The 72089-nt window shown below is 36.0% G+C and overlaps 1 long non-coding RNA gene across 1 annotated transcript; it reads left to right on the forward strand.

Moving 5' to 3' along the window:
* Positions 1–17014: 17014 nt before the first annotated feature.
* Positions 17015–55982, forward strand: LOC141564809 (uncharacterized). The gene is made up of 4 exons (XR_012488734.1): positions 17015–17380; positions 48787–48886; positions 54255–54310; positions 55867–55982. It is a non-coding gene; the product is annotated as an uncharacterized LOC141564809 (long non-coding RNA).
* The last annotated feature ends 16107 nt before the right edge of the window (positions 55983–72089 follow it).

Below are 72089 nucleotides of genomic sequence, written 5' to 3' on the forward strand. Positions count from 1 at the left end.
TTAAACACAATCCTTTTATAAGACAAGTATAGTCCTAATACCTAAACCAGGGAGAGATAAAACCTAGAAAGAAAACTATAGATCAATATTATTCATGAAGATTGACTTAAAATTTTAAACAAGATCTTATCAAACAGATTGTAGCAATTTATCTAAGAGATAATTTACTATGATCAAGTGGGATTTACACCAGGATTAGTTCTACATTCAGAGAACAATAAACATAATTAATCATATTGAAAACCAAAACATCCAAAACCACATGATCATCTCAATAGCTGTAGAAAAGCCTTTGACAAAGTACAATATTTTTATGCTAAAAACCTTCCAAAACATGGGCATATCACTCAACATGATTTCTAAAGAAATGTATATTTTTAAATGTACATATATAACTAGAAAAATATAACCAGATAAATACAGGAGAGAGCAACTAATAAACAAAACCTAAAAAGGGAAGGAGGGACAAAAGGGAAGAGTGATCAAGATAAGAAGGAAAACTAATGGAAATAGGCCTACCTTTAAAAAAATAATAATGTAGGAACATAATACTATGTCTATACATAAAAAGAATTTTTAAAAAGGATTTTAAAATATAGGCATAGAAATATAAAAGCATTTATCTAAATCCAAAAGCAAACATCATATGCAATGGCTATACACGGAAATATTTTTCAATAAGTATGATTATCTCAATTGAGTCTTACAATAGTAATAATTGACATTTACATAGCACTATGTGGTAAGCACTGTGCTAAATGCTTTAATATTATTTATTTAATAATGTAATAATGATGCTATTAATTATTTGTATGAAGGAGAGTAAGAAAATGAGGGTTTAGATTTTTTTTACTTAGATTTCTATACACATTAAGGTTTACCAGGCAATCTCTTTACAATGACCCAGTAAGTTAAGTATGAATAAGAATGGAAATTTGATTTGTAATTCATTTCATTTGTATGGAGATCTCCAATATGAGGAAATTCCCCTTACCAGTGGGATTTGAACTCAGGCCTTCCCAGTGAGTTAAGCAGAATATTTTTATCTTTGTTATTTTTCAGGTGAGGAAAATGAGTATCAGAAAGGTAGTATCATTGGCTCAGGATCACACCAAGATATCAGAATCAAGATTTGAAGCCGGGTCTCTCTTTTATGTGACTTCTATGCAGGCTTTTCAAATAATATTAAGTCAATACTCATATTTCACAGTGACACCATTTCAAATGAAACAAAAATAGGGTGATGCATTATCAAACACAAAGAAACCTCTGAAATTGAAACCTTCAAATCAAAAGGGATTTGGGGAGAGCCTGCCCCAAGTTTACAACTTCTAAATAGCTAAAATACATTAAAAACTTGGAAACAATTCCTTCCAAAAGTCTTCCATTTTCCTTTTGTGGAAAGGACCTGCAGTTCATCTTTTTCCATTTCTTCAGTAAGAAAACAAAAACTGTCATCAGCAACTACTGGAAGCTACATCCTTGCTGTCATATTCTGCCTTCTCTTTGTTTGTTGTCTGTAAAATATCATTTGAGCAAAATTAAACACCTCCACAGAGAAAAGAAGGCAAGTTTCATGGCCTATTACAGGAGACACTTGCATATTGTAAGAACTGGCATAATGACAGCCCTCTCCATAATGACAGTTCCCAGGTTCGGAAATTACTGACATCTTTTCAAACCAGGCAGAATCCTAACCATCTCAACAGCATCTATTTTCCATCTTTCAAGCCTGGTAGTTATTCCTTTCATAAGCATAATGAGTGGCACACTGGATTATACAGCCTAGCGACATCTGCTTCCACTTGTTTTCGAGATATTACATTGATTGTGTTTCACAGCATGAGCTCCCAATCAAGATCTTGACGATTGCTTCATGATCAATGTTGCTGAGAAAGAAACATTCCATGCCAATGGTATTACCACTCATTGTCCTTGGTCCTGAAGCAATACTTCTTAGTTTACACCCTTTTCCTAGGACATAGGCACTGTAAAAATTGTTATTTTGAGTTCAAAAACTTTTGGAGCCAATATTTGTATAATAATGTTAACTACAATTCAGGAATGTGCTTTATTTCAATTCAACAAAAGGATGAAGCACCTACTAGAGGTCAGACACTATAGTAGACACTCAGAAGATATAAAAATAAGCAACATATACTGTATCTTCAAGGAATTGTCAGACTCAATCCATTCCAGTTCATTTCAGCAAGTTTTTATTAAATATTGTAAAGACCACTTTGCTTGACCTAGAGAAAAGAAAAATCCGAAAAGAAACAAAAAAAGTCTCTGCCTGAAGTTTATATATATATATATATATATATATATATATATATATATACACTTATGTGTATATGTATACATATGTATATATATATGGATATATATATATATGTAAAGTTAAAATATATATAAAATAAAGACAAAATAATTGTGAAGGAATTAGAACACTAACAACTGGTAGAATCAGGAAAAGTTTTTCACAGGAGGGAGGCCCATGAGTTGAGTCTTGAAATGAACTAAAAATGACAAAAGACAGAAATGAGGAGAGAGAATGTTTCAGACCTGGGGGGTAGCCTTCCACGAAGCCTAATTTTGGATAAACATGATCAAGATATAATAGGTAAATTATAAAAAATCTTATTCAGATGAAGTCTTGTCTGATTAGTGAAACACATTTTATAGTCACTCTTTTTAGACCAGGGATTTTTAACTTTCAGGAGGTCATGCATCCTTTTGGCTATTTAGTGAAATCTATGGACTTCTAAAATATTTTGAAATTCACAAAATAAAATACATAGAATTACAAAGAAAATCAATTCGATTGAAATAGTTATTAAACAATTATTAAATGCCTACTATGTGTCAGGTCCAGTGCTAAGTGGAAATTCATGGATCCTTCCCCACCTCAAGCCAAGAATTCTTGTTTTAGACATTAGTCAATAACTTCCCTGTTCACTACCTTGAATTCTGTTGGATCCAAAAGCAAATTAAGGATCTGCTTTATCCCATGAAGACATCATTGTGCTTCTCTGATCTTAATATTCTGACTATCCATAATTCCCACTGCTACATTCCTTGCTCCCAATCTCCTGGAATTCAACTAAATTCATTAAGTATGTGTTAAGCTTCTATTTTGTGTAAGATACTTTACTAGGCACTGGAGATGCATCAAAAATTAAAGTCATTGACCACACAAAAAGCTTTCATTCTCCTGGGAAGATACAAGTAGAGAAGTAAACTTAAAGTATGCACAAAACAACATAAAAGGATTTCAAGAGTGACTGGGGGAATCAAGAAGGATTTCCTATGGGAAGCTTTGAAAATAACTAGGGGTTCTATGAGCCTATGAAGTTAATTAACATGTCCCTCTAAATCTGGTTAAATAATCCAATGGGTTGAGGTGTATGCTTGAGCTGGGGGCATATGCATTATATACATGGGGGTGAGTCATACATAAACACAGATACCAGAGATAGTTTATCTATTCATAAGTCATAGTTCGCAGTTATTAAAGTTACAGGAAAAAATATGAATTAAAACAGCCCTTTTTAACAGGAACATTTAAAGGCAAAAATCTTCTCTATCCATCTCAGAAGTAATATTTTTGAGTATTCTGGGGTAATAAGATCTTTGTTTTCCTCTAAGATTGGATAAAAAATTCCCTAGTAATGTTACTGTGATTAATTTTTTTTTCTTCTTTAACTAGGAGTAGTGTGGCCTACTGTAAAATGTGATCATTAACATAGCTAATCAGACTTCGGTTCTGTGATGGAAAAATTTTTGAAAAAAAAAATTTATAAATTTTTGAAAGCCAAACTTGCAGAGAAATATAAAAGAGGCCCAGTTAGTCAGGAGTCGAGTTAAATTCATCTCATCTATTTTGCCTAATGTCTCCTCTTATTTAGATTGACCTTTAAAGCTTTCATTATAAGGCAGATTAGGAAAGGAGAGAAAAAAGGGATCACTATCTTTTTACACACCAGAAAAAAACATGTGTTTCCCTTGCATTCATGCTAACTACACAAAGTGGTGTTTCCATAAATGCAGCCATGCTACTACTACTCAAACACAACATCCTTGGAGTAACCAGAGTGTGAGGGAATAAACTCATACATTCACCACAATAGCTACTGAGCTTCAACAAATATGTTTCCCATCTAAACAAAATCACCCACAATGATATCACTGACTCAAACATGAAAGATTTGTCCAATAGCTCTGTAGACATTAAGTTGGTAAATCTAATACCTCTCTTCTCCTATATTTTCCTCTGGAGCCCCCCAAACACTGAGCTAGCCCTGGCATTATCAATGTGGACATCCTGGGAGAGTGTACCACTCAGGTGAGAGAACTTATCCACTGCATTCAAAATTTCACTACTTATTGTAACTAATCGTTGGTGTGGTACTAGCTGATGGAGGACCTACGTTTTCATGGTGTTTAATTGTCAGGCCAAAATTAGGACAAGCAGCAGAGAATTGATCCATACTTTGTTGCATCCCTGCTTGTGAGGTTGCATTGACTGTACAATCATCTGCAAACAAAAAATCATGCACCAAAACTCCCTCGACATTCGTTTTGGCTTGTAGCCTCTTCAAGGTGAATTTACCATCAGTATGGTAGCTGATTTATGATTCCATGTTTTCCCAAGGAACCAGATGCTGATTCTATTCCAACTGAAATTTATAAGGTGGGGTCCATTGCTCATAGAAAAGCTGAAATTTTCCAGATTATATGACAAGAGGAAGTTATGAACCAGAAGTTCAGGGATACCTCCATTGTCCATCTTTATAAAGGTAAAGGGAATAGATTTCCTTGTGACAATCATGGGGGAGAGGGCAGTCTCTCTCTTCATCATTGCTGGAAACAAGAGTACTCCTTAATAGGCTCATCCTATACCTAGAAAAAGGCCATCTACCTGAGAGCCAGTGTGGCTTCAGAAGGAGTCAAAGAACAGTCAGTATGGTTTTTACTGCCCAACAACTCCAGGAAAAATTTCAGGAGTAGAACAGAGACTTGTATAGAACATTTAAGGCCTTTGATACTGTCATTACGGGGGTTTATGGGAAAATATGTCAAAATTCAGTTGCCCAGAGAAGTTCACCAGTATAGTATGGCAATTTCACAATGGCATGCTTTCCCAGAGTTCTGAACAATGGGCAATGCTCTTGAGCTTTCCTAGTCACCAAAGGAGAGTGCTTGCTCCCATGCTTTTTAGCATGATTTTCAGTCTTCAATGCAGTTCTCCAAGTACAGTTATCAAAGGAGGAATTTTCCCTCAGGATATCAAGAATCCGTGTCTTTCCTCAAGCATTTTTGCCTAAGGGATTATTTTTTCTCATATTGAGCTAATCAGTGTTCCTTAGCCAAGTTTGTTTTGTTTTTCTCCTTTGAGCAACTGAAATGCACACCTAAGGGCAGTCTTATCCTAAAACAAATTTGCAAAAAAAAAACCAACACATTATAATAAAGTCTTCACCCCCATAGTTGTTCTACCCATAGCCTTTCCCTCATTCCCCATTCCCATGCTGCTTTCCTTTTTCTTCCTTCTTTATTTTGTCATGGTTCTGAAAATATATCTAAATTCAATCAGATGTGTGTAATGTCATAGGCACCTGGGCATAATTCTATGACCTCGAAAGGTAGAAAGGTGCCAAAACAGAGACATTCTCCATTTTACAATCATACCCTAAAGGATGCTTTAGTGTCTCTATGTTATTTAGGAACACATTAAATTCTGAGAATTGGTATCTCGCCTGAACAATAAGAAAGTTTTTATATCTATTCACTGACAGTCAGAGTCTCATAAAAGGACTCCCTCCATTTCTTCTTTGGCCACTCAGGGACATAAAGTCCCCCATCAGTTCTCACACACTGTAGCTATATCTACTGGATTTGGTGCAGAAATGACAGAGTGTCCCAGAATCTCAGAGATAAAAGTTCCTCAGGGACAATCTTGAGGTACAATCAACAGGAAAATTGTACCTGAATCAGAATCCACTCTAACAAGTGATCATTGAATCTTTGCCTGAAGATCTCCAAAGAGGACTAATCTACTACTTCCCCAGGAGCCCTACCACTTGAGGATAACCCTTGCATTTGGAAAGTATTCTCCATAAATAAGTCTAAATCAGTCCCTCTGAAGCTTCCATCCATTGTCCAGAGTGTAGGCCTTTGGGGCTAGGTTTGTTCCTGTTTAGATGTTTTCAATCATGTCCTACTCTTTGTGATGTCATTTGAGATTTTTTTTTTGGCAAAGATACAGGAATAGTCTCCCATTTCCTTCTCCAATTCATTTGACAGATGAAGAAATTGAGGCATGTAGGATTAAGTGATTTACCCAGGGTCACACAGCTAATAAATGTCTGAGGCCTGATTTGAATGCAGAGAGGTGAATCTTTCTGACTCCAGGCCAGGTATTTTAGCCATTATTAGACCTAGCTGCCAGAATAGGTTAGGGAGAATACATATTATTCCACTTGCCAATCCTTCAAGGAGAGTAAGTTAGCTATCATGTGTCCCAAAGGCTTTTCTTCCTCTATTAAAGAACCCAGTTCATTCAACCAGCCTTTATATAATCAAGAGGATTTATAATCCTACTCTAATATAATGAGAGAGAAGAAAGAAGAGGAGAGAAGAGGGGGGAGAGAGAAAAAGGAGTAAAAGAAGGAGAAGAAGGGAAAGGAGGGAAAGGACAGGAAGAGAAGGAGAAGGAAAAGAAGGAAAAGGAGAAAGAGAAGGAGAGGAGATGGAAAAGGAAAAGGAAAATAAAGAGGAGGAGGGAAGAAGAAAAGGAGAGGAGGAAGAGGAGAAGAAGGAAGAGAAGGAGGAAGGAAGAGGAGGAGGAAGGAGAGGAGGGGAAGAAGGAAGGAAGGAAAGAAGGAAGGAAGGAAAGAAGGAAGGAAGGAAGGAAGGAAGGAAGGAAGGAAGGAAGGAAGGAAGGAAGGAAGGAAGGAAGGAAGGAAGGAAGGAAGGAAGGAAGGAAGGAAGGAAGGAAGGAAGGAAGGAAGGAAGGAAGGAAGGAAGGAAGGAAAGGAAAGGAAAGGAAAGGAAAGGAAAGGAAAGGAAAGGAAAGGAAGGAAGGAAGGAAGGAAGGAAGGAAGGAAGGAAGGAAGGAAAGGAAAGGAAAGGAAAGGAAAGGAAAGGAAAGGAAAGGAAGGAAGGAAGGAAGGAAGGAAGGAAGGAAGGAAGGAAGGAAGGAAGGAAGGAAGGAAGGAGAGGAGGGGAAGAAGGAAGGAAGAAAAGAAGGAAGGAAGGAAGGAAGGAAGGAAGGAAGGAAGGAAGGAAGGAAGGAAGGAAGGAAGGAAGGAAGGAAGGAAGGAAAGGAAGGAAGGAAGGAAGGAAGGAAGGAAGGAAGGAAGGAAGGAAGGAAGGAAGGAAGGAAGGAAGGAAAGGAAAGGAAAGGAAAGGAAAGGAAAGGAAAGGAAAGGAAGGAAGGAAGGAAGGAAGGAGAGGAGGGGAAGAAGGAAGGAAGAAAAGAAGGAAGGAAGGAAGGAAGGAAGGAAGGAAGGAAGGAAGGAAGGAAGGAAGGAAGGAAGGAAGGAAGGAAGGAAGGAAGGAAGGAAGGAAGGAAGGAAGGAAGGAAGGAAGGAAGGAAGGAAGGAAGGAAAGGAAGGAAGGAAGGAAAGGAAGGAAAGGAAGGAAAGGAAGGAAAGGAAGGAAAGGAAGGAAAGGAAGGAAAGGAAGGAAAGGAAGGAAAGGAAGGAAAGGAAGGAAAGGAAGGAAAGGAAGGAAGGAAGGAAGGAAGGAAGGAAGGAAGGAAGGAAGGAAGGAAGGAAGGAAGGAAGGAAGGAAGGAAGGAAGGAAGGAAGGAAGGAAGGAAGGAAGGAAGGAAGGAAGGAAGGAAGGAAGGAAGGAAGGAAGGAAGGAAGGAAGGAAGGAAGGAAGGAAGGAAGGAAGGAAGGAAGGAAGGAAGGAAGGAAGGAAGGAAGGAAGGAAGGAAGGAAGGAAGGAAGGAAGGAAGGAAGGAAGGAAGGAAGGAAAGGAAGGAAAGAGGGAGTAAGAATAGGAACACATTAAATCCCAAGAACTTGTATGTCACCTGAACACTAGACAACTTTCATATATATTCACTGACAATCCCTCTTTATTTCTCCTTCGGCAACTTCCTCACTCCCAGCCCTCACATACCCTGTTTTCAAGAAGATCACAGTGTAGTGAAAGAGAAAACATGAACACAACTGTATCAATAAGACATGAGTAGGATACATTGTAGATGATCTCTGACAAAAGACACTAAGGGAGCTGGGAAAGGGTTCTTGCAGGGATGTTACTGGTACTTGAAAGCAAGCTGAGAAGGCAGGAAACAGATGAAGAGGAAGAGAGTTCCAAGCATGGAAGCCAGCTGATGGCAGGTCCAGACAATTCAGGAAAGGAATTGTCAGGTGCAAGCAAGGGCAAAGAGGCTAATGTCACTGAACCACAAAGGATGCAGAGTAAGGACTAAGAAAACTGGAAAGGACTATTTTATGAAGAGCTTTAAAATTCAAACAATTTTTTATATTTCATTCTGAAAGTAATAGGAAAGTAGTGGAGTTTATTTGATGGAGAAGAGGAAAGAGGAGAGGAGGATGACATAGACAGTCCTGTGCTTCCAGAAGGTCACTTTGGGAGCTAAGTGGAAGAGGAACTGAAGCAGGAAGGGATCTGAGACAGAGATTCATCACCAGCCGATTGCAATAATCCAGTCATGAGATGAGGGCCTGCACTAAGGTAGTGACATGTTGTAGGAGAAAATGAAGCCTATAAACGAGAGGATACAAAAGCAAAAAAAAAAAAAAAGAAAAGAAAAGAAAAAGAAAAAAGAAACAGGATCTGGGCAATTTTATGATCTATCTTTCGCACAAAAGCTAATATAAAAGAAACAACGAAATCTCATCATTGAGCAAATAACTAATCAAATACATTAAAAGTTTCTCCTGTTTGATGAAGCAAGAGCAAGCAGCTGATTTTCTCTTCAGTAGTCAAGTAAATTAAGTCGCTGTCCTGCCTAATTCCAAAACTCCCTCTGACACTCTTTCTTGTGGGTGTACAGAGTTAAAGCAGCAAAGATAATGGGTTATTATGGGGAAATTGGGCTTTGACATTTGTATGATAAATTTGGAGTCAATTAGATGAAAAATCCTCCATTGTATAAAGTGAGTGTCCCAATTACAGCCAAGATGAGCTACGGCTAATAACATAATTGAAATTTGAATAGCTGGACTCAGCCCTGCAGAAGCAGATGGGGTAAATGATGGTAACACAATTATGTAAATATTTTCCGCTCTCAGCCATTTTCTCCTGCTTTCTGAGCTTTCCTAATATGATACTGTTTTCACATATGCCTTACAATACCACCCTGTAATTAGCTCTGGGAAGCTTTCATTCTTGGCCATAAAGTGAAAGAAGAAGAAAAATATTAGCCACAAATTTCCTCTACTAAAATATAAGAGATCTAAAATTAGAGTCAGGAAGACCTGAGTTTGGCTTGTCTCTGACAAATATCCAGCAAGTTATCTATTTTTAACTTGGGCCCAGCCAACTCTGCAAGATTCTTAAGTTTCACTGTATGTGCTGATATGCATTTTTTAGAGGTAGTTCCTCATAGGGAGTTCCCTATGCCAGTGAGGAATGGGTGAGTGGAAATTAAGAGAATATTGAACCACAGAAATTCAAAAGTAGAAGGAACAAGAGTGGACATCTTGTCTGATTCAAAACCAAGAGAAATTCTCAATATAACACACGGCACTTTGGTTGGAAGATCAGCAATTAAGAAGAATCAAAAGAGGAGCAGCTAAGTGGCACAGTGGATAGAGCACCGGCCTTACAGTCAGGAGGACCCCAGTTCAAATGTGCTCTCAGACACTTAACACTTCCTAGCTGTGTGACCCTGGGCAAGTCACTTAACCCCAATGCCCTCAGGAGGAAAAAAAGAAGAATCAAAAGGGTTTAATACACTTGCAACTTAAAAGCATGCCATGTATTATCGTTTACAAATTTACCATCACAACTCTGAGAAGAATCCACCATCTCCCCAAATAATTCATTCTACTTTTGGACAGCTCTAGTTGTTTGTCTGTCTGTTTTTGCTTAAGTGATTTGCCCAGGGTCACACAGCTAGGAAGTGTTAAATGTGTGAAGCTAGATTTGAACTCAGGTCCTTGTGACTTCAGGGCTGGTGCTCTATCCACTGCACTACCTAGCTCTAGTTGTTAGGGATTTTTTTCCTAAATAGAACCAGATCCAAATCTGCCACTTTGCAACTTCCCTCTATTATTCTCGCTTCTAGAATCAATCTAGGTGGTATAGGGGATAGAACATAAAGTATAGAATCAGGAAGATCTGAGTTCAAAACTAACCTTAGACATTTACTTGATATGTTATCCAGGACATTCAATTAACCTATGTTGTCTCAGTCTCCTTAACCATAAAATGGTAATAATAATCACTTTTACCCCAGAGTTGTAAGAAACAAATGAGGTAAAGTGCTTGACAAGGTGCCTAGAACATAGAAGGTGCCTAACAATGCTTATTTCTTCCTTCTATTCACTATAATAATCTTTCAAGTACTTAAAGACAACTTTTATGTCCCCTCCCCCAGCCTGGACTTTTCCAGCTGACTCTTCCTCAAAGATATTTCCAGAGATAAAGAGGAAGGAACAAATATTGTCAAAGAAATAATCTTGTGAAGGGTTTTGATTCTTTATGGAATTGTTTTTCATCTTCACCAGTTTCATAAACCTGCATGAATTTAAAATATAATGTATGTGAGGAAGCTTGGCACTCCCACCCCAATCAATCAATCAGCAGGTATGATTAGGTTCTTAAAATATGTAAAAAGGATGTCTACACATTATGATCCTTTTATCAGGTGCAAAGCCTCTTTACTTGTGTTGAGAAAGGAAAAACCTAGATGACTAGCCAGAAAGTCAATAATGTCCCCTACTATGTAATTTTAAGAACTGGAGAAATCTCAGCAGAAACCCAGTCAAGATCATCCTTGGACTAAAAAAGTCCCAAATCAGATGATGTTCCTGGGCAGAGTACAGGGGAGAAATGAAAAAGAAATAGTTCCTCTCTATTCTGTCTCTCCTTCCTCCTCCCTAATTGACTTAAAAAGGAGACAAATATGAGAGAGGCTTCCAGAGAGACATACTACAAGTAGATAGTCAGCAAAGGATAGGCTATATTTAGGAGCAGAGAGAAAACAAATGTAAATGTCAATAGAGATGGATAAAGAAGAAAGGTCACCTGAGAGAAGAGCTTTAAGGATCATAACCCTGTCCTTCCATCTCTCCCAGTAACAGAGAAAAACCACCAACTATGGACTTAAGAAGAGACTTCTAATAACCGTGATGTGTAAGTAATCCCTTTCCTACATGAGCTCCCTCCATGTTTCACTAAATGTATACTTTAAGTTTGAGCCCGTTCTTCCCAGGGACTTCGTGTATGCATTGAGGAAATGTGTCCCCATTTTGGAATCTTCTGTAGCTAGTGTTCTTGCTATTCCTTCTCAATAAATACCTTTTCTAAAAGCTAAGTACATTTGACTGGCTATCAATGGGACACACATTGGTGGGGGCTTGGGAGCAATTGTACTAGAAATTCGGTCTCTAAGTTGCCCTAAAATAAGGAAGAGAGTATTAGTTGCCCTTTGGGGACCTGACTCAGCAAGGTAAATAGGAGTTCAGAAAGTGGCCTAGGGACAGTAGGAGAAAGGTATTTATTAATTTAGTCAAAGCAGACTTTCTTGAATGAGTTATCAAGAATTAAATTCTCTCTCATCTCCAAGAAGAAAATGGAGCTTCAGATGACATATGCTTACTAGACTTCTATGAATATGCCATTATGTATGAGCCTTATGTATTAAAATTGTTTATTTTTTTCCAGTGGAATTGTCTGATTAAATCCACTCTTTAATGAACTAGGAAAAACATATGGTTTCTGTTTGTCACAGTCTACTAGCCTTTCAGCTTTCAGTCTTTCCAACCAGAGCTGCATTCTTTTAAACCCACTATTTAAATCCACTGAAGATATTTTCTCTGTGGAAATATGTGTTAGAAAGGGGTAACATCAGTTAAAGAGAGAAAGAGAGAGAGAAAGCGAGAGAGAGAGAGAAAGTGAAAGAGAGAGAGAGAGAGAGAGAGAGAGAGAGAGAGAAGGAGGAAAAGGAGGAGGATAAGATGAGAGAGAAAGAGACAGACAGACAGAAAGAGAGGAGAGAGAGAGAGAGAGAGAGAGAGAGAGAGAGAGAGAGAGAGAGAAAGAGAGAGAGAGAGAGAGAGAGAGAGAGAGAGAAAGAAAGAGAGAGAGAGAAAGCGAGAGAGAGAGAGAGAGAGAGAGAGAGAGAGAGAGAGAGAGAAAGAGAGAGAGAGAGAGAGAGAGAGAGAGAGAGAGAGCGCATTTAGGATATGGATTCATTGGAGTTCAGTTCAAACTTCAGTTTAGTTATTTCTCATGACCCTGAGCAAACAATTTGCTTTTCTCTTATCCTCAATTTTCTTTAAAAAAAAAAATCAGTTCAACTATTTATAAAAATGTTTTATGTATCAGGCCCTATTTTTACATGCCAGGAATAAAGCATAAAAGTCAAATAGCCTTTGGCCTTAAAAAGCTTACATTCCACTGGGGATGGGGGGAAGGCTAATGTATACAAATATGTAAATATAAAGTAATTTTGAGGGATGGATCAAGAAAGGCCTTATACTAGGGGTTTTCATTTGACTGAGACTCAGTGGAATATATGGATTCCAAAAGAGAGAAAATGAGCAAGTATTCTAGGAAGGACAGCCTATATAAAGGCACAAGTTGGGAGATGAAATATCACATAAAAGGAATAGAGCAGGCTTATTTAACTGAAACATGGATTTAAAAGGCTGGAAGAATAGATTAGAGCCTGTTGGAAATGCCTAACATTTGGAATGGAAAACCTCTAATAATTCTTTTAACACAACATGTAGGAATCCTATTTTCACTTAAATACTGATTTATAGTAAACAAAAGATGGTCACCAGTTTCATCCTAGCCTATCGAATTAGAAAAAAAAAATCAATAAGATATAAAAAACACATTAAATATTTGCCTTTAAAATTGTTATTTTCATCATATTTCATGATCCCCCCTTTTCATAGCCTATTCTCTACTCCTCTAGCCAAAGACCTGAAATAGTCCTGCTTTCCATTAATTTCCTATGTGGGATATTCCTAAATGATCTTTTTTTCCCCATTTGAAGTTCCCATTCAACTCAAAGTTCCAACCAAACTGTACTTTTAATTGTTCAATGACTTAGGCATTCATTCTCTGCCTCCATATCTTTGCTAAAGCTTCCTTCTATAAATGGACTCTATACCCACTTCAACTGTACTCCTTCAAATTGTATCTCCTGATTAATCATATGCCACTGAAGAAAGTCATTTAATTTCTACCATTCAATTTTCTCACTACTAGAATAAAAAGATTTGACTCAATGGCTTCTAAGGTGGGAAATAGGGGTGGAATGAGATGGTATAGGATGATGTGGGATAACAAAACATGGAGTGGGTTGGAATAGAATAACATGATAGTACAAAAATATTTTCACTTACATCTGTTTCCTTACTTCTAAAGTCTATACCTCAGATCACACTCAGTTTGGCTGGACTGTTTTTTTTTTCAATGGAATTGCTTGATCAAATTTAATCTTTAATGAGCTAGGGAAACCATATGGCCTTTGTTGGTCCCAGTCTACAATCCTTTCGGATTTCAATCTTTCTAATTAGACAGAGCTGTATTCTTTTAAACCCACTCTAAATGTCACATGGTCTACCGTCACTTGACTCATCTTTGTTCAAGGTATGAGTGGAACCTCCTTCCACCTAGAGCTGACATCCTTAGTACATTTTTTCCATCACAGTTTTAGCAATGAACAAGACCCACATTGTAAAAATACTTTCTTCATAATATTCCCACATAAGGCAAGTAATACAAGTCTTGATTACATCCATTTTAAAGATGAAGAAATTAACACTCTAAAAGACTAATCGACTTGTTCAAGATAATATCAGAAATAAATTTATCAGGTGGGGTGTGAATTATGTAACTTGACTCCCTACCTATAATTCTTTCCTCTAGATTTAGTAGTAGAATTCCTCTAGATTCTTTTTAAATGAGATTTAATAATTTCATTCACAAAAAGGGAAAAAACATCATGCGGCACATGACCTCAAAGCCAAGAAAACCTGAATTCAAGTCCCACCATTTATATTTACTGTTACCCTAGATAAATCATTTAATTCCTCGCTGCTCTTGGCAACTCTCTAAGACTATACATTGCAAAAGTGCTAGACTGTATTGATAAAGGGCATTTCCTCATCTGGGAGTTTCTTTACTGGTGAAATTCCAGCTTCAGTACTATTTACTAATTGATGTCCTGATGTCTTGATTAGTCCTTCTGGCAATTTCTTGACTAATCTATTCACAACTTGCAGGATTCTATCCACATAAATGCATTTAAGTTTATTTTTTATGGTTCTCCTCCTATACTCTTCTCCCTGAAATAGCTTTCTTTCAGTGCCACTGAAAGGATCCATCAAAGCTGGAAAATTGGTTTAGGTCACAAGAAAGAGTGAAAATTGTCCTCCCATTCCCACTCAAAGTTCAGAATAAGTATCAAACTGAAAAGGAGGCATGAGACTTCAAATGGACTTATGCAGAAGAGTCATGGTAAAATGCTATGAAAATAACAGGTACAGTTGAGTTCTGGGCTCAATCTGATGAAATCATACTGAAGAGTATTTTTCCAGTGGTGTGGGAAAATGGATATTTAGTAAGGTCTTCAGAGTGTTTTATACCCATAGTTTAAAGAACTTTAGGAATTATTAGACAGTAGTTTACTGGGTGATAGGGGAACCCAGAGATTTAGATGGAATATAAGATTAATACTAAGGTGATGTTGTGGCCACAAAAAAATTAAAATGACCTTGGACTGTGTGAAAAGCAGTGTATTAAAGAGGAAAGAGCACCAACTTCAGAATCAGATATCTTGGATTCAAATCCCATCTCTGACTCTTGCTCCCTGTGAGATCTTGAACAAGACACTTATTGTCCTTGGCTTACAATTGTCTAGTCTGAAAAAGGAGATTAGACAAGATGATTTCAGAGTTTCTTTCCAACTAGTTATGAAGCTAAAATGACAGCTTGTTGGAGTAAGGTATTCATCAATGTTCACCTTCAATTAGGAATATATTGAGAATCTAGAGAGGGTTCAGGGTAAGGCAACCAAAATTATAAAAGGTTTTGAGTTCATGTCTCATGAGGATCAGTTGAAAACACCAGAAATAATCAACCTAGGAAAGAGAAAACTCCATGGTAGCTATGTTGAAATATTTGAAAGGCTGTCAATGAAATGAATATTATTATGTTATTATATATTATTAATATATATAACCATCTCTTTATATCATAATACAATTCATTATACATTGCATTATTATATAATTATAATTATTAAAATATACTTTTATATCAAGCCATTCTCCAATTGATAAATGGTCAAAGGATATGAACAGACAATTTTCAGTTGAAATTGAAACTATTTCTAGCCATATGAAAAGGTGCTCCAGGTCATTATTAATCAGAGAAATGCAAATTAAGACAACTCTGAGATATCACTACACACCTCTCAGATTGGCTAGAATGACAGGGAAAGATAATGCTTAATGTTGGAGGGGATGTGGGAAAACTGGGACACTGATACATTGTTGGTGGAATTGTGAATACATCCAGCCATTCTGGAGAGCGATTTGGAACTATGCTCAAAAAGTTATCAAACTGTGCATAATTTTGATCCAGCAGTGTTTCTACTGGAGTTATATCCCAAAGAGATCTTAAAGAAGGGAAAAGGACCTTTATGTGCAAAAATGTTTGTGGCAGCTCTCTTTGTAGTGGCAAGAAACTGGAAACTGAGTGGATGCCCATCAATTGGAGAATGGCTGAATAAATTGTGGTATATGAATGTTATGGAATATTATTGTTCTATAAGAAATGACCAGCAGGATGACTTCAGAAAGGCTTGGAGAGACTTACATGAACTGATGCTGAGTGAAATGAGCAGGACCAAGAGATCATTATGTACTTCAACAACAATGCTATATGATGATCAATTCTGATGGACGTGGCCATCTTCAACAATCAGATGAACCAAGTCAGTTCCATTTGTTCAATAATGAAGAAAACCAGCTATATCCAGCGAAAGAACTCTGGGAAATGACTATGAACCACTACATAGCATTTCCATCCCTCTGTTTTTGTCTGCCTGCATTTTTTTTACTTCCTTCACAGGTTAATGGTACACTATTTCAAAGTCCGATTCTTCTTGTACAGCAAAATAACTGTATGGACTTGTATACATATATTGTATTTAACTTATACTTTCACATATTTAACATGTATTGGTCTATCTGCCATCTAGAGGAAGAGGTGTGGGGAAGGAGGGGAAAAGTTGAAACAAAAGGTTTCGCAGTTGTCAATGTTGAAAAATTACCCATGCATATTTCTTGTAAATAAAAAGCTATAATAATAATATATATGTATATACTTTTATATTGCTATATTTTATTCTGTTTGATAAAATAAAGTAAAACAAAAAAACATATATGGAGTTTGCAAAGAGGCCTACTTAGGCTTGATGTCAGGGAATAAAGTCCTGAATAATTTAAACTTTCTAAAAGTAAAGGCAGTTGTTTCTAATAATGCTCTATGGAATTCCTGATCTACAGATTGCTGCTCTATGGAAGTCTTCAGAATACCAGACGGCCACTCAATGGATATGTTACAAGGTTTATTTTCAGGTACAGTTTGTGGTAGCTATAGCAGATGTCTGCTAAGATCCCTCCTAGCTCCAACTTCTGTGCTTTTGTGATAAAGGTCAGTGGTTAGTCAGTTGCTTGCTGTTCTTTGTTCTCGAAGAGGACCAAAATGATGTCACTGTTAGAGAGGAGTTCCAAAACGTCCAACTGTGGCTGATCAGATCACTAAGAGCACTGAATGCCCTGCCACCAATTGGACTTAGATAGTCCCTATAAACATTTAGGGTGGCTTCTTTAACTTGGTGCATCTCACATTTCCTCTGAGTTAATTCAATTCTGCTTTGTTCATAGAGAGTAGTGATAGTAGCACTAGAGCTAATTTCAGACTTATAGAAGACCAAGATCACTTCTGGATCCCAGCTCAAACTGCGAGATAACTGCATTTACTGCCCCACAGTGTGCAAAGTGGAACTTGGGACATCCATTAGACCAAGAAAGGAATCACACATAGAAGCAGTGAGATTTGACAGCAAAGGAAAAATGATTGGAGAGTCGGTGAAAGATGGGATGTTTACATGCTGTCAGAAAAAAAAAAATCTGGAGGTCTCTAGGTGAGTGATAGAACATCAGCATGGTAGTAACAGGTTTCTACTTCTCAAAAACCTTTCTTTTAGTCTACAAGCTACTGCACAAGTGATGAGTTAGCTACAACAAGGTCTTGAAGGTCCCTAGCAGCAAAGAATACCAAATAGGAAAATACAACAGCCTTAGAAAATTCTATCTTCTCCTAAGTCTACTAAATCCCAGGTCTATGACCCAGATCCGGAGTTCCCGAGTCATTATCTAAAAATTGGTCCTTCTGAAAGTGTAAGTAAATCACCGGTGGTGGACTATGTTTTGTTTCCTAAACTCTTTTGCCAACTCACAGGAAGATTAGCCAGGGGATGAAATAGACTGAGAATTCGAGGTTTGGAGTAGCTATCATTCTATTAGGAAACTGCTGAGGTCTAGAAAAATTGCAAGCTTAGATCAACAGAGTATTTGTTTTCTCTTTTTCCATTCTTACTGTTTCAATTTTCCCTTTACTCAATAAAGAAATAGATGTGGATACATACACAGATGTGAGTATATATGTCTATTTAAGTGTTTTCTGAACGGTCCTTTATTGATGTGATTCCACATGATTCGCTAGTTCCATGAGATGTAGCAAGTTTTAAAAAAGAGGTTTTATAGAATAATGGGGAACTCCAAATTTATTCTGTTGGGTAAATTCATATCATGTCATAGTCATCCATAGAGAGAGGCATAGATGGGTACAAGAATCCTTCAGAACCGCAGATAGCTTGGCACTTGAACATTCAGCAAAGCAGAATGCAAAAACCACAGAATGATGGGGAGATTCACCCACAGTCTGATCCTCCATTTTGACTAAAAGCAGGCTGGTGCCCAGCTGTGCTGCCTTCTGGTGAAGTTCAGGTCTTAGAGCATTGTCTGTGAAGTTAAGTGACTGGCCCAGGACCACACAGCTAACATCAGAGACACCATATGAAGGGAAGGGAATATGAGCACCGATTCTGTGTCTGATACTGGGCTATGCACTTTATAAATATCTCATTTGATTCTCACAACATCCCTATTAGACAAATGCTATTGCACTCTTTTTTTTTTTTTTTTTTAACATTGATAGAACTGAGGTAGGCAGAAGTTTAGTGACTTGCAGAAGATACTCCAGTTAGGAAGTAGCTGATGTCAGATTTTAATTCAGGTCCTCTTGGACCTGATAGATTGCTAGCCAAAAGGTTTATTTCTTCCCCTCCCCCTTCTCCTTATCTGTATTTCTCAGTCTCTCAGTCTCTCTCTCTCTCTCTCTCTCTCTCTCTCTCTCTCTCTCTCTCTCTCTCACACACACACACACACACACACACACACACACACACACACACACACACACACACTACACATACCTTATGAAACAATTCCCATTCTTCTTTTGGCAAATCATTTAAACTCTGTGGCTCTGAAACAAACTTCCTCATCCCAGATACCATCTGTACCCCACAGGCCTCCCCACTTTCCAGCTTTCCTTTTTTGCATCATCTTCCCCACACTGGGTCATAATCTGCTTGAGGGAAGGATTGGTGAACTGTCTTTCTTTTCATTGCTTATATTCCAAGTCCCTGGCACATAGTAAGTGCTTAATAAATAGTTCTTGAATTGAATTGAATATGGACATTCATTCATTTTTGCTCCATTCTCAAATTTTCTAGGCCAATTTGATCCATCCATCTATTACTGGTGTAGAGTATCTTTTTTTTCTTCATTTTTTTAAAATTTCTTTCCCGTGGCCCTAGAGCATATGAGCACAATTTTCAGCCATGTGTTTTATTGTATAAAATAACGGAGAGGTGAAGTCAAAACTATTTTGAAGAGACAATTTCCATGTGACTGCCACTGGAAAATAACCCTTTTGATTAGGTTTATCCATCCATGTGGATACATTTTATAAAGTAAAAAGATCTTTATTTGGTTATTTTAGAGATTATTTTTAACCAGCCAAGTAGATTCTAAGTTCTATCCTGAATGGTATTATATACTCTGAGGATTCTTGCTTGGAACCCTGAAATTAGTCCCCAAATGCTTCAAGAAACTGACTTCCTTATATTTATTTAAACTTGAAATGCGTTTCTGTGGATAACCCTCAAAACAAGATTGAGTGGACAAGTGGCTTTATTTTAGAAATGCTGAGACTGAACCCAATTTCATGTTCTACACCCAGTGGACCCTCCATGGATGCTATGAACTGAGACAGCCTAAAATGAGATACTGAAAGACATGTCCATCTTTCTAAGCTCTGGCTTCTCCCTAAAGATGAAGCTCAGTACAGACATCCAGGCTTATATAAACCACAAAATCTTGCTCTTATTCTAAGGTTAACTCTGGTAATTATTGTGCTTGTCACTGATATTTGTGCACTGGTTTCCCACACACACTGCTTGATTAGAAATTCTTTAAGGAAATACTCTTTAAAAGATTTACTCATCTTTTCGTTCCTCCCCAGAATCTAGATACAGTTTCCTACCAAGCTGACCTCTTAATTATTTTTGGGGGCAGTGACCTTTCAGAATCTGACATTCCTCAGACATCTCTTTAATTTCCTTAAAATGTCTATTTCAATCTAGACTATACTCCATTGTTTTCTAACATAAAAATATTATATATGTTGATTTTACAAGATCTACATTTTTTAAAGAATTTACATAGACCTGAAAAGTACCATTACATTATATCCTAAATTTAGTCTAAAACTAAAGTAATAAATATATATAACATTAAGCCATAATAAATATTAATGAAATGTTTAATAAATAATTTTGCTCATCATTTTGGAATTGTAGAGAATTCATTGAGAGCATTTGTATGGCACAGATATTTAAAAAGCATATTTAATAAAGTTTTAACTTCTTTTTTGTTTTTTAACTTCTTTTTAATACAATGCTCCTCCCTCCCATAGTGAGGAGAGATGTTCAAAAATCACAGAATCTGCATTAAAGCCTGGCTAGGAATAACAACTACTCAATAGGTATTTATTGCTTCTGATAGAGGCAGCTCTTTTGTTACTGAAAAGCATTTATTTTATTTTATTTTTTTATTAATTTTATAATTATAATTTTTTGACAGTACATATGCATGAGTAATTTTTTACAACATTATCCCTTGTATTTATTTTTCCAAATTTTCCCCTCCCTTCCTCTACTCCCTCCCCTAGATGACAGGCAATCCCATACATTTTACATGTGTTACAGTATAGCCTAGATACAATATATGTGTGTAAATACAATTTTCTTGTTGCACGGTAAGAATTGGATTCCTAAGGTATAAGTAACCTGGGTAGAAAGACAATAGTGCAAACAGTTTACATTCAATTCCCAGTGTTCCTTCTCTGGGTGTAGTTGTTTCTGTCCATCATTGATCAACTGGAAGTGAATTAGATCTTCTTTATGTTAAAGATATCTACTTCAATCAGAATATATCTTCATATAGTATCATTGTTGAAGTGCATAGTGATCTCCTGGTTCTGCTCATTTCACTCAGCATCAGTTTATGTAAGTCTCTCCAAGCCTCTCTGTATTCATCCTGTTGGTCATTTCTTACAGAGCAATAATATTCCATAACATTCGTATACTATAATTTACTCAACCATTCTCCAATTGATGAACATCCATTCATTTTCCAGTTTTCAGCCACTACAAAAAGAGCTGCCACAAACATTTTGGCACATGCAGGTCCCTTTCCCTTCTTTAGTATTTCTTTGGGATATAAGCCCAGTAGTAGCACGGCTGGATCAAAGGGTATGCACAGTTTGATAACTTTTGGGGCATAGTTCCAAATTTCTCTCCAGAATGGCTGAATACTTTCACATCTCCACCAACAATGTATCAGTGTCCCAGTTTCCCCACATCCCCTCCAACATTCATCATTATTTTTTCCTGTCATCTTAGCCAATCTGATAGGAGTATAGTGGTATCTCAGAGTTGTCTTAATTTGCATGAAAAGCATTTTTAAAGTACAAATTGCCCCTGAAGCATTGGATTGGAAACCATGGGACCTGGTTTCAAAACTTGATTTGGCCATTAACTGCATTTACTTGATATTACTTGATGTATCACATTGGACAAATCTCTGCATCTCATATTCTTCATCTGTAAAATTAAGTAGTGGGAATAGAAAGTACCCAAAGACTCTTCTAGCTATAATTTTAAAAAAGAGAAAGAACTCAGAGATGCTCCTCAACATTTTATTCTACCCAAAGAATTAATAAATTCAAGTCTTTCCAGAGCCTGATGGCCACTGCTCTTATTTAAGACTCAAGTGGGTTCAAAGCCCATCTCCAACAAATCACTAGATGAACGATTCTGGGAGAGATAGTCAACCTTTCTGGGTTTCAATTTCCTCAATCTTAAATTATTGAGATGATTAGGCTCAATGACCTTTAAGGTCCCTTTGAACTCTAGCACTATGCTGCTATGTCCTTCTGCCTTGGTGGGTGGAATCATTGCCATATGATTTGTTTCATGGTTTTTCTTGGGTTTTGTTCTCTCTTGGTAGAGTAGAAATTGGAGCAGAGAACAGGCAGTTGGGAAAGATCCCAGAAATCTTCAGGCTAATGTGACAATGGAAAAATATACTTGGCAGTCACCTCCTTTGGTATTTGGAATGTTCCCATTCAAGATTATTCATTGTGAATAATAAACTGTCTCATTTTCTTTCTTTTTTTCTCCAAAAGAAATACTAGTATCTCCATGAGGTGAGGTCCTACTAGTACTCATAGACCAATACAACAGGTTGCCTTTCTGTGGGATTAGCACTAGCTAAATTACCTGGGCAGAGAACTGATTACTTTTGCTTTACTAATCACCTTTTCATCCTATGATATAGGGTCCATCCTCCTGCCTTACCCAATCCAAAGAACAAAAATAAAAATGATGAGATATTTCATTTCTTCATAATCTCAATCTTATAGTGTCTCCAAATACTCTGTAGAAATGAGAATCCCCTCCCCTTTCTCCAAAATCACTACATCTTTTTTAACATTATATAATCCCCAGAAATGACATGGCAATAGATAGCATCAGAAGTTCATACAATCAAAACTAAAATCCATTAGATAATTCAACTGAACTTAAATTAATTCCACAACATTTGCTAAATATCTACTATATCCCAGGCACTGTGATAGTTGCTAGAGGGGAGTGCAATTAATCACTTAACAAGAATGTATAAAGCATGTACCAAATACAATGCCACATTCTGGGAATAAAAAGACAAAAATGAAATGGCACTTGCCCTCGAGGTGTTTTGGGGAACACAATATATAGATAGATAGATAGATAGATAGATAGATAGATAGATAGATAGATATGTATATATATATATATGTATATATACATATACATGTATGTATATATATACATATAAATTCATGCAAAACATACATAAGTATGGGGTAATCTCAGGGAGAAAGTCTTAATAGTTGGCCAAATCAGGTAAGGACCAATGTAGGAGGTGGCATCTGAGGCAGCCTTTGAAGGTGGCTTTTGTCTGAGAGGCAAAAGTGAGGGGATTGTGTATTCCAGGCATGACGAATGCCTTTTACATGGAGATAGAAAATGGCTGTGTGTGAGGGGCAGCAAGGAGACCATTGTGGCTGGACAAGTAAGCAAGAATAGTTTTCCTAAGCTGGACTTTATAATGATTCAAACATTAGTGGTCCTCATATTCTAAGAAATAAAAGAAGTGGCCTGGAATCTGTAGCATGGATGAATAATAGCTGCCTTGAAGGAGGGAACATCCATAGTGATGGAATAAATATCCATTGAAATATGGAAGTATACATTTCTCTTAATAGCATATATACATATACACATATACATGGCTGCATGTTTATGAAATACCCATATATATGCCCATGTATGTGTATATTGCATGCATACACATATTATAACACATAAACTTGGCTGTATGTGAAATGCACATATATGTGTATCTATGCAGATATACATGCTTACATATATATGTGTACATGCACATAGACACACACTATCTCTCATGAAAGATGAAAGTTCTTAAAGTTATCCTAGCCTAATCTCAGTCTTCTACATTAGAGTCTAGGCCATAGATTATGGAAAGAAAAAAGTACCAAAAGTCAGAGATCCCCAGTGGCTTTTGGTAGACCTTAGCCATTTACTCTCCTTGCCCCATCAGGAAAGTCATCTAATTGCCCCAAGACTTTTTTTCCTATAATTTTAATATGTTTTTCTATCATTTATTGATCCTCATAACAACCTGTTTAGGCAGCTAGAGACAAGATTATTCCCATTTTACACAGGAGGAAAGCAAGATGCAGAAAAGTAATGGCATCTCTAAGGTGAGAGAGGTACTAGCTGGAAGAGCTTAACCTTGAATCCAGTTCTCCTTATCCCAAGTATGGGTATGATGGTTAAACTTTAGAGCTGGTGCCCACTAGGGAGGAATTGTTTGAATTCATCTCTTCCTATCACACATTGGATTTCTCTGAATGCCTTTTTTGAACAAGCCCTGCATTATTGGTAATAAATCCTACTTGGTCGTGGTATATTATGCTGGGGACAATTTGTTGTAATCTCTTTACTAATATTTTATTTAAGATTTTTGGTATTAATGTTCATTAGGAAAATTGTTTCCGTAATTGCCTTTCTCTGTTTTGACCTTACCTGGTTTAGGTATCAGCACCATATCTGTGTTATCAAAAAAAAAAAAAAAAATTGGTAGGACTCCTTCTTTCCCTATTTTCCCAAATCGTTTGCATAGTATTGGAATTCATTGTTCCTTAAATGTTTGGTAGAATCCACATGTAACCCCATCTGGTCCTGGAGATTTAATAGGTTGTTCAATTTCTTTTTCTAAAATGGGACTATTAAATAATTGATTTCCTCTTTTGTTAATCTGGACAATCTATATTTTTGTATGTATTCATCTGTTTCACTTAGATTTTCTGATTTATTGATATACACTTAGGCTCTAATTATTGCTCTAATTTCCTCTTTGATGGAAAGTTCTTCCTTTTCATTTTTGATACTAACAATTTAATTTTCTTCTTTTCTTTTTCTAATCAAATTAACTAAAGGTTTATCTATTTTGTTGGGGTTTTTTCATAAATCTAACTCAGTTTGTTTACTAATTCAATAGTTTTTTTTACTTTTAATTTTATCAAATCTCCCCTTTCATTTTCAGAATTTCAAATCTGGTATTTAATTGGGAGTTTTAAATTTGTTCTTTTTTGAGTTTTTTCAGTTGCATTTCTAATTCATTGATCTTCTCTTTATCTATTTTATGCAAAGAAGCATTTAGAGATATAAAACTTCCCCTAAAAACTGCTTTGACTGCATCCCATAAATTTTGGTATGTTGTCTCATTATTGCCATTCTCTTGGATGAAATTATTTTTATGATTTGTTGCTTCATCCACTTATTCTTTAGGATTAGATTATTTAGTTTCCGATTAATTTTTAGTCTATTTTTCCCTGGCCTTTTATTACATATAATTTTTATTGCATCATAATCTGAAAAAATGCACTTACTATTTCTGCCTTTTTACATTTGATTTTGAGGTTTTTATGCCCTGAAATATGGTCAATTTTTGTGTAGGGTATATGTACCACTAAGAAAATGGTATATTCCTTTCTGTCTCCATTCAGTTTTCTCCAAAAGTCTAGCATACTTAATTTTCCTAAAATTCAATTTAACTCTTTGATTTCTTTCTTATTTATTGTGTGGTTCAATGTATCTATTTCAATGCATCTTGAGAGAACAAGGTTGAGATCCCCTACTAGTATAATTTTGCTGTCAAATTCTTCTTGCAACTCTCTTAATTTCTCTAGGAATTTGAATCCTATTCCACTTGGCACATATATGTTTAGTATTGATATTATTTCATTATCTTTGGTAACTTTAGGTAGGATGCAGTTTCCTTCCTTATTTCTTTTAATTAGATCTATTTTTGCTTTTATTTGATCTGAGATTAGGATTGCTACTCTTGCTCCTTTTTTTTTTTTAATTCAGCTGAAGCATAATAGATTTTTTTTCTCCAGCCTTTTACCTTTACTCTGTACATATCACTCTGCTTTAAATGTGTTTCTTTTAAACAACATACTGTAGGATTCTGGCTTTTAATGCAGTCTGCTATCCACTTTGTTTTATGGGAGAGTTCATCCCACTCACATTCACAATTGCAATTACTATTTCCTGCCATCTTATTTTTCCCATTATATTTTTCTCTTTCATTTCTCCCTTTTCCACCTCCCCAGTATTTTACTTCTGAACACCACTTCCCTCAAAAAACCCTTCTGCCTTTCTTATACCTTTCTCCTTCTGCTTCTGTTCTTCCTTCTATTAGCCTCCTCCTCCTGTCCTTTTGTTTCCCCTCCTCCTTCCCTTGTCTTTTTTGCCTCTTCATGAGATGTAATTTATCCCATTTTGCCTCCATTTTCCTCTTCTTTCAGTACATATGCCCTTTCCACCTCTAGGTTTTTTTTTTATATATCATCACAATAAAATCAAATTGTACCTGCATTCTCTAAATATAGACAAAACCAAGATACAGTTCTCCAGAGTTAAACATCATTTTCCCATATAAGGATGTAAACTTAAAAAAAAAAATTTTAAATAAACAGCTATAGTTTTCTTTCCTTTTTATCTTTTTATGATTCTCTCAAGTTATCTATTTGAATATCAAATTATCTGTTTAGCTTTGGTCTTTTCATCAAAAATAAATGAAATTCACCTGTTTCAATGAATATCCATATCTTTCCCTAAAAGATAATGCTTAAGTTTGCTGGATAGTTGATTCCTGGCTGCAATCCAAGTTACTTTGCCTTTCAGAATATAATACTCCAGATCCTTTGATCCTTCAAAGTAGAAGCTTCTAGGGGCTGGGTAATCCTGATTATGTTCCTCAATATTTAAATTGATTCTTTCTGGCTTCTTGCAATATTTTCTCCTTGATCTGATAATTCTTAAATTTATTATATTTCTTGGAGTTTTCATTTGGGGATCTCTTTGAAGAGATGATTGGTGAATTCTTTCAATGGCTATTTTATCCTCTGGTTCTTGGATATCAGGACAGTTTTCCTTGATGATTTCCTGAAAGATGATATCTAGGTTCTTTTTTTCAATCATGGTTTTCAGATAGTCCACGAATTCTTAGATTGTCTCTCCTAGATCTATATTTCCAGGTCAGTTATTTTTCCAATGAGGTATTTTACATTTTCTCTTATTTTTTTTATTTTTTGTTTTTTTTTAATAAATTCTTGATGTCTCATTGAGTCATTCACTTCAACTTGTTTAATTCTAATTTTTAGTGAATTATTTTCTTCAATTAGATTTTTTAAATCTCTTTTTACATTTGGACAATTGAACTTTTAAACGAGTTGTTTGTTCATTGGATTTTTTTTCATTTCACAAATTCTGTTTTTCAACAACTTGGTTTCTTTTTCAAATCTATTTTGTAAGGAGTTATATGATTTTTCCACTTCACTACATCTATTTTTAAGGAGTTTTCTTCAAGTAATTTCTGTGTTTCCTTTTCCAAACATTCCTGCAAAATTTTTATTTCCTTTTCCCATTTTTCTTCTAATTCTCTTTTAAGAACCTTTTTTAATTCTTCCTACTAGAGAGATAGGGACCAACTCATATCATCCTTTAGGGCTTCATCTGGAGATGATTTGCCTTTAATGTCTTCAGTGTTTGAGATCTGTTGTTCTCTGTCTCCATAAAAGCTATCTATGATCAGAATTCTTTTTTTGTTTTTTTGGTCATTGTTTTAAAGGTTGAAGTCTATTCTAAGGGTTAAGGGGAGATTGTCCCCAGCTTCATCTACAGGTGACAGTGGCTTCACACTGCATAGGCTGGTGCTGCTGACTTCCTTTTGGTGTTAGGTGGATATGGCTATCCCATGTTATTCTCAGATTCACAGGCTCACTATTTGCCTTTTATATTTACATTGGATGTCTCACAACTAATCTGCTGATCCACTGGCTTCCGAACCATAACAGAGTAGCCAACACTCCTGTATTTTGACTAAGAGCCTCCTGGTAGATTCCCCAGCATGGAGACTCCACACCATCCTGACTCCCTGTGCGAGGCCTGCATTCAACTGTCTCCCCTGTGCCTGATTGAAACAGACTTTTTCTGAACTTCTTCTAAAACATCTTCTGCTAGAAATTTGTTACACTCCAAATATTTGTGGGTTCAGTAGCTCCAAAACCAGTTCAGAGGATTGATCTGATGTTGGTCTGAGGGAAGCCAGGAAGATCTCAAATAAAGACCTGTCTACTCTCTGCCATCCTGGCTCTGCCAAAATTATGATCATACAGGGGGGCGGAGCCAAGATGGCGGAGAAGAAACACACGACTCAGTGAACGTCCTCACTCCCTCACAACCAATTAGATAAATTAAGTCTCAAAATTAGCTCAGGACTGATAGATACCACAAGGACTGGAAGCACGACTTACCAGCTGAAGATAATCTGGAGTTTCAACAGGAAAGGTCAGTTCTCAGGGGAGGAATAAGAGAGACCAGCACAGACGGTGGGGTAGGGGCACACTGCGCCCATTGCGCTGGGAAGGGCTCTGGGATCAGAGAAGCCACTGAGGTAAAGGAATCTGGCACAGGCTGTTAGCTCTTCTCTGCTAATTATTTAGCAGTTCAGAAGAGAAAGCCAAAATATTTTAAAACTCAGATTAGATTTTCCCCAATCCTGGGGGTGACTCAGCAGAGAATCGGCACCAGGGGGTGCGGCCTCAGCTACCACCTGAGAATAGTTAAGAGATTGACAAGTGGGTGGATACGGCCCAAGGCAACACACTCTGCCTAGTTTAGCTGGAGGGAGTGGAACTCAGCTCCAGGAAGTCCCAGAGAAGCGGAACCTTTGAACTAGGGACCGCGGTTTCTGGCAGACACTTCCAGTTTGAGCGCAGGGGCTTTTCACGTCACCTGCTGCAGACATCCACTCCCCACCCGGACACATAAGCTGGGCTTCCTGCTGTCTTTACTATTCTATGCCCTCGAAGCACAGTAGTGCTAATCACCTCTGAGGCACTTCCAGGGAGGGGGTGGGGAACTCTCTCCCAGAGCTCTATCTTAGCTCAGGCGCAGGAGCCGCTGCATCCATCCAGTCTGGGAGGAAGCTGGTAAAGAAGTAAATAATTTCCTACCCCAGGGACAGACCCCAAAACATTTTTTTAAATATGAGCAAAAAAGCTAGAAAAACCATAGATTCCTTCTACACAGAGAAAGAGCGGGTATCCAACCCCGAGGAAGTTGACAGCAGAGAGTCAGCAGACAACAACCTAAAGGGGAACGATTCCTGCCCCCCATCACATAACTCTCTCCTAGAAGAAGCTCTTAAAAAATTGAGGGAGATAGAAGAAAAATGGGGAAAGGAAAGGGAAGCTATGATAGAAAATAACAACGTCCTGAAATTGGAGTTGGAAAAAATAAAGAATTCACAGGAGATGCAGGGAAACAAAATTTATGAATTAGAAAAGGTTAAAAAAACACAGGAAAGTAGGATTTCTGAATTGGAAAAGATAAAAAAGTCTCAAGAAAATAGAATTTCTGAATTGGAAAAAGAAAATAATTCTCAAAAAAAAAATTAGGGAAATGGAAAAAAATTCAATAGAGCAAAATAATTCATTTAAAAATGAAATTGGGCATTTACAAAAAGAACTAAAAACTGTGAAAGAAGAAAATAACTCCTTAAAAGTCAGGATGGAACAAATAGAAATGAATGATTCACAGAGAACCCAAGAATCAGTCAAACAAAACAAAAAAAATGAGAAGCTGGAGAACAACGTCAAATACTTACTGGGAAAATCTATAGACCTGGAAAATAGATCTAGGAGAGATAATCTGCGGATCATTGGACTTCCAGAAAACTATGACCAAAAAAAGAGCCTAGATTCTATTTTACAGGAAATTATCAAAGAGAACTGTCCAGAGATAATAGAAACAGAAGGGAAAGTAGATGTGGAAAGAATTCATCGAACTCCTTCTGAAATAGACCCTAAAAAAAGAACACCACGGAATATAGTGGCTAAGCTGCAGAATTACCACACAAAGGAGAAAATCCTGCAAGCAGCTAGAAAAAAACAATTTAAATACCAAGGTGCCACAATAAGGGTCACCCAAGATCTGGCTGCCTCCACATTAAAAGATAGAGGGCCTGGAACCTGATATTCCGTAAGGCAAAAGATCAAGGACTGCAACCAAGAATGAACTACCCAGCTAAGTTTAGCATCTTTTTCCATGGAAGAAGATGGTCATTCAATGAAACAGAGGAATTCTATATGTTTCTAAGAAAAAAAACAGACTTAAACAAAAAATTTGATCTACATCCACAAGACTGAAGAGAAACAGAAAAAGGTACACAGAACCCTTGAGAACTGTAACTCTGTTGTGGGTATATAAAAAAATACTCAAGGATAATTTGATTTTACTGATATAAAAGAAAAAAAGGGGGGTGTAGTAAAGGGAAGGAGGTCGGTTCAGAAAAAGGGGAAGGAGTGATAAAAAGAGGGAAACTACATCCCAGGAAGAGGCATAGAAAATACACCATATCTGAGGGAACTTAGTGAGGGGGAGAATCATTGTGTGAATCTTACTCTCATCAGGAGAGGCTCAAAGAGTAAATAATTAACATATTTGTTTTTCAGAGAATTTTCTCTCACCTCATTAAAAGGGGGGGAGAGGAAAAGGGAAAAGGAAAAGGAGAATAAGTGAAGGGACTTGGAGGGAGGGGGGAGGGATCCTAAAAAAAAAAAAAAGAGGGAGGGTTGCGCGTCACAAGGGGGGTCTGTAAATTAAATATCGGGGAGGGGGATCAGGGGGGTCAAGGGAAAAAAGCATAATCTGGGGATAATACGATGGCAGGAAATACAGAATTAGTAATTTTAACTGTAAATGTAAATGGGATGAACGATCCCATCAAACGGAGACGGATAGCAGATTGGATCAAAAAGCAGAACCCTACGATATGTTGCCTACAGGAAACACACTTAAAGCAGGGAGATACATACAGAATAAAGGTAAAAGGTTGGAACAGAGCCTATTATGCTTCAGGTAAAGCCAAAAAAGCAGGGGTAGCTATCCTTATCTCAGATCAAGCAAAAGCAGAAGTAGATCTCGTTAAAAAAGATAAGGAAGGAAACTATATCCTGCTGAAAGGTAGCATAAATAATGAAGCCATATCAATACTAAACATATATGCACCAAGTGGTATAGCATCTAACTTTCTAAAGGAAAAGTTAAGAGAACTGCAAGAAGAAATAGACAGTAAAATTATAATAGTGGGAGATCTCAACCTTGCACTCTCAGATTTAGACAAATCAAACCACAAAACAAACAAGAAAGAAATTAAAAAAGTAAATAGAATATTAGAAAAACTAGGTATGATAGACCTTTGGAGAAAACTGAATGGCAATAGAAAGGAATATACTTTCTTCTCAGCAGTTCATGGATCCTATACAAAAATTGACCATATATTAGGACATAAAGATCTCAAAATTAAATGTAGGAAGGCAGAAATAATAAATGCCTTCTTCTCAGATCACAACGCAATAAAAGCTACATTCAGTAAAAAGTTAGGGGTAAATAGACCAAAAAGTAATTGGAAACTGAATAATCTCATCTTAAAGAATGACTGGGTGAAAGAGCAAATTATAGAAACAATTAACCAATTTCACCCAAGATAATGACAATGATGAGACATCATATCAAAATCTTTGGGATGCAGCTAAAGCAGTAATAAGGGGAAATTTTATATCTTTAGAGGCTTATTTGAAGAAAATTGAGAAAGAGAAGATTAACGAATTGGGCTTACAACTTAAAAGGCTAGAAAAAGACCAAATTATAAACCCCCAACCAAAAATTAAACTTGAAATACAAAAATTAAAAGGAGAAATCAATAAAATTGAAAGTAAAAAAACTATTGAATTAATAAATAAAACCAAGAGTTGGTTTTATGAAAAAGCCAATAAAATAGATAAACCTTTGGTAAATTTGATCAAAAAAAAGAAAGAGGAAAATCAAATTGATAGTCTTACAAATGAAAAGGGGGATCTTTCCACCAATGAAGAGGAAATTAGAGAAATAATAAGGAGTTACTTTGCCCAACTTTATGCCAATAAATTTGATAACTTAAGTGAAATGGATGACTTCCTCCAAAAATATAGGCTCCCTAGATTAACAGAGGAGGAGATAAATTGCTTAAATAGTCCCATTTCAGAAAAAGAAATAGAACAAGCTATTAATCAACTCCCCAGGAAAAAATCCCCAGGGCCAGATGGATTCACATGTGAATTCTACCAAACATTTAAAGAACAATGAGCCCCAATGTTATATAAATTATTTGAAAAAATAGGGGATGAAGGAGTCCTACCAAACTCCTTTTATGACACAGACATGGTACTGATACCTAAACCTGGTAGATCGAAAACTGAGAAAGAAAATTATAGACCAATCTCCTTAATGAATATTGATGCTAAAATCTTAAATAAGATATTAGCAAAAAGACTTCAGAAAATCATCTCCAAGATAATACACTATGATCAAGTAGGATTTATTCCAGGAATGCAGGGCTGGTTTAATATTAGGAAAACTATTAATATAATTGACCATATTAATAATCAAATTAATAAGAACCATATGATCATCTCAATAGATGCAGAAAAAGCATTTGACAAAATCCAACATCCATTCCTACTAAAAACTCTTGAGAGTATAGGAATAAATGGACTATTCCTTAGAATAATCAGGAGCATATATTTAAGACCTTCAGTAAGCATAATATGCAATAGAAATAAACTGCAACCTTTCCCAGTAAGATCAGGAGTGAAACAAGGTTGCCCACTATCACCATTACTATTCAATATAGTACTAGAAACGCTAGCCTCGGCAATAAGAGCCGAGAAAGAGATTCAAGGAATTAGAGTAGGAAATGAGGAAATTAAACTATCACTTTTTGCAGATGACATGATGGTATACTTAGAGAACCCCAAAGACTCTGCTAAAAAGCTACTAGAAATAATTCAAAATTTCAGCAAAGTGGCAGGATACAAAATAAATCCACATAAATCCTCGGCATTTGTATATATCACTAACAAAATGCAACAGCAAGAGATACAAAGAGAAATTCCATTCCAAACAAATGTTGAGAGTATAAAATATTTGGGAATCCATCTACTAAAGAAAAGTCAGGAATTATATGAGAAAAATTACAAAACACTTGCCACAAAAATAAAATCAGATTTAAATAATTGGAAAGACATTCAGTGCTCTTGGATAGGCCGAGCGAATATAATAAAGATGACAATACTCCCCAAACTAATCTATTTATTTAGTGCTATACCAATCAGACTCCCAAGAAACTATTTCAATGACCTAGAAAAAATAACAACAAAATTCATATGGAAGAATAAAAGGTCGAGAATTGCAAGGGAACTAATGAAAAAAAACTCAGAGGAAGGTGGTCTAAGTGTCCCTGATCTAAAGCTATATTATATAGCAGCAGTCACCAAAACCATTTGGTATTGGCTAAGAAATAGACCGGTAGATCAGTGGAACAGATTAGATACAGAGGACAAAAAAGGGTACATCTATAGCAATCTAATCTTTGACAAACCCAAAGATTCCAACATTAGGGATAAAAATTCATTATTCGGAAAAAACTGTTGGGAAAACTGGAAATTAGTATGGCAGAAATTAGATATGGATCCACACTTAACACCATATACCAAGATAAGATCAAAATGGATCCATGATTTAGGCATAAAGAGGGAGATAATAAATAGATTAGAGGAACAGAGGATAATCTACCTCTCAGACTTGTGGAGGAGGAAGGAATTTATGACCAGAGGAGAACTAGAGATCATTATTGATCACAAAATAGAAGATTTTGATTACATCAAACTAAAAAGTTTCTGTACAAATAATACTAATGCAAACAAGATTAGAAGGGAAGTAACAAATTGGGAAAATATTTTTAAAAACAAAGGTTCTGACAAAGGTCTCATATCCAAAATATATAGAGAACTGACCATAATTTATAAGAAACCGAACCATTCTCCAATTGATAAATGGTCAAGGGATATGAACAGACAATTCTCAGAGGAAGAAATTGAAACTATATCCACTCACATGAAAGAGTGTTCCAAATCACTACTGATCAGAGAAATGCAAATTAAGACCACTCTGAGATACCACTACACACCTGTCAGATTGGCTAAGATGACAGGAACAAATAATGACAAATGTTGGAGGGGATGTGGGGAAATTGGGACACTAATACATTGCTGGTGGAGTTGTGAAAGAATCCAGCCATTCTGGAGAGCAATCTGGAACTATGCCCAAAAAGTTATCAAACTGTGCATACCCTTTGACCCAGCAGCGCTACTACTGGGATTATATCCCAAAGAAATACTAAAGAGCAGAAAGAGTCATATATGTGCCAAAATGTTTGTGGCAGCTCTTTTTGTTGTAGCTAGAAACTGGAAGATGAATGGATGTCCATCAGTTGGAGAATGGTTGGGTAAATTGTGGTATATGAAGGTTATGGAATATTATTGTTCTGTAAGAAATGACCAGCAGGAGGAATACAGAGAGGCCTGGAGAGACTTAAATCAACTGATGCTGAGTGAAATGAGCAGAACCAGAAGATCACTGTACACTTCAACAACAATACTGTATGAGGATGTACTCTGATGGAAGTGGAAATCTTCAACATAAAGAAGATCCAACTCACTTCCAGTTGATCAATGATGGACAGAGGTAGCTACACCCAGAGAAGAAACACTGGGAAGTGAATGTAAATTGTTAGCACTAATATCTGTCTGCCCAGGTTGCATGTACCTTCGGATTCTAATGTTTATTGTGCAACAAGAAAATGATATTCACACACATGTATTGTACCTAGACTATATTGTAACACATGTAAAATGTATGGGATTGCCTGTCATCGGGGGGAGGGAATAGAGGAAGGGGGGGTAATTTGGAAAAATGAATACAAAAATAAAAAAAAATAAAAATAAAAAAAAATAAAAAAAATTATGATCATACAGAATAAATTATACATCTAGAGGCAAGGGGATTTGAGAGGTCATCCAGTCAAGGATTTCTGATCTTTTTTGTGTCATGGATCTCTGATAATCTGATAAAGCCTATAAACTCTTTCTCATAATAGTTTTTTATCATAGAAGAAATGTTTAACTTCACTTTGAACATAGAGATCTATTTTTCCTATCTAAGTTTATGTCCCCATTGAAATCTAACCATGGGCCATGGATCCCAATTTAAGGACTTCTTGATCTGATCCAATTCTTATTTCAGGGGAAAGGAAATTTATTCTCAGAGGGTTTAAGTGAATTTTCCAAGATCCCATAGCTTGTATATGTCAGAAATGAGATTTGAACCCAGATATTTTGCTATAAAATATAATGCTCTTTCTATCACATGGTATCTAGGGCAGGAATGTCCTGGAGCCTGCTCAAATGAGTACTATAGAACTTAGTTATAAAATTTTTTAGTGTCAGCAATTAAACCTTGGAAATTGGCAAATACTACAAATCAGAATTTGATTTATTATTGTATTAATTTCTAGACTTTAAAAAGTGATGGGGAAAATGTTAAAATATAGGTTAAACTTATACTTTAATTTAAGTGTGCTATTAAACCTAATGTGTTAGTTTTTCAGTTAATCTTCAGGTTGTTAAATATTTCCCATCCAAGATGGAAAAAAAGAGACTAAGGTTTCAAAGTGCTTGAGACTTATGTCCTATCCAGGAACACATAATGGGCAATCAGAAAAGAGAAACTTTTTTTTCAAAAATGAGAAACTCATATTCACCTCTTTTCTATAAAGAATTTCTTTACCTTCCAACTCAGCTTATAATACCTTTCCCATCACCCTTGTCTTAAGGTAAGCTATTTAAAGAAAATGTACTACATCAGCCCCAAACAAACTAGAAACTAGACAATGAAATAAATAAACTTTCTCCAAGGTCTCATTCATCTGTATCAGAAGTAAATCAAAATGTCATTTTATTACTCCAAAGTAATGGGTGGCATCTAGGATCCTCTATAGCCTAACTCTTAACCACCCTTCCAGTTTTATTTCTTTTTATGCCTCCTTTTATAATTTGCATTCTAGCCAAACTGGTTTGCTACCTACTTTTTAAGCATACCTGACTCTCTTCTGTCTCCCCACATGCCTAGAATGTCCTACCTCCAGGCAGAATGTCTTCCCTCTTGATTTCCAGCTGATGGAATCCTTCACTCAGGTACCACCTCTTACATAAAGCATCCTTTGATTTCCTGAACTGAAAGTGTTTCCGCCCTCCTCAAAAGTAGAAAATTATCTCTGCTTATCCTTTGTACTCGCCCCCCACCTCTGAGCAGTATATATTAGATCCCTTACCATCTCAATAAAAATAAGCTCCTTGAGCATAGGGAATGGGTGATTTTTTTTACAGTGGTATCATCAGGACTTAATCAGATTTAAATAATTGGAAAGACATTCAGTGTTCTTGGATAGGCCGAGCGAATATAATAAAGATGACAATACTCCCCAAACTAATCTATTTATTTAGTGCTATACCAATCAGACTCCCAAGAAACTATTTTAATGACCTAGAAAAAATAACAACAAAATTCATATGGAAGAATAAAAGGTCGAGAATTGCAAGGGAACTAATGAAAAAAAAGTCAGAGGAAGGTGGTCTAAGTGTACCTGATCTAAAGCTATATTATAAAGCAACAGTCACCAAAACCATTTGGTATTGGCTAAGAAATAGACTAGTTGATCAGTGGCATAGATTAGGTTCACAGGGCAAGATAGTGAATAAAAATAGCAATCTAATCTTTGACAAACCCAAAGATCCCAAATTTTGGGATAAGAATTCATTATTTGACAAAAACTGCTGGGAAAACTGGAAATTAGTATGGCAGAAACTAGGCATGGACCCACATTTAACACCACATACTAAGATTAGATCAAAATGGGTCCAAGATTTAGGCATAAAGAACGAAATCATAAATAAATTGGAGGAACATGGGATGGTTTACCTCTCAGACTTGTAGAGGAGGAAGGAGTTTGTGTCCAAGGGAGAACTAGAGACCATTATTGATCACAAAATAGAACATTTTGATTACACCAAATTAAAAAGTTTCTGCACAAACAAAACTAATGCAAACAAGATTAGAAGGGAAGTAACAAATTGGGAAAAAATTTTTACAGTTAAAGGTTCTGATAAAGGCCTCATCTCCAAAATATACAGAGAATTGACTTTAATTTATAAGAAATCAAGCCATTCTCCAATTGATAAATGGTCAAAGGATATGAACAGACAATTTTCAGATGATGAAATTAAAACTATTTCCATTCATATGAAAGAGTGTTCCAAATCACTATTGATCAGAGAAATGCAAATTAAGACAACTCTGAGGTATCATTACACACCAGTCAGATTGGCTAAGATGACAGGAACAAATAACGATGAATGTTGGAGGGGCTGTGGGATAACTGGGACACTGATGCATTGTTGGTGGAGTTGTGAAAAAATCCAACCATTCTAGAGAGCAATCTGGAATTATGCCCAAAAAGTTATCAAAATGTGCATACCCTTTGACCCAGCCATACTACTACTGGGCTTATACCCCAAGGAACTACTAGAGAAGGGAAAGGGTCCTGTATGTGCCAAAATGTTTGTGGCAGCCCTTTTCATAGTGGCTAGAAGCTGGAAGATGAATGGATGTCCATCAATTGGAGAATGGTTGGGTAAACTATGGTATATGAATGTTATGGAATATTATTGTTCTATAAGAAATGACCAACAGGAGAAATACAGAGAGGCTTGGAGAGACTTACATCAACTGATGCTGAGTGAAACGAGCAGAACCAGAAGATCATTATACACTTCAACAATGATACTGTACGAGGATGTATGCTGATGGAAGTGGATATCTTCAACATAGAGAAGAGCTAATCCAATTCCAATTGATTAATGATGGACAGAACCAGCTACATCCAGAAAAGGAATACTGGGAAATGAATGTAAACTGTTATTTTTACCTTCTGAATCCAATTCTTCCTGTGCAACAAGAAATTCGGTTCTACACACATATATTGTATCTAAATTATACTGTAATATATTTAACATATATAAGACTGCTTGCCATCTGGGGGAGGGGGTTGGGGGAGGAAGGGAAAAAATCTGAATAGAAATAAGTGCAAGGGATAATGTTGTAAAAAATTACCCATGCATATGTACTGTCAAAAAATGTTATAATTATAAAATAAAATAAAAAATTAAAAAAAAAAGACTTAAACACAGCATGTTTTATGCAAAATTGATGTCTAATAGATGTTTGTTGAATTTAATTGAGCTAGAGAATTTACCACACAATTTAGATTTTTTAAAAGCATGCAGGGAAGATAGAAGCAAGGGTTATATAAATTCAGAAAATATGATATTTTTTTAAATAGTGTGAAGAAAGTTAAATCTCAACATCATTGAGTAAGCATTTATTAAGTGCTTGGGTGGGCAACTAGGAGGTACAATGAATAAATTACTAGAGTTGGAACCAGAAAGACTCATCTTCATGAGTTTAAATCTGGCTCAGATAGTTCTATAAACATGGAAAAGTCATCTAACCTGGTTTACCTCAGTTTCTCATTTGTGAAATAAGCTAAAGAAGGAAATGGCTACCCACTCCAGTATCTTTGCCAAGAAAACCCCAAATGGAATAGATATTAAAATCTGTCATATCACAAATACACTTGAACATTGAATTGCTGAGTATTTGCTCTATGTATTTTCTATAAGGGCAATTAGGTGGTACAATGGATAGAGTGCTGGGCCTGGAGTCAGAAAGGGCTTGGAGTTCAAATCTGATCTCAGACACTTACTGGATGTATGGCCTCTATTTGCCTCAGTTTCCTCATCTATAAAATGTGCTGGAAAATGAAATGGCAAACAATTACAATATCATGCCAAGAAAACATCTAATAGGATCACATACAGTCAGAAAAAAAAAACTGATCCACAATAAAAATTTAGCATAAATGTTATTTTTTTCCTCAAGCTGATAGAATAATTAGGCAGTGAGTTTTAAAGGGAAAATCAACACCTCAATTCCATATAATTGAGAGATAACAGAACAGACAACAAACGGAAGCCAAAAGTTAGGCAACAGTAAAAGCAGTTGGCAGGGGGCAAGGAATGAGGCACTGGACAAGGAAGAAGAAGTGAAATAACAAATACCACTGGCTGAGAAATTCTATTTCATTGCCAATAGGCCCATGGTTGAAACAACAAATTAAGAACCCCCAGTGTTCAATAGAAAATCAGCAGGGCATAAAACAGATTTCATTCAACAGCAAATGATTAATTTTGATAAATTGGTTTTTGTAAAAATCTACTTCGCACACAGTGTGCTTTTAGTGAATTCTTCCTAATAGAGAATTCTCACCAACCTCTTCCCTCACACATTTGATCTAAGACCATCAGAAATTTTTTGTTTGGGATTTTTTTTTTTGCTTTGGTTTGATTTTTTTTAGAAAGCCTAGTGTTTTTGGAGTTCCTCTCCAAGAAGCAATCAGGATAGCTGAGAGTAATAAAGAGGACCTAGGCAGTAGAAATGGGGATCCTCTGTATCTTCAACACTTGTTGACAAGACCAGAGTCCCAGATCAGCATAGAAGAGCACCTGGATAATTAGGACAAACTTTTAGTAGCCAATGCTAGCTCCTAGTACTCGGTGCTTATCCTCAGAGATACAAGACACTTCAATACATAAAACTGTGACTATGTTAAGCCATGTTATTAAACATATATAACTAGCATGTATTTAGTCTGCATATGACTGTTGAAATGAAGTCAGAAATTCTGGCCATAATCAATAATGCCTTTGTTCTTTTCCCACCATTCTCTGAGCTATGATGAGAGAAGGTAAAATCTCAGATTCCAACTAAGATTGTGAACACAGGCCCAATAAACTTGCAAAGTTAGTCATAGGGCTAGTTAGATTCTTCCCATCTCCTGCTCCTTTGATCTTCTTCCTCCAATCCCATCTTCTTCCACCAATTACAAAGACTGAAGATCACAAAGCACATATATGAAGGGTAGGAGAGGCAACAGCATTTTCTCTTTCCACCAGTCAGCCTATTAAAACCCACAGGAAACAAAGAAAAGTAGTGAGACATCCCTGGCACATAAAAGATAAAGCTTTTCTATATAAACAGCTAAGACTGAAGAACACCCACTGGGGCTGCCAATCCCATGAACTGAACAGAATCCCAGTGCTTGCCTTGTCCAGAGACCCAGACAGAAAACTGCAAGGAACTACAATATTCCTCTTTTCTGATTTCCTTCCTTCCTTTCTCCCCACAGGTTTCTTCTGGTTATGCTAAGAATATTCTCCAAAAAGGACAAACAATAACAAAAAAGGGTTCTTCGTGAGGTCTCTACAAAGAGAGAAAAACTTTCAGAGCAGGTGTAAATTAAACTGTAGTCACATATATTTCTTATGCATGCGCCTCACTGCATTATGGTCTAAGTTTAAGTTTAAGTACACTCCTACTATGTTTATGGGAAAGAACCAGATTATTAAGAAACAATTTTATGTTAATTCTCTTCACCACATTTTCAGTGAGTAGTAATAGCTGTTCTCTGGAAGTTGGGGAATAATGTTGCAACCTCGTCTTCCTTCCAGTCCTGCTTACCTCCTTTCCCTCTTTCTCTTCCTTCTCCTAATCATCCTCCCTCTCTCCTCCTCTTCCTGCTCTTGCTCCTTCTTCTTCTGTTTCCACTTGTGATCCCTCTCCTCACTTGGGGTGCCGTATACTTACATGTAAGTGCTCTGTTCACAAGAATATAATTTTAGGTACTTAAATCTTGTAAGGATTTGGGAGGGGCTAGATTTTTAAATATATTTATGTATTTATTAACGTATTTATCAATTTTATTTAATTATTAAATTTCTTAGATTTATTTATTAAATTGATTTATTATTTATTCATATATTTATTTTGTTTTCAAAAAGTTGGGTTAATTTACCTTTTCTTCTATGTAGTTTTCATTTATGATTTCTTGAACTATAGCTCTGGAAAACAAAAAACAAAAACAAAAACAAACAAACAACAACAACAACAAAAAAAAAAAAACAAAAACAGGCCAAATGGAACTATATGACTATGCCTTTTCTGCATGGCTAGTAATAGCCTTAACCCAAGCCTCTGTAGCTCCCTGTTTAGGTTTTGATAGCTTAGAATGAGTTTAAATAGCAGTTGTTTTTTTGTTTGTTTGTTTGTTTGTTTGTTTGTTTTGCCTTCCCCTCCTAAGTTGATTTTTTGTACTGGCAAACTTGGCCATTTTTAATCTTGATTCTTACCAAGCCCTTAATCATTGAATGGACATTGTCTCAAACAAATTGAGGACTGGAAAAAACCTCAGTGTAGAAAGTCCAAAGTCACCCACTGCATCTGGAGCCAATCCTCTTGACTTTTATTTGCCACTAGATTCTAATGTTCTGGGAAAAAAAGAGACTGATAATTTTTCAGAGTTCTGTCTTAATTAAATCCAATTCATGAAAAAGTGAAAATATCACCCTTGTGAGAACAAAGGATGAATAACACCCACAATTAATTTTCTAATAAACCTCATTGGTGTAAGTCATGTGTGAGACAAGGCCAAGTCAGTGATTTACCATATTTTCAATAAACAGAAAGGAAAATAGAAAGGGATGTGCGGGACAGTATAGACCACAAAAACAGAGATTTTCAGAGTAAGAAAAAGCAAAAAGGAGTTTATTATGATCTCATGAGAAAGGGCATCTCCCATCTGACAAGGTATTTGTCAGTTAATGGAATGCAAAGTAAAAACTATAAAATACAAGATTAAAGATTCTGAATGCAGAAGTCCCCACAACCCCAGCCTGGCCTTTTCTCCCATTGTTTGGGAGAGTCCTAGCTTACAGTCTAATCATGGAAATCTAACCTAGAAATAAGAATAAAAAAGACTCTTAACTGATAAGTAAGAGGTGGTAGGAAATAGAGGGAATGAACACCTCTAATTTTTTTATTTAGCTATTTGTTATTATAAAGTCTCAAGTCACAATTAAGGTATAGCTTAAGACTATATTCCCCTGAGACTATCTTCACTCAGTTAATTCTACACATGGAGAAGGGCCATGTTCACACAAAATAGTGTGTGTATGTACGCAAATGTATATATTAGTGCATGTGTATATATGTTTATGTACATGTATGTGTATTATATGCATTGTGTATATAGATGTATATGTATATATGTGTACATGTATATATTGTGCATATGTATATATATTTGCATATATGAGTGTATGTGTGTCTATGCGTATATGCTTATAGGACTGTATTCTTAGATCTCTTCCAGCCCTAAAAACGTATGATCATCTAAATTCAGAGGAGGGTGAGATTACATCAATCCCATCATAAAGGGCTTTAGTTTACCTCCCTTCCCTTGGCAGAGATGCTGGTCACTACAAGGACAAAATGGAGCACATGTTGTCAGATATAATCATCATAGCAATTGCTCTTCCATGAGTAGTTACTTATTTGTGTGTGTGTGTGTGTGTGTGTGTGTGTGTGTGTGTGTGTGTGTGTGTGTGTGTGTAACATCCCTTCTCATTTTTTCTGACCTTCCTTATTGGAGAGAAATTTAGTTCTGGCTCTTGATGGCAGGCAAGAAAAGTGTACAATAGGAAGTAATGAAATGTTGCTGAAGAAAGAGTATTACAAAAGGGTGATGGTCAGAGAGACACCAGAGGGGAATAGCAGTAATTTCTTCTCCTTGTCTACTTTCCTCACTCCACAAATGATGAGTTAAATATTTCAAGAATTAGGCAAAGGGCCCTACTACTAGCCAAACACCAATTAGAAAAATTTCAGTTCATACAAGTTTCCAGGTTTATGCCCTAGACCACAAGGCCCAAGCCTAAGTCTTCAAGACTTCACTTACTGATCAGACCCACTGATTTGTGAGCTTACTATCAATTGAGAATTGTGTTGTATTATCTATTCTCCCCTGTTCCCATATAAGAGGAGAGATCATTGGGGGGTATATAAAATAAAGCCTGCCTTTATCTAGCATTCCCGGATTTGAAAGATTTTATGAACTACTTTGGGATTTCCTAGATTTGAGAAAAACTGCTAACATGAAGCCAGGTAGTGGATGTTTTGTTGTGTGGTGATTTATTGCTTTCATTGATTTTATGCCAAGAATAAACTCTGGCATTCAGTGTTGGAGAAGGTCTGTCTGTTCTAACAGGGAGTCAGCTCCATTGGGCCAAGATCATGTGACTAAGGATCTTTGAAGTATTAAGTATAGGGAAGAGACCAAATTTATAGCAGTATGCAGACGACATATCTGATTTGATAAATCCATAATAATCTACATTCCTTAGGTAGTGGATTGTGTTAAAATTGGAGTCCAAAAGACCTGAGTTCCATACCAGTTTGGGGCACTTGTTAGAATCTGTATGATCTGGGCAAGTTACTTAACCTTTCAGCCTCAGTTTCCTCACCTGTAAAAATAGGAACAATAATAGCACCTACCTCTCAAAGTTGTGTGGCTAAAATAAGATCATATTTGGAAAGTGTCTCGTCAACCTAAAGGTTATAAATGCTAGGTATTGACTATCCATGAATGACAACTTTGTGTCCATCCAAAGAGAAGTAAAGCTAGGGGATAGAAGATTTGTGATCTAACTGACGTGACCCAAATATTCAAAGATTCTAGCACTTTTTATTCTAGCAAGGAACTAGAGAAAAACAGTATATTTCCATCAATTGGTGAATGACTGAGCATATAATGACATAAGTGTAATGGAATATTATTACAGACAAAAGAAATACAAATATGAAGGGTTCAGAGAAACTTAGGGACACTTACATGAATTGATATACAGCTAAATAAAAAGAAATAAAAGAATACATATAATTTTCTAATGACCATTTTCTAAAGGAAAGCAACTTTGAGAGACCTCAGAACTTTTATCTTTCACTTTAGACTGGGAACTCCTTCAGAGCAGATCCTGGTTTGTTTAATTTTAGGGGGGAGGATGGGTTTTTCTTTATTCTCTTGATTTTTTGCACAGCTCCTGGCACACTGTAGATGCCTAATTAATGCTTGTGTTTGACTTCAGATTCTATAATTGGAATAATATGAGTAATGACTATGAAACAAGTAACATCTGGGTTCAATAAGGATATCCTTTTGTTCCAAACCACATGATTTGGATATTGATCCTGTGTGGCCAAAGTCAACTTTAATAAATTCTGCAATTAAAAATTAATATTTTTCAACTTATCTCTATATCTCGGCACAATAGTATGACCAGTGCAAATGCTTCTTTTCTTCTGGGTCCAGCACATTGTAGGAACTTAATAAATGCCAATGAACTGACTGGAAGAATAACAAAAGACTGAATATGTTTTTATGCTAGTAATTCTTACTCTAGACAGCATAGAAGAACATGTCATTCGTAGACTAGGTAGAGAACTGGAAAGAACTTTAGAAGTGATCTTATCTAAGTCTTCTCCCCCTTATGCAGATGGGGAAGTTGAGCTCCAAGTAATTCTGGATCCTTTGCTCAAGCTCTTCCTACTCACTATTTTGTATTGGTATTAGAAACAAATAGAATCTAATAATAGCCTGTATTCTGGCATAGGATTTCTTCATCAGAGATAATGTGAAGAATAAATCAGGAAAACAAAGTTAAGGAGCATAAATACTCACCTAGTCACCTAGACCAAAAGCCACAGAGGCAGAATTTAAACTAATTCTTCTGAATCCAGACCCACTGCTCTTTCTGTTATAACATATTATCTCTTTAACTTCTATTTATATAGTTGCTTTTTAAAACTGTGTTTTCTCATTTGCTTCATTGTAGCAAGGGAGCTATTCCAGGCTCTTAAAGACTATACCAGCAAGTGTACAAGTTCTAGCAAGCTGGAGATGTTTTAAGTTTCAAGTCCAGGGCTTAAAAGGAAGTGAGATAAATCCTTTCCAAGAACCAGACTAGAGAAATGTGAATCTCAGGTTGATCACTAGGGGGTGAATTTTGTGTAGCTCTCCAAGGTCATCTCTCAAGTAACAGATGAGTTATGAACAAAGTGCCCCCACCCAGTGAAATACCTAAACATGCTGAAGCATGAAGAGAAGTAAAATAAATACAACCAGTGTCCATACAAAGGGGGTGGGAGGAAAGGGAGCAAATTACCAAATAGTTTTTGAATTTCACTACTATAGCTTGCTTGCTAAATGTTAAAATAACCAACTATTTGTGTACTCAGAAAAAGTACCCCTCACTACATACTCAGGGTGAGCCTGGGGCAGAAAGCCAGGAAATATACCATCTGGCCGCTTCCTATTTTAACTAATTTTTCTTGCTAATTAGTTGCAAAGCAAAGTTGTTGCTACTCTCCAGAAAGATTGTAGGACAAAAGATTCAGACCTGGAGAGGTACTTAGAGGCCAATTAGTCCAACACCTTGTCCCTAATTTTACAGATGAGGAAACGAACTGAGAGAGGTTCAATGATTTGTTCATTCCCGTTGTGCCCACATTAGTACCCTGGATATTTCAGAATCAGACGGAGTCAGGCTAAGCAAAAGTCTTTATTCTCGGTCTTTTGGGGTCGCTGTTAGGGGATTAGATCTAGGAATCTACATACCTCCTTTCTCTCTCTCCACCGCCCAAAAATGATCCTGCCTGCCTACTCCACTCCTTCCTTTTCTTTGTCCACAGATGGAGCCAGCACAGAGTTGAGTAGGGTCATCCTCCAAGCATAAGTTAATAGAGAATTGTCCAATTGGTAATTAGCCTTAAGTGCTAGGTTACTTTACGTTAAGTGCATCTGCTCAGTTCTAGTCCTTTACACATTCCTATAGAGGTAAGTAAAGTAAGTTGATTTTTTTAAGGATTCTATCTCGAGTTCTTTGAAGCCAACCTAGTGTTCTTCCTAATAATGCACCCTTTAATTTCAACATCCTGAAGCAAAGCTTTAGTCACCCCACCTTTGTATCTGAGTTTAAGTATCATCTCCTATGTGAAATCTTTCCTCATCTTCCCAATTGCTAGTGTCCAATCTTACAAACTACTTAACTACTTTATATATATTTGTATTTGATAGCTTTATATTTATGTTGCAAATATTTCTATATGTTTTTGTCACTTCCCATATTATAAAGGAGTTAATTTCTAATAAGTTTCTTGCAAATAGATAGTCATCTCATTCTTTATACTTGTAATTTCAGTGCCTTAGCAAAGTGCCCGAGTCAAAGTAGGGGTTTAATAAATAATGTTGATTGATTGTTTCTGCCTGGATATAAACTGTTATCTTGTGAATAGATCTTGTTCTTGATGCAAAATGCAAGACTTGTGAAATACAATATATTTCATTTAGTAATGGTTATAATCAAACTTGCTTTATTAAGCATTAACTTAGACAATAGAAGACTGGACTGACTGGACGATCTAGTTTTTTGGTGCTCAAAAATCTAGGATTTGATAAAGCTGCTGTGAAGGTAAAAACAAAGGAGGAAAAATAATTCACATGAGTGAGAGTTGCAAATGCCATCTCCTTTCTTGTTCCCTCTGATCTTATGATGTTAGAACTGGGGATCCTTAGGGGTTTACAAATTCAACTACTCCACTTTAAAGATGAATAAACTTGAAGAAAAGGAAAATGATTTGCTCAAAGTCACACAACTAGAAAATGGCAGATTGACCCTAAAACCAGGGTTCTGTACTCCTGTCCAATGCTATTCCCCCAATACTTTGTTGCCTCCAGGATATTGATAGCAAAACTTGAATCCATTGTAACTCCAGCCCATTGTTCCAACACACCTTTAGAGATTACATTGATGTGGGCATTCACTTTGACAACTTGGTCCCAGTCTATACGTGTCTGCCCTTCATATGGGACTCTTATCTATGTCCTCATATAAGTTCTCTGATGGAGGTCTGCCTGACAATCTGCTTTCCTCCCTTCCCCCAACATCAAAAGACTTCCAGTGCAGTGTACAAGCTGTTGCTCAACTAATCATCTCTCTTCCCATGTGACCAATCCATCTTATGTGATGACATACTCTCCACAACTTCTCCATAATTCCTTATTTACAATGTGTGGCAGTAAACACATGCTTCGACTCTATTCAGCTCTCCACTGCCCTTTGAATAATCCTCAATGTCCACTCCATTCATTTAGGTGAAATTTCAATGGAAGGGAAGATGAACACCCATGAGTCACTTGGAAGAGTATAGGAAGTAAGACAGTATGTTTGTCTCCTACTCATTCTAATAATGGTCCTGGAGGTAAGAAGACTAGAGTTTAAATTTGGCCTCAGAAACTTACTAGCTACATGATCCTTGACAAGTCCCTTAACTTCTGCTTGTCTTGGTTTCCTTAACTGTAAAGTGGAGATAATTATAGAATTTATGTATAATTTACATTAAATATGTAATATCTTAGATATATCATAGAATATAGAATTATAGAATTAATCAATCTTTGTTTTGTTCCTTCTTTCCTTGTTTCATCTCAAGATTTTTATCAAGAAAAATATTTTATTTTATTTTACAAAGAAAGAACCATGGTCTAGAGAGAGCAAATACCTTGCCCAAAATCATGCAGGATGTAAGGGACTGAGCTGTTATTCAGGCCAGGACATTGGATTACAAATTTAATATTTTTTTTCCTTTTGCCCCATTACCTTTATTTATTAGGGCTAAGAGAATTTTTTAAACATTTGGGATATGTGCCAAAGAACTTCTGGGAACACAAAGATCGGCAGTCAATCTCACTGTTTTAATGACAGGTTTAACACTTTATTATCACCTAGTTTAAACCAGTTTTAACATGAGTAGAGATATGACCATGTGTTGTCTAAGTAAATCTCCTACCTGTCAATTACGCAGGACTGAGCAGTCTAGGTCAGGGATCATTATTAACGTGGAGGTTTTATCAGAAATGCTCTTTTCCACCAGCCAGCCAGCTCTACTTAGTATTCCAAATCATGCCCCTGGCTTCCCAAAGAACCTGTTTGAAATCGAGCTCCCTCTGCTTTGTTTTACCTTGAACTGTCTACAAAAGCTGTTTTTTATTCTTCACCTGGAATCATGGAGAAGCTTATCCCAGACATCCTCTCCAACCCCCCTCCCCCCAGCCAAATGAAGTAATTGGGAGGCAGACTGTTTGTGTTAGGACTGCATAAAGCTCTTTAAGCTCCTGTCACTCTGTCATTAACCAATGCAATGTTATCTCTTATTCAAAGCCAAGTGTTTGTCTCGATTAAATTCTTGTTAAGCATCTCTCCAAACTGTCATTATTCCTAAAGCATCTACATAAAAGGAGAGAACTTTCACATTGCCAATACCCATGAAGTAACTCATGCCCCTGCCAACTAATTGTTTTTCCTTCTCTTCTTCCTTGCTTTAACTGATCACAGGGAATAAGGGATAGGGATTGGTCCTGGAATTTCAGTAGCATAGAGAATTCTGAGTTTAGAAAACACCTTTTATCAAAGCTGGTCAGTAACTTTTGTGAAACTTATTAACTTAGAGAATTTCTTAGAACACTGAGAAGTTAAGAAATTTGCTCATGATCGCCCAATGAGTATGTGTCAGGTGCAAAACTGAAACACAGGTTTTCTTTGGTTCTAAAAAGAACTCTAATGTTGACTCTTAAAACACACACACACACACACACACACACACACACACACACACACACACACACAGGACTTGGACTTGAATCCCATTTCTGTCACTTATTAAATCTGAGATCATAGGAAAGTCATATAATTGATGTGATCAGTCCTAAATCTCAGGATTTTTGTCATAGAGATTCTAGGATCAAAAATAATAGCCCCCAGGTAGGTGATTCAGTGGACAGAACTTAGTATATATAGTCAAGAAGACCTGAGTTCAAATGTGGCTTCAGATATCAACTGTGTGACTCTAGACAACTCATTTCACCCTAATTGCCTTTGAAAAAGAATAGTATCATAGAGCTACATAAGGAAGGGACCTCAGAAGCCCTTTACTCCAATCCTCATTTTATAGATGAGGAACCCCAGGCTTAGAAAAATTCAATGACATGTGAAGTCACATAGCTAGAATGTATCAGAGGTGGGGTTTGAACCATGTGTCCTGATTCAATAGAACATAAATCTTTACACTGTGTCAACCCTCTATTTAAATGAGCGAAGGTTGATGAAGGATTTTGAAAACCTTCAAGAGCTATGGAAAATAGGGTCAAACTATGTGTATCATAAGGGGGCAACATTCATTTGTCTCAGTTCCTTTCAGTTCAGCAAGGACTATACTTTTAGGAATCAGTGAGTTGTCTCCTGATGATCTAGTCTAACTTTTGACTGCTTCTTTTTCAGAAAAGATCATCCAAGTGAGGGTCTCAATAAGCTTTATGAGCCTGTCAACTACTAGCAAGCACTCATGACTGACCATCCAAGCCCGCTTCATAAGCGCACGGTAATATAGTCTGAGAAGTGGAGGCAGCATTTCATTTCTGAGCACTTTTCTTCCACATTTACCAAGCTGCATGTTCTTCTGACCTTTGCCTTCTCCAGTCTTTCAAAATTGAGGGTCTTTGAGCACCAGGACAATGACATTTCTCCCTGGGCAGCTAAAGTGACTTTCAGAAATATTATTGTCATGGTGTCAGCTCAACTGGAGAGGAGCAAAAAGATAGTAGGGGAGTCTCAAAAGATATTAGCAGAAGGTTAGGAAGAAATTAAATTCCATTATCGGTGATTCTGGATAGAGCCTTGAGAGCCTACCTCATTCTTATAACGCGAGTTCACAGATTTTTGTCTTCTGATAGCATGTTGAGAGTGTATGAAAGTCTATTTTTGAGACCTGAATTTATTGTTCAAAATGAAAATTAAATTAAGAACACATATTGGAGCTAGGGTTTCTAAAGCAAACCTCAAAATTTAAGATTTTGTAATCTTAGAGAATCATCAAGGGTACTAAAAGATTACATGACTTACCCAGAGTCACACAGGCAATATTATCAGAGACAGGGCTCTTTAGCTACTACACAAGACTGCCTTTTAAAAAAGATGAAATATTTCAAGCTTGGACCCAGTAATGACAATACATGCATTGTCTAAGAATCATCCTAGCTAAGTCTTGAGAGGTTCATCACCAAGTGGGTTTAGAATAATTAAAGTTTAGCCACAACAAAGCAGGAAAGTCACCCACTCAAACACAAAGGGGTTGCAATCTGCCTAACTATAAAGAGTATCCCTTGCAGTTCAAGTCATGCCTCCTTGAAGAGTTATAATTAGTACTGATGTCTAACAGGCTATATGTTAATTTTTGATCCAAGTTAAATATAACTTGTAAAAAAGGAATTTTTTTTTCCTTCTCCAGACTATTAGACTAAATTCTTCTGAGTTATTATGGATCTATTTAGGAGATTCCATAATGTCTGGAAGTTGATGCAATTAACATAATATTAATATGCAAATAAAAAGCATCTGGAAGATATTACCTATCAGAAAATCCTCTTTTATATATACTCTCTTCTGGATCTTCTCTGTAATAGTGATAAATGCTTTTGCAGACCATATCTTTCTGATTTATGCTTCATTTTATATTAGTAATGAAAGAGTTATTGAACAAGGTTATCTCTGCTTTCATATCTTTCAGTAATTCTTATGTATTTCTGACATCTGCATGAGAGGCAATGTGTTGAAGAAAAGCTATTAAGTTGGCATTTTACTTTACTGAATTAAATATTTTTTTATTGTCAACAAAAAAAACAATCATTATGGGATCCTGTATTCTCTATTTCAGTCAATTACGTGATGGTAAAGATGTGGTCTATTTGCTAAAAAACAGATTGTTCTCTTCAAAAACCCTCATCAAGAATGATCTACCTCATTTTTATAACGCGAGTCCACAGATTTTGTCTTCTGATAGCATTGCCAGGCTCATTAGGATAGTAATGGTTATAGATTACAACTCACTAGAAAAAAAATTTTACATACTTTTTTACAATTATTTTTAACATAAGGCTCCTCTAGTATACGTAGAAAATGATAAGCACGTTAAAAATTCTTATTGATTGCTTAATTGATTTATTCACATGGAGCTTCTAATGAGCCAGCTTATCAATATTGCAAAAGCCCACTTTCTAATATTAATATACTTCATATGTTTCATGAGTTTCCATAAAATAGACCTTGATAACTCTGCAATCAACACAGGAAAAACCACCCGGATAGAAAATGGACATATGGACCAAATTATGATATGCAGTTAGATAGGCAGAATGAATAATGATTTTTTTTCCTGGGGAATAGTATCACAATAAAATCACAAATGACTCAAAGAGCTATGGGAAAATATATTATGAAGTTTGGATTACAACATATTACCAATAGATATTGCATACGAGAAGTAACATAAAAGGTTCAAGTAAGAAAGTAGGATGAGAGAAAGAGTCATGTAGCAAGAGGATAAAACAGCATATGGACAATTTGTGAGTTTTATGGGGATCCACAAAATATTTTAAAGAAAGCTATCTAACATAAGTATTATGAGTACTAAATCCCCTATGAAGAATGTTTAGAAATGCAGGGAAAATGTAGATACAGATATTTAGGTGTGGTTATGGATATGTATTATTCTCCAATAAATAAAAACACTGTCCCTACTAGAAAGCAATCTTAAGGACAGGGACTATTTTTCATTTTGTCTGGCTTTACTCAGTGACTATTATGCATTAAGCACCTATTTAATACTTGTTCAATTTAAACGAATTGAATCATCATGACACAGGACAAACATGGGCATTAATGATGGAATGTCATAAGTAGAATCACCATTTCAAGGCACCCAAAGGGCATTGAAAACATAGATTATGGGTATAAGCAAGCTGCATTAGATTCCTCACAATGGCAATTGCACAGGAAATAGAATATCTGGGACATGTAAAACTGGGAGACAAGATGGGCCAGTCACATGGGGTGTCAGGAATAACAAATGGACATCTCAAACTGTTCCATTATTTATAGATGATATATCAAATGAAACAGAGAACGGTCTTTGCCATGATGAATATATCACCTATAAAGGACTTAAGCATGTTGCATAGAAAATTTGCAAAGGATTAATGGAAAGACAGAAAAGTGTTGCTAAGACTGATAAGCTATAAATGGGTTGCAATCTACACTACTGAAGAATATACGTGACAAAGAGAATATGGATGCAATGAAGTTTTGAAATAACTGGTACAGGGCTATTAGCTACCCACATCTGCCTCAATTCCAGGGTCAAGTGGGTATTTTATCATTCTTTTAAAATGGTATTCTCAAACAAACAGACCTAGTTTCCCATTGTAGTCACTGCATAGCTCTAATTTGATTCCACTCAAATAGGTCCCCAAGTAATAGTGTTTTGAAGCATGATGAACCTTTTATTCCAGTCTAATTGCAGCATTCATCAGTAGTTTTCACATGTGATGCTTAAAAGAGCAGGCATTTTCCAACAAATGAACCTGCTTTCAAAAGCCCAATATGTTTTTTCCTTGGGTAGAGGTATAATAAACTAAACCTATTTCCACAGATAACACTTGACATCTTTTTTTTGTCATTTCTGTTGGGTCATGGATTTTTCCCCTCTAGTAATGCATGATTCTGTCCATTCTGAATGGTAATCCTTTTTCCCCTTGATAAAGTCATTGCAGTATAAGAATGGCCTATTTAGATGATCTTGATAGTAGGTTTGACTTCTCTGGTAACTATTTAATTTAAAGCATGAAATTCTATTAGTATGAGCTTCTAGATCATAAAGCTACACATCAGAACACTTATTTCTGAAAGTCGAGAGAAAGATTCCAAGGCCATTAAGTATTTTTAGATTACAGCATAGTCAATTGGGTGTTTTCATCTCCACAGTAGGTTACTAGGTCTTCTGACCATTTGTCTGTAATAGACAATTGTAAAACTTAGATTGTGAAAGACATACCCTCAAAGCTATTCCATGCTTCCTTATGCCAGAGGGGTAACAAGAATATTTCACCTTGTCTCCCTGCCTCACAAAGCTCTGGATGATGGGCATTATTCCTTTTTGTATTTTCAGTTAGTAGCTTTAATCCTAACATCAAGTTTCATTCTTTTGTATACCTTTAAAGATGTAGAATACCATTTGAGAAGGCTTCATATATCTATTTTTACAGACAGTTTATTAAGATATCCTCAAAATATGTGTGAACCATTCTCGCATTTCTAGGGATGAGAAAATGTAAATAGAATCAGTTGTTAATGTTCATGATGCTTTTGTCCCAAGTACTTGGATATTTTGAAAATCAATCCACTTCATCTTCAAATTTGAATATCCTCTATACTATAAGATATTTAATATGTATGGGAATGCCTGCCATCTAGAGGAGGGGGTGGAGGGAAGGAGGGGAAAATTTGGAACAGAAGGGAGTACAAGGCATAATGTTGTAAAAAAAAAAAAAAAAATTACCTATGCGTATGTACTGTCAAAAAATGTTATAATTATAAAATTAATTTTAAAAAATAACTTTAAAAAATTTGAATATCTTCAGCTTAGACCATCTCTTCTAGGGATACTGGATTAAGTTCAATTGTTTTTCCCTCAACTGTTTTCTTTAGTGCCATTTTTACTTTTCCTTGCTATTTTGGGGGACCAAAATGGAATTGTCCTTATATGTGGTAACTTCACTCTAGTAGATAGGAAAAGCTTATTATTGTTGCTGTGACCTTTCCCATGTTTTCTCTACTTGTTTTCCTTCTACTTTTATCCTTAAATGTTCATGAAATGATTCAGTTTGTAATCCAACCAGTTTTCAATCAGTTGTTCTCTTCACTGTTTCTGATTATTTGGGGAAATGATACTGTTCATAATCTTCCACCATCCTCTATGCTCCCAACAAAAAAAAATTACATTTAACCAATGTGTACTTTCTATTGCAATATGGTTCACTTCTATTATTATTCCTTTCACACAGGAAATGTTTCATTTTTGCCTTTGTATCCCCAGGCCTAGCAATCAATCAACAAGCTTTAATTAAGCACTTACCATATGTCAGGCTTTATATTAAGTGCTGAAGATGCAAAGATAAAACAAAAATTGTCACTTCCTATAAGGAGTTTACATTCTAATAAAGAAGAAAATATCTCCTATACATATGTCTGCATGCACATATGAATGGACAACTAGCTGGCCTATGGATAGAGCATGGGACTGAGAATCAAAAAGCCACATCTTCACAAGTTCAAATCTGGCCAAGTTCAAATCAGATACTTATTAGCTCGGTGATCCTGGGAAAGTCACTTAACATTGTTTACCTCATTTTCTTCATCTCTAAAATGGTTTGAAAAAAAAAAAAAAAAAGGAAATGACAAGCCACTCCAGTATCTTTGCCACAAAAATTCCAACTGAATTATGAAGAGTCAAAAATAACTGGAATAGAGAAGACCCGAGTTTAAAATCATCGTTAGGCATTTATTAGCTGTGTAATTCTGGCATATGTCACTTAAACTTCAGTTTGCTTCATTTTCCTCAAATGTAAAAAATGAAGGTGATGATAGCCCTTACCTCTCAAGATTGTTGTAAGGAAGAAATAAGATAGTATTTGCAAAGCACAATGTTTAGTATATGGTAGGCACTATATAAATGCTTATTTCCTTCCCTATTCACATATTGTGCTGTATTTTTATGTATTTTATAAATATTACCTGCAAGACAGATACAAAGTAGATATTATGTAACCTTAAATCAAATAAGATAACATTTTAAAGTACACAATAAAATGCCTGGAACATAGTAGGTTTTTAATGTTCATTCCCTTCTTCTTTAGAGGAGAAATCACTGGAAACACTATATAGCAGGACCAGGAAATGCCTCCCACAAAAGGTGATATATTAATTCAGGTTTTTTATTTAATATTTTTACTTTCCGCTGTATTTAATTTTTTTTAACATTAAAAAAAAGTTTGAGTTCTAGATTCTCTCTCATCCCCATGCCCCCATTAAGAAAGTATATGCAAAACATTTCCATAAAAGTCATATTGTGAAAGAAAGCATAGATCTTTCCCCCCCTAAAAAAAACCTAAGAGAGAAAGAAAGAGGTTGAGAGAGAGAAATTGAAAGATAGACAGAGACAGAGACAGAGACAAAGAGAGACAGATTGAGAGACAGAGAGGGAGAGGGACAGGGACAGGGACAGGGACAGGGAGAGGGAGGGAATGTCTTCAATATGTATCCAGACATAGTTTTTCTCTGGTTATGTATAAGATTTTTCATCATTAGTCCTTCAGAGTAATTGTGGATCACTGTATTGCTGAGATTAGCAATGTCATTCACAGCCTATCAACCCCGAACATTGCTATTACTTTGTACATAGTACATTTCACTTTCCTTGAGTTAATGGAGGACTTTCCAGGTTTTTCTGAGAACATCATGCTTATCATTTCCCATAGAACAATAATATTCCATCAATCGCATACCACAGTTTATTCAGTCATTTCCCAATTGATGAGCATTCCTTCAGCTTCCTTTTTTTTTTTTTTTTTGCCCTAAAAAGAAAACTGCTATAAAAATGTTTGTACATATAGGCCCTTTTCCTTTTAAAAAGGAATCTCTTTTGGGATTGATTAATGCCTAGTAGTGGTCTTGTAGGTCAAAGGATATGCATAAATTTATAGTCCTTTTGGCATAGTTCATATATCTTTTGATTGTTTAGCAATCGGGGCATGGCTCTTATTTTTTATAAGTTTGACTCAGTTCCCTCTATACGTTGAGAAATTAGGTTTTATCAGAGAAACTTGCTTCAAAATTCTTTTTTACAATTATTATTGCTATCTGTATTGCCCCGTTTATTCTATTCTCTCTCCTTTTACCCTGTTTGTTCTCAAAAGTATTTTGCTACTGACCACTCCCTCCCCCAATATGCTCTGTCTTCTATCACCGCCACCTTCCCATATCTCCTTTCCCTCCTACTTTGCTGAAGAGTAAGAGTTTCTATACCAATATTTGAATGTGTATATTATTTCCTCTTTGAGCTAATTCTGATGAGAGTAAGGTTCATTCATTCACTTCCTCTTCTTTCCCTCCACTGTAAAAGCTTTTTCATATGAGACAATTTATACCATTCCACTTTTCTCCCTTTCTCACAATACAGTAGTATCTCATTCCTTAATTTTATTTTTTTAAGATATTATCCCTTCATATTTGACTCATACTTGTGGCCTCTCTCTCTCTCATATATATTTGTGTGTGTGTGTGTGTGTGTGTATGTGTGTGTATGTGTGTATGTGTGTGTATGTGTGTATGTGTGTGTGTGTGTGTATTCCTTAGCTGCCATACTAATGAAAAAAGCTCTAATGAATTTCAAGTACCATCCTCCCACGTAGTAATATAAATAAATAAACCTTAAATCCTTTATGATTTTCCTTTTTTGATTACCTCCAGGAGATCATTATACATTTCAACAACAATACTATATGGTGATCAATTCTGATGGACAAGGCCCTCTTCAACAATGAGATGAACCAAACCAGTTCCAAGACAGCAGTAATGAGACCAGCTACACCCAGTGAAAGAACTCTGGGAAATGAGTATGAACCACTATATAGAATTCCCAATACTCCTATTTTTGTCTGCCTGCATTTTGGGTTTCCTTCACAGACTAATTGTACACTATTTCAAAGTCCGATTCTTTTTGTACAGCAAAACAACTGTTTGGACATGTGTATATATATATATATATATATATATATATATATATATATATATAATATTTAATTTTTACTTTAACATATTTAAAATGTATTGGTCAACCTGCCATCTGGGGGAGGGGTGGGGGGAAGGAGGGGAAAAATTGGAACAAAAGGTTTTGCAATTGTCAATGTCAAAAAATTATTCATGCATATATCTTGTAAATAAAAAGCTATAATAAAAAAATTATAAAAAAGAAAAGAAAATCCCTAGAGTAGGGTTGCTACCATTCAGTAAATGCATCTCTTTCAACAACTAAACCTCTTATTTCTTGGGGAAAAAAAACTGTCTCTTTTTGATGCCCATTAAATTCATAATTTAAAAAAAAGGTTCTAAAGTCAAACACAGGAAAAATATCATCACATCAGTAACTAGCCAATACTTGACTCAATATATAATCAATTTCATTGTTACACTAATATTTAAAGCTCAGTGTGTTTAGGGTCTCCTGAATTGTCTTGAAAAAATTCATAATATATAGGAATAAAGCTTACAAACCTTTGTCTTCCTTCTTATCTTACTCCTGAGCCATATTTTCCAACATATTTTTCTGTCTTTTTTTGTTCACACTCTGAAATCATCAAGTATTAAACTTTATGTTGTGAATAATTTTTAAGTGTCAATACATCAGATATTTTTGCTAAGTTGCTTTTTTGTTACTGAAATTCAAACTGAGAAAGGCTTTATCAAAAAAAAGTGTGTGGTCAAAACAAAAGACATTAATAAGATACATAATAAAATTGGAGAAGGGGGAGAAATAGTCATGTAACCAGAATAGAGTACATATGAGGTCCCTTCCAGCTTCATCCAATCATCCTATAATGATAAAGATGTCCAAAGACCTTTCCTGTTCTAAATAGTATGCGCTTAGGAAGAGTTTGATTTTGGTCCTGGGTATGTGAAATAGGTAGTTTATCTTAGGCATCCTCTACTTTCAACAAGAAAGCCCTGATAGGGCAGCTAGATGGTACAGTGGATAGAATCAGGAAGACTTGAATTCAAATGTAACTTATTGGCTGTGTGACCCTGAAGAAGTCATTGTATCCTGTGTTTTTTTAAGCCCTGATAAAGTATCATAAATTTAGAACTAAAATTTCTCAATGGTCATATAGGTCAAACCATTTATTTTACAAGATGAAGAAACTGAGATATAAGCAGGTTATTTTCTCAGTATATCACAGATAATAATTAACAAACTCAAAATATGAACCTAAATCTTCTACCTACAAATTTATAGATCTTTCCATTGTACTACTGCCAATGATTAACATCCATCATATACAACTTTCATTTTACTCCAAATGTATTTACATTTTAAGTTTGGTTTTAATTCTGGAATTGAAAATGCAATTCTTTCCTCATTAGAAAAACTTCAAGTACTGAGATATATGTAGCAGATATAGTGTTAGGATATAAAAGTCTTTTAGGCACTCCTGAAAGCATACCACGGAAGTGAGTGCCTAGTCTACCTAGGCATAAGACCAGGTCCTTGTTTCCACATGCCTCAAATAGTGGTTTTCACTTAATGCTGAAGAGAAATAGAAGAGCCCAATATAATTTAAAGTCTTCTCTCCCTCTCTCCTTCCCTCTTCTTCCCTCTCTCACTCTCTCTGTCTCTCACTCCTTCTCTCTCTTGTCTCTCATTCCTTCTCTCTCTCAGTCTCTCACTCCTCTCAGTCTCTCACTCCTTCTCTCTCTCAGTCTCTCAGTCTCTCACTCCTTCTCTTTCTCTCAGTCTCTCACTCCTTCTCTCTCTGTCTCTCATTCCTTCTCTCTCTCAGTCTCTCACTCCTCTCAGTCTCTCACTCCTTCTCTCTCTCTCAGTCTCTCAGTCTCTCACTCCTTCTCTTTCTCTCAGTCTCTCACTCCTTCTCTCTCTGTCTCTCATTCCTTCTCTCTCAGTTTCTCACTCCTCTCAGTCTCTCACTCCTTCTCTTTCTCTCAGTCTCTCACTCCTTTTCTCTCTCTCAGTCTCTCACTCCTTCTCTCTCTCTCAGTCTCTCACTCCCTCCCCCTCTCTCTTGCGTGCACGTGTGCGCATGCGCGGGCGCGCACGTGTACAAGGGCAAAAAAGATCTCATGTAGGAATGGTCTTGCATCAATACAATGGAGCCAGATTCTCTGTACCATATCTATTACAGTTGAAAAATTCCAATTATCATCTATCATAGAATATCAATGAGGAACAAGTTAAAGCAGCTTCAAAACCCCACAAGGAGATATGTGAATTCTCCAAAGTAACCCTGATTGAATTTTTACCAGCAGAGAATTTTTTAAATCCACATTACCCCCATGATTTAAATAGTCAAATGAGTTCTACATGTTAGTCCAGATATCTGGGTTACCATAATATAACACCATTCTAAAAATTACATTCCACTTGAAAAACTGATTTCAATAAAGCTTCCATGTTAAAATTATTCAACTAAATAGTTTCAGCTCCTTTTCAGGGTTTCATGGGACAGAGAACCATTAATCCCCTATCTCCATTCAACCAACTTTGTACTCTCTGATCTAAAGCTCCATTCTTTTACAGTTGGGGAAAGCAGGACCCTTTGGTTAATCAGAACAGCTTTAAAATCTGTCACAGCACTGACCTACAACAACAGTTTCTTCCCCTCAAGAAGCCTAAAGGGAGCAATATCAATCCAATATAGCCATGAGGTATAAAAAGATAAAAGTCAGCCAAAGGGGGAAGCCATAGGGATGTGAAAGGACAACTATTATCTTTCAGAATTAATCAATGTAAATCCAGAAATACAGAGAAAGAAAGTAGATTTCTCAAGGGGTAGAGATTCCTGAATATGCTTTAGCCAAAATTCCTTGGTATAACAAGTATGGAATATATTCAGTCATGCTCCATGTATGAACATCATTATAAGCAACTCTTGACCATCTGTGCCTTTGAAAAGAGTAGAGATCATAAACTTAATGAATCATTCAAAAATCTTCTGAATTTGGCTTACAAATGTTGCCTTACTCATCAAATCACAAAATTGTAAAATTTCTGGCTTGGAATCAACTTTACTGGCCATCTATCTATTCCAACCCATACTTGAACAAGAATTCCCTCTCTAATCAATACAGAAAGTTATTTGAGTCATGTCCAACTTTTAGTGACCCTATTTGCAGTTTTCTTGGCAAGATATTGAAGTGGTTTCCCATTTCCTTCTCCAAATCATTTTAAAGATGGGGAAACTGAGACAAACAGGATTTAATGACTTGCCCATGATAAATTCTGAGGCCAGATTTATTCTCAGGGCTTACTCTCTATCTACTGCACCACCTGGCTGCCCCTTTAACAAGTAGTCATTCATATTTTGCTTGAAAGCTTTCAGGGCCTAGGAAGTAACTTCCACATGAAACAGCCCATTACATTAAACAGTTTCCATTATTACAATGCTTGTAATGCTTGTGTTTTTGCAACTTCCACCCTTAATTCCTAGTCCTCCTTTCTGGGGCCAAGGAAAGAAAGTCTAATCCATTTTCCACATAAGAGCCCTTCCAAAAAATAGTTAAAGACAACTATCCTATCTCTCCTGTATCTTCTCTTCTCTAGGCAAAATATTTTTAGTTTCCTCAAATAATGAACGGTTAAACAAATTAGGGAATATAAATCAAAACACTTCATCACTGATGCTCCCCCTCTTATAAAAGAGAAACACAGTGAAATGTATTCAAACACATGTAGTAATGAGTCTCATATAACGTGCTCTCCTGGCAGTTACAATTACTAGTCTTATTTCACATGCAAAACAAGAGAAAGGGAATTGTAAGGGGCCTTTAAATGGGCGCCACAGCAAATCGGGAGATTGAGTGGTCCGGAAGTAATTTCTGTGGATATTAGGACTGCCTTGTAGGTGGGATCTTGTCCATGATGAGATAGTGACTCTCTCGCTGATTGGCTGTGTGTGTGACCTCACAGGCCCTATGTAAGCTCACTGCAGGCAGCAGTCGCTCTCTTTAACCTGGCGCTCTTCACCCTGGCTCCCTAGCCTGGGTGGCCAAGCCAAGATGGATAGCCAAAAGAGGTAAGGATTTTGGTAGTGAACATGTGGGTCTTCTGACCAGGTATTCACTAGGGAACCAACAAGTCAGGGCATCAGTTAGGGCATTATGTGAGTAGGTATAATAAAGGCTTTTAAGATTACACGTGGCTGTTCTTGAGCGCGCTATCAGTTATTAAACTATAGATTCAAGAGATTGTGGCCAGAGACCTTAGAAGGCCTCAGAGGAGGCGAGCCGGGTAGAGTTCACACTGCAAAGGACAGTGGTCAAAGGTACTCTGGTGGGTCTAGGACAGACTCGTAATTGTAACTGCCAGGAAAGCTCGTTACAGACACATATTTTCTTTATCTGAGCACTGCATGGTCTTTGCCGAACACTTCCTTCTCATGTATCCCATAAGGGTGTCTGTGTCTCTGTCTCTGTCTCTCTGTCTCTCTCTGTCTCTGTTTCTGTCTCTGTCTCTCTCTCTAATATACAATACTGAACACATCAGCTCCTTTAGGTTCCATTATCATCTTTATGCATAGCTTCCTATAGATTTAGAGACTGAGCCTGACTATCTCTCCTCAGTTCCAATTTCATATCAACTTCTCAGTAGATGTCTTAGAGATATTTCAACTTCAACATGTCCAAAATAGATCATATTATTTCTCTCTTTCCCCCCTCCCATATGCTTACCCAGACCTCCTCTAAACTTCCTTGTTTCTCTCCAGGGTAATACTATTCTTTCAGTCATGACTTTGAAATCAGTCTTAATAATAATAGTTAGAATGTATATAGTTCCAAATGTGCAAGATTTTATGACAAATGTTTTTGTAAATAAGAACTCATTTGATCATGACAACAACCTTAGGAAATAGATACTAGTACTGTTCCAATTTTACACGTGAGAAATGTAAGTTACATGACTTGTCCAAAGTCATATGCTATTAAATGTCAGGCCAGATTTGAACTCTGTTCTTTCAGACCTCAGATCTACCATTATCTCCTGTAGTGAGTGTTCTGGTTGGTTTTCTGGAGGCCTTGAGATCAGCTTTCATTAGTAGAGTAATCACCATGAGAATAGCCAGGGATAAAGTCCAAATTCTTTATTTTCTCCTTCAAAGTTCAGTTTCCTTTCCTGGGGCTCAGCTAGCTTTCCTGAGGTCATCTGGAATATGCCTTGGTTTCTGTGGGGGAGGCAGGAGCAACACCATCTATCTCAGTTTGAGGGCTTGTGCTCCAGCCTCCAGCCTTCTGTCTTCTCCCAGTCTGTCTCTGAGCCCCCTCTGAGTCTGACTCTGTTCCTTTTGAGTCTGTCTCCGAGCCCTTTCCAGGTCTGAACCAGTCCCCCCGAGAGCCATCAGGAGCTTGATCAAAGATGGAATGTCTCTTGTCCAGTCCTTGTTATATATGTGTTATATATATATATATATATATATATATATATATATATATATATATATATATATATATATATATATATATATATATATATATATATATATATATATATATATTATATTACATATCAATATATTATATATGTTATATACTCTATTATAATTACATCATTGTAGGTGTTAATCTTGTAGAACTATATTAAGTACTAAGTACATGTACTGAAACTAGAGATCTATTAAGCACCATGCTAAACTAGATAACCATTGTCTTATCATTCCATTGACTTAACACCTTGTAAGAATCCTTGTTTCAAGTACAGAGTTCTGGCCCATAACAGTCTCCCTTGCACCACCTAAGCTGCCTTCATTCCTCACTCTCCCTCATTACATCTATCCAATGAGTGGGCAACTCTTGAACTTACCTGCATAAAACCTTTCACTTTTGCTATTACCACCTAGCTTTCATTCTAATTCAGTCTTTATCACTTTTCACATGGATTATCCCAATAGTCCCCTATTTCCTCTCCCTGCCTCCAGCCTCTCTCTTCTCTCAGATATCCTTCCAACATCTGCCAGGACAATATTTCTAAAAGACAGATACTACCATACCAGGAAGCTCCAAGGGCTCCTTATTTCCTCTAAGACAAAATATAAATTCCTCTATTTAACATTTAAGGCTCTAAACAATCTAATTCCAGTATCCCCCTCCCAGCTTATAATGTTCTTTCATGATCTCTCCAGTGCAGCCACACTGATATATTACTTTTTTCTTATATACAACATTATATCTATCAATGCTCTGTATCTGCACTGGAATTCACTCCCTCAGTATCCCTGCCTCTTTGAATCTTTAGCTCCCTTTAAAACTCAGCACAAGGATAAGTCTCTACATCAGGTCTTCCCTGATTTCCATGGTTATTACTAGTCTTCTGCCCTTAAAATTACTTTTATTTTGTATATATCTATTTGTACTTAGATGTATATATGCATTCCTCCAATGAATTGTAAACTCCTTAGGGGTAAAAGAAATGTGGATTTTATTTTTTAATTCTTACTTCATAGATTAACTAACATATTAATAAACATTGAATACAAGTGCTCTTCTCTCATTCCTACTGACAATAATCTAAAATCCCGTGGGATGTGGAAGAGGCAAGAGGCTATGGTATTTACATGATAAGAGTAGTCTACTCATATATAATTAAGATTATATATACATCCCAATGATGTACGTCCATGCTTCCATTAAGAATAAAATTTTGGCCAAAGAACTAACATCATTAATATTTTAATGGATTAATTATCTTATTAATATAGGACCTGCCTCCACCAGAACAGCTCAAAGCCCTATCCACAATTCTTTCACTATACTCTTTTCCGTGACCTTCCATGAATTCTACATATAAATTCTATTCAATAGACTGGTGGCCTGATTCTGGATCTTTAACTATGATATGAAAAACAATGAAGCACTTAAGCTATCCTTTGATTATCCTTTTATTTTGTTACGTGATCATCCCCTCCTTTTCCAATAATGCATTTCCTGGATGATAGCCTTTATGCTACTTCTTAAGTAGAAGTTATTGTTATCAACATGCTACAATTTATGCTCACCAAGCATCTTCTATATTGTCCACTTTGAGTCATCTGATATTATGATAGTCCATGATTCATAGCTGTGCAGCATCAATGGAAACACCATAGAATCTTTTGACAGTAAGAGTCCCAAATGCCACTCTCTTCCTTCTATTGAATTCTGGAATTATATCAATGTCCATAAACATTGCAGCTAAGTAACAACAGGGGCCAGAGCTGGATCATAATTGATGTTTAATAAATGCTTGTTCCCTCCCTACCAATCCAAGAAGCATATCTTGATGGAATAATTCAATGAACAGACATTTAACTGTATGTCATAATATAGAAGATAAGCATTTTTGCCTACTTGACTTTGCCTTATGACTTATTAAACCAAACTTTTTAAAAGTTTTTCCATTTGGGAACCACTTGAGGAGGCACAGTAGAATTTGAGAACTTGGAGTAATCAGCCACAAAATAATAATTAAATATATCAGGATGTATAAATATACTGCAGGATAAGAAATGACAAGTATGAGGAATTCATAGGAACTTCTGACGAACAAACTAATGCAAAGAGGAATAAGGAAAAGAAAGAACAAAATATACAATGATCACAATAAATCAAAATGCTAAAAGGCAAAGGAAATTCTAGTCATTTGTTTAATTAAGCTTGATCCTAGACAACAGGTGATGAAATATGACTTCTCAACCCTTAATAGAGAACTGGTACAAAATAAGGTAAACATATTGTCAAATGTACTTGCTGGGCAATTGGTTTTACTTTGCTATTTGTCTTTGTTCCAAACAAGGGTCCAAAAAATGAAATTGGTAATTTTGTACTATGACTACTTTTGAAATAATGTCATGAAAATTATATAAAATAAATTAATAAAACCTTAAGGAAAGTAAGCCATAGTCTAGCTATGAACTTCTCCATGTAAAAATATGTCCTCTTTGAGTTTCATGTTCAAGTGTTTTTCTTTTAATGACAACATGTGAGCTTCTTGAGGGCAGGGGGTTATTTTGTTTTTGTCTGTGTCTTGCTAGTGCCCAATATAGTCCTGGAAACATACCATTTTCTATAAATGTGTTTAAATCTAAAGGATTACACATCGAAAAGGTTTCTAGAAGAAAACATAATTCTACTTGAATATCCAACTCATTTAGGAAGTCAGTGCTAACATCTGCAGCTGGGTTGTAACGGCATTACTAGGCTCACAGCTAGGAGGTCATAAATGTCAGCAGGAGAATGTTTGGAAAATGGGGAACATTGTCCCATCACAGCAGAGCACTTGCTTAAATGGAATGTTATGCTCTAAAGTAAATTACTTCTAGTCTATTTGTGAAACTCAGTTGGAAACATGTTTCTTATATAAACAACGGCTGGAGATAAATCTGCCCAAGCAGGCATGCTGATTGGTATTTTTAGCTATGCAACTTTTGTGCCCAGCTGTGAGATTGAAGAGGGGCATTTTTACACACACCCTCCAACACAAGATCCTGGATACTTTATTTAAGACACAATTGTGTTACATATATCCATGTGCTGTTGGTCTCTTGGTAGTGTCAAAAGCCCACTCATTTCTCCAGAATTGGTCCCCCCCCCAACCAACTTATTTCCAAGGCATTTCAAATGATACGAATTGGAAATGGCTGGCCAAAGAATTTAAATGATTCCCCTAAAAGTTTTAGGAACAGAAAAAACAGACAAAGCACAGTAAAGATCTTGCCACAGAGGATCAGGCCTATCCCTATATGGAAACAGGGGAGATGCTTTTGTGGATTTTGCGTGTCAAATGAAAGGAAATAATTAAAGTTATAAAGAAACCCAGATCTGCAATTGGAAATGGTCTCAGAAGCCATCTAATCCAATAATCTCATTTTTTACAGATGAGGAAATTGAAGTCTAGGGAGATTGAATGGTTCCTTCATTGTCACCGAGGTGGTAAGCATCAGTGATGAAATTTGACCCTGAGTTTTCTGAATTCAAAGACAGTGATCTTCCCATACTGTCTTCCTTCTAGTACTATGACTAAAATATGGTAGCAGCATAATAAATGCTTATTGAGTGATTGTTGTAAATTAAGCAAAATATTGAGATGACTAGACCTTTGTAAAGAAAAGGATTATTAGAATTCCAAAATTCCTCCAATTTTACTGGGAAGGTGTAGGAAAACACCCAAAATGAAAACTAATTGAGCAAAGAAAGAAAGAAATAGAGAGAGAAAGAGAGAGAGAGAGAGAGAGAGAGAGAGAAAGAGAGAGAGAGAGAAAGAGAGAAAGAGAGAAAGAGAGAGAGAGAGAAAGAGGGAAAGAAAGGAAGAAAGAAGGAAAGAAAGGAAGAAAGAAGGAAAGAAAGGAAGAAAGAAGGAAGGAAAGAAAGAAGGAAGGAAAGAAAGAAGGAAGGAAAGAAGGAAGGAAGGAAAGAAGGAAGGAAGGAAAGAAGGAAGGAAGGAAAGAAGGAAGGAAGGAAAGAAGGAAGGAAGGAAAGAAAGAAGGAAGGAAAGAAAGAAGGAAGGAAAGAAGGAAAGAAGGAAAGAAGGAAAGGAAGGAAGGAAGGAAGGAAGGAAGGAAGGAAGGAAGGAAGGAAGGAAGGAAGGAAGGAAGGAAGGAAGGAAGGAAGGAAGGAAGGAAGGAAGGAAGGAAGGAAGGAAGAGAGAGAGATCCAAAGGTGTTCAATGCTAAGTGAGTCACTTGGTTAACCTGAAGCTAATTGGAAAAAAAAAAAAATTAGATAGCTATTTCAAATGGAAATCTGTATTCCTTGAAGGCTACCATACCACTTTTGATCCCCAGAAGAACGAATGAGATAATCTCAACCAATTATTGTTTGGAGATAATAGCAAAGTACATACAAAGGTGATGAGAATTAGCAGTTTTATCTGCATAGTAACCTGAAAGTGATTTGGTCACCAAATAAGAGAATAAATAGAGTATTACCAAAATCACAATTCAGAATTACAGTGAATCTCCAGACTCACCCATTTCTTCTCCAGACTCACCCATTTCTGTGGTGTCCTTTGCCAAAGTAAAGAGAAATAAACACTTCCACAAGATAGTCCACATCCTTGGCCTAAATCACCGGTGAGTACAGAGTTCAACCTCATTTTCAAAAAGATGTTAAAGCAGCTATGTTAATAAGACAGAATCTAGAGCAGAGCCAGAATATACTTAATTTGAAAAGCCACAGGAATGCCAATACAGGCAGTCCCCTACTTACACATGGGCTATGTTCCAGAAACTCCCTAGTAAGTCAATTGGTTGGAACTTGGAAAACATTTCCCTATAGGAAAAAAATATTGCAAAAGATGATTGAGTTCTCAGGATAGTCTACAAGTCTTTCTTAATCCAGAGTATACCTGAAACACTGTACATTTGTTGAAAGAAAGAAAGAAAGAAAGAAAGAAAGAAAGAAAGAAAGAAAGAAAGAAAGAAAGAAAGAAAGAAAGAAAGAAAGAAAGAAAGAAAGAAAGAAAGAAAGAAAGAAAGAAAGAAAGAAGAAGGAAGGAAGGAAGGAAGGAAGGAAGGAAGGAAGGAAGGAAGGAAGGAAGGAAGGAAGGAAGGAAGGAAGGAAGGAAGGAAGGAAGGAAGGAAGGAAGGAAGGAAGGAAGGAAGGAAGGAAGGAAGGAAGGAAGGAAGGAAGGAAGGAAGGAAGGAAGGAAGGAAGGAAGGAAGGAAGGAAGGAAGGAAGGAAGGAAGAAAGAAAGAAAGAAAGAAAGAAAGAAAGAAAGAAAGAAAGAAAGAAAGAAAGAAAGAAAGAAAGAAAGAAAGAAAGAAAGAAAGAAAGAAAGAAAGAAAGAAAGAAAGAAAGAAAGAAAGAAAGAAAGAAGGAAAGAAAGAAGGAAAGAAAGAAGGAAAGAAAGAAGGAAAGAAAGAAGGAAAGAAAGAAGGAAAGAAAGAAGGAAAGAAAGAAGGAAAGAAAGAAAAAAGAAAGTTTAAAATGCATCATTACAAAATGAGTTATGGATTGAATTTGTTTTGTTATTTTTATTGGATACATGAGTAAAATGATCGAGAGAAAATGAAAAAAACTAAATGGAATATGTTGTGGCATTCATACAAGGAAATTACAAACACATTTTCAAATGTGTTAGAGATTATTGGCAGTGATTCTTGCTCTGTCTAATTTATCTTTAAACTGTCTTTGTTACACATGTGTACCAGTATTCTTTTTTTTGTTGTTGTTGTTATCATCCAAAAAAAGTAGGATCATTTTTGTCATGAGCAGGTCAAAGAGGAAAAGTAAAAAAAAAAAAAAAAAAAGATATTTTCTTGAAGTGACATGGGCAAGAGTTGGAAAAAAGGAGAAGAAAGACGGTTAAAATATGATGAGTCTGTTATAAGAGACGGCTTAAGAGAAATAACTGAGTTGTAAATGGAAAAAGAAAAGTGGTAGCACAACATTGTGTATTCTGTTATGTGATAGGGAAGAATAGAATTAATGAGAAAAGGATATTATTTTAAATGTTCCCTACTTTAGATACCAGATGACATTGTCACCTCTAAATTATGGACATGGGGTAGGGTTGTAACATGGACTTAAGTGGGTGCAGAGACAAGCAAACTGTACCCAGTTGGTTATTTTGTGTATATTATATTTGCCATATTAAATGTCCATAGTTGGAAAGCACCTTAGTTGAACCTTAGAATACTAAATAGGACATTATGACACTGGAAGAATATTAGATTTAGGGAAGATAGTCTTGCGAGAAAAGAATAGAATCTTGTATTAGTCATTTCACCCCTGTAAAAAAAAATCCAGTATGGATTCTTTAAGAGTATGAAGTAAGTGGGATAATAATATTTAATATTTCTAATGAAAACAGAATACTGACAAAACATGGAAGGATGGATGAGGAAATATAAGATATGGGATCTAGTTTTAATAAAACAAACATGCATTAAGCATTCATTGTGTTCTAGGAACTTGCAATTTAGGATCATAGATCTGTAATGAATCTCAGAAATTATCTAATCTGAACTTGCCCAATGTCACATAGGAAGTAAGCATCAGAAGCAAGATTTGAATCCAAGTTCTCTGACCTCAGAATTAGTATACTTTCTACCTTATCTTGCTGCCTGCTAGTTGAAGAAATATGAAGGATTCTTTTATAAAATATGATAGTGAATGCAAATTTATATAATACCCACTGGGAGAAATTCAGCTCTCAGTAATCTAACATGGTCAAGGAATATGATGCACTGATTAATCAAAAATTCTAGCAAGCAGTTAATTTTTGTACTATACATGAATTACAAATTCCCTAAGCATTTTATGGAATACTTACTAACTTTTACAAATTACAATGAAATATATTTAAGGCAAGCCATAGTAACTAAAATTTGTCTTTCCTGAATCAGTGATCACTGAAGGTTTTTGTAATGCCTGTTGGGACTCAATTGTTTTCATGCAAGCAATTTGAAGGGATTTCACATATCTGATCCTGAGAGTCAAGTAGAGTTAGGAATGGGAGGATGGAAGCAATTGAACCCTACATTAAGTTTGAAAGGGCTGGAGCAAACAATAAGCAAGTCAAATTGAGAAATATATTGCTTAGAGCTCCAATTCCTTGCATTTTTGCCTGCCCATAAAACCATACTTGTCTGATGTGCATTTTGGATGCTATGAATCAATTTCACATTGTCATAAGGAGTTTAAACTTTGGAAACTCCTTCTGACTGGATAATGTCTACTTGACACAAAAACTAATTATTCCTTTGTGTCTGAATGGACCGCTAGTCCTTGACCAACAGAATCATCACCACTGAAGACCATCCTGCCCTGTGACTTTTACATTTACAGCCAACACCATGGAGAGCTCCCAAACACAGTCCATATACATAGTACACTCACAGGCAGGATCCTAGGAAACAGTCTAGCTTCAAAGTAATCATTAAGAATATTAATGAATCGGGGCAGCTAGATGGAGCAATGGATAGAGCACCAAACTTGAAGTCAGGAGGAGCTGAGTTCAAATTTGACCTCAAACACTTAACACCTAACTGTGTGACCCTGGGCAAATCACTTAACCCCAATTGCCTCAGCAAAAAAAAAAAAAAAAAAAAAAAAAAAAAAAAAAAAATATTAATGAATCAGGAAAGAGCCAATCAAAAGAAAGATGGAAGCTGAATCAGAACAAGTTGACTACCTTGGTAAATGCACCGGGGAACGTGGGCTCCAAAATTAAAAACTACAAGTTCAATTTAGAAAATATTCTGAATTTGAAGTCTAACATCTTGTATTCTTCACTCTGCCAATGTGACCTGCCCATTTTTTCCAGACGTATATGCCTTTAATGACAATCCCTCAGTTAATCTATATTGATTACAACTTTCTCACACCCAAAATGCCTCTCTCCAATAAATATATTTTAATCACATACTCTATGTGTCAGGTACCATGCAAGCATCTAAGGGCAAAAAACACTAAAATGTAACCTCAAGAAATATACATTTCTTTGATTTAAAAAGAAAAGACAAAATGAACACATTAGCATATATAAAATATAAACAAAGTAAATACAAGATAATTTTAGGAGGAGAATAATATTAGTTGGAAGAATCAAGTAAAGCCTGATGTAAGAGCTGAGCTTTGAAGAAAGTTAAGGATGATTAAAGTTAGAGATTAAAGACTTGTGGTCATGTAACATCTCTTAGAATTGAGACAAAATAACACACATCAAGGAGAAATTACTCATCTAATCAAGAAAACAAAAATTTATATGAGGGCACACAGCTTTTGTCTGAGTTGATGAATTTCCCAATCTCTGTGCATTCCTACTATCTTGAAGTTATTAGACAGAATGCTGAATTGATTTCAGCATAATATTCACCACGGCATTTGTTTTCTTTTCGGCAAGACTGCCCATTCCACTTTCTATTTGTCTGATACGCCAGCTTGGGAGAATATATGACACAAGTTGAACCAATCTGATATTCAGAAGGTCACCATTCAAGAAATGTCCAGGTGCAAGTTGTCTCCAGGGTCACTAAGCTGCTTCATCCACTCTCTGATCTATTATCTTGCCCATTCCCCTCTCATGAGACACCAGACATATGCTTCCTTTAATAGGAAATATGATGTGGAAAGGACCACGGGCTATTGTTAAAGGGTCCACTCTGCTTCATTGACAGCCATTGCTCAGGCTTATTCCAAAGAAATATAGGACTCATCTATGCTAAGTAATGACTTTGTGAATAGCAAAGCACAAATAAAGAGTAAATTAAGCTGCCAGAACAAAGAACACCTTTTGTTCTAGCAAGTTTCCAAGCTCGTGCCATGCTAGTTGCTTAAAAAATATTCAAGGAATTATTTGTAATAAGTAGTCCCTTAAGTTGAGGTGGAAGGTGTTCTTTTCTACTTTAAAATATATTGTGCCCAGTTCCTTTATCCCTTAGTACTCAAACTGATCTGTTAAGAAGAAATAGAGGTCTTTATGTCTATGAGTACCCTTAAACCAAATTGTGAAGTGTCTGTAGAATTGATCCAAAATTTACAAACCTGCTGAATATAAAATCTAACAGTTCACAGATTTGGAACCCATAAGGAGAGATAGTAAGATATAGTGGTAAAAACAGTGAACTGAGCTCTTGTATCTCAGAACTGTATGATATTGAATAAGTTATTCTCCCTTTGTCTGTGCCTCATTTGAATCACATATAAAATGAAGGGATTAGACTTGATTCTATCTAAAGTCCTTTCAGCTCCAACATTCAAACCAGGAGACATTTATGATGTTTTTATTGCATTCAAGGTCAGATAGATATGAGTATTTTTAGCCCTTAAATTCTTTACATGTTTTCTTAAGCAGAAAAAGAATCAGATCCTATCGTGTGTATTTCTTACATCTTTTTTATTCTAGGAGTACTTCAGAATTAAATACTTTACCTCCTTCCTTTCATTGGAAAACTATGAGGTCCATATAGGAGTGCATCTATTGCACATACTGTCAACAGCTAATGTATTGGTTACTTTTATAAAACTGACCAGAGAACAGGGAAAAGAGAGATATTTTAAAATGAAGGTGATGTGAAAAGAAAAGACAATTTTAAAAAATTAAATTCTATACTCCTTAATTTCTGTTACAAAATTGTGTTGAATAATAACAACTAATATTTATATAGTATTTGCTATGTGCCAGGTACTATGCTGAGAACTCTGCAATTATTATCTCATTTGTTCCTCACAACAAAAAGGAAGGTACGGATTATTATCTCCATGTTACAGATAAGGAAATTAAGGCACACAGGGGTTACGTGACTTGCCCAGAGTTACACAACTAGTTAGTATTGAGAATGGATTTGAATTCAGATCTTCCTGATTTCATGTTCAGCACACTATCCACCATCCCCACTAAATCTTTCATTGGAATATACATTTCTCATTAGAGGCAACCTGATAGGGTATGAAGAGACTTAGATATGGAGTCCTAGATTAAAATGCAAAATTGGACATTAACTCAAAAAGTCATTAAATCCAATAAAGCCTCATTTTGCTCACCTATAAAAGGGGGTAATAAGCTTTTCTCTCCAGGCCTTACATACTTATTTTGGTATTTAGATGAGACAATTATAAGTCAAAACATATAAAATGTTTTGTACACCCTAACATCCTAAATAAATGCAATTGTTATCATTTTACTACAATTTGAATATTAATGTCACTAGTAATAAGAAAGAAACAAGGTTTGAAATTCTTTCCTAAACAGATCCATTTCTGGTTATTCATTTGTTTGTTTATAAATTCTAGGTTAATCTCTGAAATAGCTCCTTCAATGACCATCACAATACCTCTGGCAAATTAATCCTACAGACCATTTCCTCATTTATAAATCTAGAAAATTGGATTATAGGATTATGTGATCTCGTAATCCTTTCGGCTCGAAACTGGATCCTAACAGTCTTAATATAGAAAAACACATTACTGGACTACAAAGACTAGTGATC

Source organism: Sminthopsis crassicaudata, chromosome 3 (assembly GCF_048593235.1).
Source record: "Sminthopsis crassicaudata isolate SCR6 chromosome 3, ASM4859323v1, whole genome shotgun sequence".
NCBI classification, from domain to species: Eukaryota; Metazoa; Chordata; class Mammalia; order Dasyuromorphia; family Dasyuridae; genus Sminthopsis; species Sminthopsis crassicaudata.